At 34.2% G+C, this 72,089-nt stretch overlaps 1 protein-coding gene across 1 annotated transcript; it reads left to right on the top strand.

The window, feature by feature from the left end:
* Positions 1-21,921: 21,921 nt before the first annotated feature.
* On the top strand, positions 21,922-48,923 carry LOC138323375 (RYamide receptor-like). The gene is made up of 3 exons (XM_069267960.1): positions 21,922-23,000; positions 46,712-46,933; positions 48,485-48,923. The coding sequence occupies exons 1-3, from the start codon at positions 22,263-22,265 to the stop codon at positions 48,845-48,847; spliced, it is 1,323 nt and encodes a 440-aa protein (XP_069124061.1). The 5' UTR covers positions 21,922-22,262; the 3' UTR covers positions 48,848-48,923.
* The last annotated feature ends 23,166 nt before the right edge of the window (positions 48,924-72,089 follow it).

The raw sequence follows: 72,089 nt of genomic DNA, 5'->3' as shown, positions 1-72,089 counted from the left end.
TCATAGTGAAGTTTATCAGATATAACTTGGTAGGTTGGTATCCTGGTTACTTCTGGTTTATTTCTAGTAGTTATTTCATTCAGAGAGACACATGAATTGCGGTCTATGCCTGAAAAATGTACCAAGTAGCTAACCGTTTGTTGCTTTTTTGAAAAACTATATTTTTCTCTTTCATTTTTTATTCAACACATTTGTCATATATTTATGAGTTTTTGTAGAGAAAACAGAGACTAATGAAAGAAAGAAAGATACAAAAATACAACAACAACAAAATTAAGAAAAAAGTCGTTTACAGTACTGACAATGGATTGTCCTGAAAGTTGAAAATATCTGAACTGGACAATTTCAAACCTCAAACCTGTCCAAAAAAAATACAATGTACAATAACATACAAATGTACAGTTTTGTGACAAACAACATAAATAAAGCTGAAATCATTTGTAAATAAAATGTAGTAGCGTTGAATTTTCATCTGAAGCTGACCGCCTTAAACTCGACCTTGACCAAAGTGTATCAAATTCTTATTGTTATGTACAATTTTGTGGAGTTCCATAGAAATATGAATCCGGGAAGGTGCTGCAGTATCAAACTACCATGAACTGACAGACATTAAACTCAAGGTTGTCACGCATACTTTAATTCCCTATATGTTTGCAAAGTGTAATGAACATCTAGGGGAGAGCGGAGCGACTGGAGGATTGGAAAGCTTCAGAGGCACAGACAGCATTTGTCGGAGACAATTACAGAATAGCCTCCCAGAGGAGGAAAAAGAAAATATATTTCCAGATTGTAACTCTTGATTTATATATACACACACAAGGATAAGTTATACGTATTCATATTTGGAATCGCCATCTCGTTTTTGAGCAAAATTGAAGACTTCGAGATGATCAAGTTCACGTAAAATGAATATTTATTTTCACATAACTGAAAAAAAAACTAAAGTAGAAAGGTGATGAAACAACTCCGGACATTTTCTCCTCCAGTTTCAATATATGATGTTATTATATAACCACGTAATATCTTAGTAATGATAATATTATAATTAAAATATAAAAAAAAAATTGATATAATGTGGTTTACGGGATGAAATCAGATGGTGTATTGGAAAACAATAAAAGTACAATGTAAATTCAAATGCAAAATTAAATTCCTGTTTTTAATGGATAATGCCTTACTGTTTATTATGATTCATTTTATACCTTCCGAAATCGACAATAACGCCAAATTATAACTAATTGAAGTTTTCTAGTGTTTCTGCATATCCTTGGTGAAGCGAAGCTGTTTTAGATTGTGCATACATATTTCCTGTACAATTTACAAATGTATTATTGGTCTCCTTATAGTTTTATTGATATTACACAACGACCAATTCATAGAATGATGTGGCGGTTTCAGACGTAAATACGATGTTTTAAGACTTAATCGGCGACACAAATGAACACAAGTGATAAAATGTTATTTTGAAAATAACATAATTGCAGCTTTTCTTCGCAGCTGGACAATTCTACTGTCGAGAAGAGATTACCATTGCTTTCCCAACTCATTCACTTTCACCTAATCAATTATATCATATCTAATATGGCTTCTGTTAAATTATCAATAACCTAGCTATGAGACGAAAGCAAAGGATAAATCAATATTTGGCGTGTCAAGTTCACAGGTATGATTGCATTTAAATAATTATTTTACAATAAAGTTGTTTAATGTTGTGTATATATCTACGATTTTAATTTAACACTGATGGAAACCCTTTCTATTATTGTTTTTCTTCTGATGCCAGACTAACAAGGCATGGAAGTGAAGACATATTGTACTTATCAGAAGTGTTTCAATGTTTTTTCTTCTCAATTGGCAATCACATCGATGCATTTAAAATATTTTCTACAATTATTAATTGACTGATGTAACGTTTAATGTGTCTTTGAACCAGTTTTTAATATCTCTGTACCAAAATAGTCTATATTTCCTGTTTTATTTGTACATTCCCTTTGTCAATCAATGTCCACTTGGAACCCTCCTATTACGTAGTTGTTAATGACAACGATGAAGTCGATACCATATTAATCCGAGGACAATGTACGATTATCTTTCCGAAACAAACATGATGTAATCCTTTTGTAAATCTACTATAATACCACAATAGGGTTTTCCACTGTACTTAGTATCACGGTTTTTTGTCACTGAACTTGTTATCAAACCTATTATGTTTTTAGGCGGTGAAATTTCTGTCCTTGCTCTTCCACGTTAGTTTTGTAAATCGGTAGTCACGGTTTAATATATTTTTTTTCTTTAGAAATGTGACATGATTGAAAATAATTGCATGCATTTTATAATCATTTAAAATCATTGAAAATAACGACATTGATCGAGATCTTCCAAACTTCGTTTTTTACGTGCCATTTGCTTTCATCTACCTAATGCTTTGATACACGCATATAATGACCTAACATAATCCTCTTGTTTGGCCTTCAGTATTACTTATAAGTCCAAAAAGGACAAACAGCTGTGTGTGGTGTCCTTATCATCACTGACAATTCTTGTAGTTAAAAGAGCTGTATGATGTTTATAACTTCACTGATGATATCTACTAGGACAAAACTGTATATTGCATTTGTACGTGTTATGACCATTCGTGTTATTGGTAAAATCATTTGTATTGTGGTTCAAACCATTAATGTGTTTTGCACCGTTAGAATATTTTGTGATTTAAATGTAATATTGGTGTGTTTATGATAATTTTGTGAGCAGTTGTCGACGAAAGAACCCCCAAGAAGACAAATCTGTTAATTATCTGACTTCTACGAATTACAAATAGTCTTTCTTCATACAAATTTGATCATTTCTGATAAGCCAAATAAGACATTCAATCCTTCATGACCGTTACAGTTCACATGACCTCTGAGGACAAAGCTGATGGTATTCTTCAGTTAACAATGGAGTGTCAATGGTCAATCCAAACACCGACTAAATATTTAGTAATTCAAACCGTGGCGTATCTAATTTTGGTTATTCAACCGATTTTACAAACGATTCATAGCAGACCTGGACGAAACAGCTGCATGATTTTGATTAATGAAGTTGTTGTAATGATGAACACAATGCTTTTGTTTATACTTTTTCATATTTTAATATGTGTTCTGTTTATGCTCGATGCTTAATAAATCTACGTAGTTTTAATTGTGAATATTCTATTCATGTTCATTGGTTGCAGTTTATCTGTGTAATCATGGTATCCGTAACAAGTGCTTTGTCTTTGATAAACGTTAATCGATAAATCGATCATGTTGGCCTTGCCAAGCACTCTTTTCTTAGAATGCACTAAGCTGGCTTCCTTAATAAAGGTACAGACTGATGTATAATGGGATAAGGAGATGCGCATGACTGTATAAGTCAACGCAGGTGTTTGACCGATTTCTCGTCTAACGTCACATGGACAACTGACCTGGTTGAGACTTCCATACCTTACTGTTAAGTTCCCAGTTGAGTCCGGATCGGAAAGTGCGTATTTCTATATATGACGGTTTGAACGACAAGTGGATCAGCCGGTGTCAAGATCTAATCACCAATGTCAATTTAATGGGGTTTTGATGATCCATTTCACTTCATTGTCTAAATCTACTGGAGACGTATTAGAGGGCAGATCTATTTGTGTCCAGACTTGATTTAACAGATGTATCAATCATGGGTATTGACCCTTGAGGAAGACTTCGAGGGCACGACTCAGTTCGAAGATCTATCAAGTTACCATCTTAATGAATGGGTCCTTTCCCATCAAACCTATCGGTGTCTCCGAGATAGGGCTGATGTGATTGTTTCATTTGCGAGTATATGTCAAATTGACCCTCTGACGATTTCCCAGATAGTATGGTTATCAAATGAAGAGTGCAGATGATTATAGATGATATGTATATAGGGTGATTGAAGAAAACATAAGAAGAAATGGAAATATGCTATCGTAACAACCTGAGATGCATTTCGGTACTTAATGAATATATGTAATTACTGCGTTCCTAATCCTTAACCATATGCCAGCTGACCAGTTTGGAAAAGATATAAGACTGTCGCTGAAATACCGACATGCGCAATATACTGTAAGCAGGAGCTGTCAACCTTTGAAACACTTTTTGATTTGGTTGATAAGAGACACATTGACACTCATACGTGACGTCATTGCTATGAGAGCTTACCTTAAAGCCTCTAACGTAACGTTTTGACCCTTTGGTACATTTTAACGTCAATACTCTAGGAGCTTACATTGGAGTATAACACTTTCATTCGACACACTTTCGTGACGTCATTACAATAGAAGCTTACATTATAGATTAAGGGAAGTTACCTTTAACACAGTTTTATTTGACGTGTTTGTACCAAAGCTTCCTTTAAGATAGGTCATCAGCATGTCTCAGGTGTTAACTATTACCGAATGACGTTAACAACCTAGAAAACTACTATTTGTCTTTCCATTGTCTTGTGACAGAAACCGAAATAATCAGAATTCTTTGTTGAAAGGTACTCATTAACACAATTCCAACATTTATACAAATCACAGATTAATTACAACAATAAAAAAACTCTTCAACACGCATATAAAATATGAATTGTAAAAAGTCTCAAATCATTCTTACATATTTCGAAAATGATTCAGTAATTATATAAATATTATGGTTTGGTAGTTAATTGTTTTTTTTATATACAGTGTATATCTGTGCCAAGTTATTCAAACGGTGATTAGGCTAATCACATTGTAAATATCATATTCAAAGTAAGATATAATCATTTCATAAAATACAAACTTAATACAATTTTATAAGGCTCTAAAAGTGCTTTACTTAATTGCTGATTTTAGTAAAGATATAGACAGAAGTTTTGCATCAAATGAGAAATCAAAATTCAGTAATAATGTCTCACCTAATCACCTTGATACACCCGGACCCTGATACATAGTCTATATTTATTTAGTTTATGGGGATTGATAAAAGACGATAATACTGAAAATGTTTTAAATTAATGAATTAGATACACCAGAATCAACACACATACCATTTGGCTGCCTCTGTGTTGATCCTAAGGATTAGACTTAGTTAATGGAGACCGACAGGAAAACAATAATACAAACAAATAAACTCATAAAATGCAAAATACTAAGGTATTCCGAATACAAGATGTTCATTACCGATAATACAAGCAATGTGGACATTTCTAATTAGAAAAAATAATAATTTCATCATACTCAGCGCATGCAAACGAAAAATACTAAAAACTTTGTATTAGAACTTGTCTTCAAAGGTTTAACCAATATACTCTAAAACTGTGTAAAACTTCATATTCTTTACCAGTGATTAGCGAATGTTATAGATAGTTCACTATAAGTTGTAACAGAGTTGGTAAATGTCTAGTTGAAAGATACACGGTATCTTGATTATATGTACCACTGCACTGCGAACTACCATATGGCGTTGATGAAAAATGATGTTTCAAAGAGTTTCAAAGCAATAGACCGTTGAAAAGTACTGAGTCAGAAAGTGAATATATTTTGCATCGTTATTGATTAGTTACCTACAACATTGACATGAAACACCTGGTCATCTCGCCTGAGGAATAAATCAATTCTTTAGAACTCTCACTGATAAACCGGAAATGATATACAAGCAATCAGAGGGCGATACACTCCGTAATAACCGTTAAAAAGTAAAAAGAGATATCCGTAGAGATTGACCGATACAGGAAGGGAAGTAAAGACAAGCGGATTCATGGACTGTATGATGATCTTGCGCTATCTTTACATTTCTCCTTTTACCTCTGTTTGACCCGACATAGCGATATCAATATTTTCATTATCTTCAACTAGCAATAGCTCTTTTGCTTTTCCGTCCGGTCAGTGATGCATGCACGACAATAAGTGAGTTCTCGTGTGATACCTACTTTTTCTCTTTATGTGATTCCGTCAGGCACATGACTTTATAGTGGGTCGATGGTCGGTGCAATATTTGATGAGATGTACTCTACTCGTCAGGTAGATGTACTTTACTTATAAGACGCTACTAACATGCGTAGATGCAATATGCATACATTTACATTTTGTAAGTTAACCTTCGTGTTCTTCGCATAAATCGTGATTGTATAATCATTGAATTCACATTGGAAAGCACGTTTTGTCACTTATAATTCGTTTATGTAACAGCAAATAATTGACAATCATTTGCAGAAGTCAGATAATGTTTTACCCCCGCCATAGACTTCAGCTACTAAATAGTGCATCTAATGTAGACATAGACATTATCAATTCCATACACCGTCCAACTGTAACACGTTTTGCTTACATGTTTGTATCCGACTCACATGGCCATACACTCGTGATTTGGTATAAGGATATCGTTGATCCTACTGACGGATTAGCGACTCACGTGGCCATTACCCGTGCTTTGGTATAAGGATATCGTTGATCCTACTGATTAGATTAATGTGTCATGTGCCAAAACCATTGAAATTGTAACACCTATATCAGAAAAGATAGGTATGTGCTAAATACGATATACATGTAGCGACTGTTATAGTATAATGGAGTTAGACTGAAGGCAGGTAACAACACAGGTATCCATCACCCGGAGTTAGAAACAAGACACGCTGCATACAAAGCACGGCGCCCAACACAGAGAACTCTATGCTCTCTTTGCGTTGTTTCAACTGTAAATTTCCCATTCAGGGGCAAGATACGTTATGTTACTATTAAGATGTTCAAGATTGTAAGGTTTTATTCAATCAAAAATAATCAAGTAACAAACAACAACAAATAAAATCAGATATGCCGTTAAATACATACGTTTATTTGATCGTGTGTTATACTTACAAAGAAACGTATTCTACCATTTACGAAGGTATCAGGTGATTGGTTGGTTCATTGGTCTAGTAACAGTTAGGGCCATGTAAGGACGATATCTCCTGTTCTTCCATTTTTGCTTGAATTCGAGCATCATTGCAGATGTTTGTATTTTAATGATACTTCAATGTCTGACAATAATCATTTTGAGGACAAATAATTTCCGTTTGTGTAAAAAGCATTCAAACATTTTATGCGAAGTAAAATGCAAACTTTTTGTGCATGAGGTAAATATGTGTACCACACATCTTGACGTCAATCACAACATTAGCAGGCACCGAAATATTGAAAAAACTTTAGCTGGGTCAATAAATGAGATTTTACAAACCGTGGAAACGTTTACTACACAGTAAATGACATGGCTATGTATTATAATAGAACAGAGAACATCGTTTGTCATTGTTCGTTTTATTATTTAACCTAGTAAGTAATGTCACACATGTTGGTATGAATAATGGTTTTAAGCTCCAAAGTTAAGGAATACTCCCAACGTCATAATGACGTCAAATAACGTAAAACGATTCCACATTTTTTTTCCCCAGAAATATATTTTTTCGTTTTTCTTAAATCCTTTCCCCCGTTTCATGTCCTTACCTACTGTGAGTTTATACACATGGCATCATTTGTCTCACAGTTTTCTTCAAATATAATGATGAGGATTGATATTATATTAAAAAAAACTAATATTCTAAGACGATACATCTACTCTAAATCAAATTCCAAAATGCACTATACAAAAAGATATAGGGCGTGTTCTGTGAACTTATTTTTCCAATAACACGCTATAAATTAACGATAAATCCATTAGTTGTTTTTAATTGGTTAACTCACCTTATATACTTCCTAATGCGTATATCACATGGGTGTTGGTTGGTATTAATATATTTATAATCTAAGCATTAAGCAGGATGTAGGGACAATGACGTCAACTTGTGTTAATTATGTGACTGTGAATGCCTGAATGGTACTGCGAACCATTTTTTTGCAGCTATACTAACTTTCGCGATTTCATTTTCAAATCATTTTAGCGGAGATGAAATTTCTCGAGATTTAAAAACTGACATTATCTTTCAATGTCTTTGCGAAAGGTATTGATTTAAAGGGAGAGATTGGTTGGCTTATACTTTGATCTTGAATTTCGCGAAAATAAATCGCACGTGAAAGAAATTAGGATAACAGCATAATAACGTGTAAGAGAATATCTGTACTCTTCAATACCAAAAATGCTATATTGGGTTTATTAGGATTTTGTTTGATATTCTATCAACAGTCGCGGTTACATTTTCTCATAAGTTTGCATATCTTCGAGAATATATTGGGATAAGTCAGGCAAAATATATAGGATCTTAAACGACTGTTCATTTCTTATATTTGATTTTTGAAGCCTTGATGGGCATAAATTAAATTTTTCTGAAATTTCATATAAAATGAACTCAAAACGTCACAATTGATTTTTTCCTGGTATAGCGAATGAAAAGCAACTCAGGTAATATTAATCTGGTGACATACGTAAAAATATATATTATCTTGTGTGAAATCACTGGATACAAGACGGAGTATGTTACAAATCTGCATAAAATAGATTAATAAGGCTCTTTTTAAAACCATTTTTAAAAAGCATTAAAACACATTTGTTGAGTTATATCACAGGTTTATTTTTTATTCTGTTTACATTTACCATTTTAAATTTAAATATGTTTCTATGCCGGATATGAATGTAAAGCCTTTCAAGTTCGTTACAACGTGCGCGTCAAGCACACTGACTGTATAATCTTGTAAGCCGTTTGTCAGACCTTTGGTGTGCGTCAATGGGAGTCTTGAAATACATCCGCGTGTATACTAGTTCTGAGATATTACTCAGTTCACGCCAAAGAATGTATAGTAATGCACGTCAACTATATAACCAAAATATATCCCCTCGGTAAAAATAAAGACTCTTTTGCCAGTTTTCATGAAATATCACCGAAGACAATTATTTATGTACCTTTATACTGAAAACAACAAGGTAAATAGCAAGCTGAATGCATTACCGAACGTTGGTTTAATGATTGAAATAGGGAGCACTGTAATATCCGTTACGAGTTGTTGATGCAGCCTTTTTAAACAAAACAGGTTCGTGTTTAACTTATGTAGAACTGTATAACTACAAAGGAAATAGTTCTTTCTGTATACATCCAATGTAACAAAATAGAAAATATAATAAATGACTTACTACAATAGTGACTGGAGGTGTTCACATTGTAGTATATACAATACCTAATCAATTACGTCATAGTAAAGATGAACATAACACAGCGATTCCTTTCTTTGACCCTTAGAACCTTGCGGAGGATCCCCAAGTTGGCTGGTTGGTAGGGCTTAACTTGCTTTTAAAGTCCTTAAAGGAGAGCCTTTCCTGTTTTGTGTGTTTGAATCTATGTTTTGGAGGCTGCGGTATATAAGTGTTGTGTATTCTTGTAATTGTGAAACTTTTGTCCTTTTTATGTACTGTCTTACTGAAAAATGTAGCCAAATACACTAAACATTACCCCCACCCAGTCACAATATACTGACACAGCCAAACCATTCGTCCTACGCCATTTATGCTGAGCGGTCAGCATAAGAAGATTAGCATCGATAAGATCTCATCCTTTGTGATATTCTAACGTCCTATCTGTTTACACAGGTTTTTTTCTTTGAAATGTTTCCTTAACATTAGACATAAATATTTCCGGCTGCCATTAAGTTAACTAATGTTTGATTTCATAACTAAACTAGGTGACTAACGTTTTTATTTCAAAGCCAATTAATGACGTTTTTATTAAATTTTGAAATAGAAACGATTAACCTTTGAATGTTTTCATTACATGTGGAAAAGTTATTGCATTCTTCAAGGTTATGATACCCATTCTGCCTCATGAAATATTCATGAACTGTTATAATCCATTACGTTAAGTTACATTTAATTTGATAAGACTTGTAATGCATCGATTAATTTTCAAAGCCAGATGAAGAAAACTGACATTAGACGAGTTTTGTCACAGAAACATCACACCATTAAAATTAAACGATAGAATAGTTTGTCGTTTCCGAAAACAAAAAGATGGGGTATCGAAGGACGCTTCCTCGAACGAGATGGTTTATCATTACACTGCGATAGTTGTTTGTATTAAATAAAGTTCGCAGATATTCATACACATTTTCATTGATTTGTTTGAAACGATTTGGTTGATACTGATGAGTAGTCCCAATGCAAAAAACGTTATGTTATGTTAGAGAAAGCCAAGTTGAAAACGTTATGTTAGAGAACGCCAAGTTGAAAACGTTATGTTATGTTAGAGAACGCCAAGTTGAAAACGTTATGTTATGTTAGAGAACGCCAAGTTGAAAACGTTATGTTATGTTAGAGAACGCCAAGTTGAAAACGTTATGTTATGTTAAAGAACGCCAAGATGAAAACGTTATGTTATGTTAGAGAACGCCAAGTTGAAAACGTTATGTTATGTTAGAGAACGCCAAGTTAAAAACGTTATGTTATGTTAAAGAACGCCAAGATGAAAACGTTTGATTATGTTAGAGAACGCAAAGTACTATAGACAAATATTTTCTTATGACAATATCAGAAACAAATATGCAAATAAGGTGCAGTGATATTTTCATAACCAAGACGACACAAATTCATATGCAAAAGTCATAGTTTTATAAAAAAAAAAACCAACAACCCAACATTTATATTAAATTATTTTAATGAGGAATAACTTTCAGGTTAAAAAGTACTTTGAATTTAAATTTCTGTAGCGGCTTTAACAACTATTCCAAAACCGTACTCATTGTCAACCTACATGTATATTCAGTATGTGTACAATACCACATTGATAGCAGTGAAATTCTACCAATTGTCATCACTACCACGACCGGAAGTAAATTACTATTGGCGTTAAGCAGAATAAAACCAAATAGAAACATAGTATTGCGCCTTATCTTTTATATGTCAATTGGAACTTGACATATTGATATTAAAGATTATTTTTCCTTTACATAGTCGTGGAGCTGAAAATAGATGTAATAAAACCATTTTTATATTTCGTGTAATGAGTACAGTAATGGATCAGTAGCCTAATGAGATATTCACGAGTTCCCTAAGACAGGCTTTAATTGCCGTCGGATCAGAAAGCTACTTGGATATAATTGAAGTGATACGCTTGTGATTTCTATATTTAGGATCACAAGTGTGTCATTTAGTCCATTGTCGTTTGTTATGCAAAACCATCAATTTATATGAATTACACGAATCACAGTAATGCAATCTTTGCAAAATTTAAAAGGAATTTAACACAACGACCGTATCGTTAGCTCAATTTCAATTTAATGATAATAGCTACGTAAGGGAAGATAATCAGAATTGTGATCACAAAACTATTTGCATTTGAGTTATAATGAGTGGTAAAAGTACAAATAAAACTACGATTGTGTGGGTGTTTTAAGAGAGCATGACTTGAGAATAAACGTTGCATTGGTTGTATGTTTGGTATGTCCCCAGTTGGTACTGTATCACACTGTCATTGTAGCATTTACCGTCACATGTAGTAAAGTCAACTGTTGCTAAACGACCACGAGGGAAATACAAACCATATTGAATGAAGTAATGCTGTCATTCAGCAGCTTCAAATGTCTTTAAGTGTGTGTACGACCATGGTGATATTCTGATCCTTTGAAGTATTGTGACATTTGAAATTTTATTTTGACGACAGAATAAATGGGGAGTGACATAATAGATTTTCCATTCATATATCATAGACGTGTTTTGTTCCACGCGGATTACTAGTATATCTTATGTGTTCATATTTTCATGGAGAAGAGATACTTGTCAATGAGTCTTATTCAGAAAACCACATTAATCCAAACACTTGAACAAGTTAAAAGTGTTAACTTGATGCTTTTTCAGTATTTGAACCTTTTATTATAAAGAAATAGACACGTATCTCCGAAATCATTTGGTAACTCGAAGTAACAGCAATATTGATACACAATTAACACCGCCAGAAATACATATTTATGTGATATTCAAAGCAATCTCCCTTAAACTTAATAAGTTTCAAATTCCACCTCTTCCTAAAAGAGCATTGCAAACGAACTTGTTTTATCAAGACGATTTCATTTCACGATTTGAACGGTTCTACTCTATCTGGTTGATGCACAGTACTTTGATATCTTACAAAACAATATATCCAATGAATGATACGCCTCAGTCAATATACCTTGTCTAGTATTATAGGTTCGTTTGTGTGCCATTATTCATGGAGGATTTTGATCGCATTTATCTATTTATATCAAACTAATCTTCACTGATCACCGCCTTGATATCCAAAACTCGCGTTATTACTTGCTCTAGGTGTTGTAATGTACAAGTATTGGCTCGTAGAGAAGCTATTCAGAAGACATAGCCTTATTTAACCACAAAAATATATATACAAAACTTAATCATTCTTTTATTGTAGAGAATACGAAGGTGTATTAGAACCTATTCGAATATATCTATAAATAATTACTTAAATCGATAGGATGAAATGTTTACGTGTTCCAATCGATTAAAGATAATGAACGCTATATTATTCTTATTGTTACTGGTAACAGGTTTCGATAAGATAAGATAAACAAACAGAAAATGTGTTATAATGTTGTAATTATCTAGCGCTTTATATATTTGAAGCTATGTTATCGAGAGGTAGAACATGAAAACATATCATTCCGCAGTATTTTTGTATAAAAGAAAAAAAATTCCCAGTTGTTCGAAGTATCCAAGAAAGAAATGATGCCACGAAGGATTTATCATGGACAATTAAACAATTATATCAGTCAATAAGGTCTGGTGCTAGAAACACCGTTAATATTCCATGACAAACTCCAATATCAAAATGTTTCTCAATGACAAAAGTGGCTGACGGTGGCAGATAATGATTTCTTATCACGATACATTGGTAAGCTTTGATAATATCATAAGAGGAGAAAATAAACCTATTTGACGCATGCATAGATATCATATAATGTTATCAATTCACACAAAACTAGGTCAGTTTTCGAGGTGTTCCAATGTGATTCAATATTCTTCATTAGTACCGTTCGAGTTACTGTGTGAGACAGACAGTTTGAACAGCGCTAGCATAAAAGTAAAACATAAATTATATATAAAAAAATATCACATATGAGGCATACATAAAGGTAAATAATATGTGGATAGATTTGACATGAACAAAACTGACACCTAGCTCTCGGTAAAAATGATCAGTCTATCGGTAACTGGTATGATTTTTTATCAACATTTAAATTGCTTAGTTTGTTAACACTGCCATATATGTAAATGTATAATTGAACAGAACTATAGCAATAACGAATTAAACATGAAAGTAAATAAAAGAAAATAAATTATTGTGGAGCACAATGATGAGTATGTATGTATGTATGTATATGTATGTATGTATGCATGTATGTATGTATGTATGTATGCATGTATGTATGTATGTATGTATGTATGTAGGTAGGTAGGTATGTTTGTATGTGTTGGTGTGTGTGAGTGTTTGTGTGTATGTGAGTGGGTTTGAGGGTGAGTGATGGTGTGTGTGAGTGTTAGGCAATTTTATGCAAATTGAAAGGTAATTCCATTAAAAAAATAAGTAGGGAAATGATTTTTGCTTGCCGCATTCATATTCTCCACCTCTGAGTGTAAAAAATACATTTTCAATGTTTTCAATTTTGAAACCTGTCCTTTTAGTAATTTACTCAGCTTTAAAAATAAAATATAAATTTATATTTATTTTTTTTGCTGGATAATTTGAAATTACTTTTGACTGAAATCTTAAATAACCACTAATGGATATAAAAAGAAGATCGATACGATATAGTGAAGTTCTTCTATGGGTGTGATCAATCACTTTTTACATACATTATTGTCTTCTCCTGCTCTTTCTTATCAGTGAAAGTAAACAGTTTTATGAATTTTCTATGTCTCTGACTATCTCTTTGTAATTATGAATTAGTGATTCATGAACTAGGCTTACCCCTGTCCTGATAGCCCCCTGCCGTATGTATCTTCCGTTTCCGTTCAATTTATCTGAACCGTGCTAACGTTTCGTATTATTAAGTGCTGATTTATAGACTTCGGTTGTCTTTTTATAGAGAATGCCTGCTGTGTTCCGGCAAAAATGCTGTCGTTGATTACCTTTTTTATTTAGAAATACGAAAATAAAACATTAGTCTATGAATGCAGCTGCTTTCATTTTCAAATCTCCGTTTCATACCAATCGCATTTGATTAAAATTCGGCGATGCAGAAATGTGACAAGTATAGAAATTATGCTGGAATGAAACAAAGTGATATTTCAAAGTGCGAACATAGAATCATAAACAAACATACATGTAGAAATTTACGTTTATCTATCTTCATAAACGTGCGATGATAGAAGGCATTATTTAAAATAACAGTCATGTGTTATATTATAAGCTTATATTTCTCATTTTTGTTTTGCTGGGTGGAAGAGTACAAAGACACATTAGGTCAAGTTACACAATACCGTTTAAGTCCGATAGTGGACTATAGATTCTGGAACAAAACTGTGTCGGATTAGCATCTAACCTGTGTATGGGTAATTGTTTTGTGGTTTCGACTAAAATTGCGAAAATAAAAGTGAAGCAGTTTTAAAATTTCGGGATTTGGCTATAAGCGTATATATCATTCAAATTCCTAAAATTTTCGCTGATCGAATTTTCGTGACCATAGTAATACCTTGCGAAACTACGGATATATAAGACCCCTGAAAATGACCGGTTATACGGTGTTTGTTTTTAGCGATGGCACACAGGATTGTTTTTTTGTTATTTAGAACACAGTTATAAAATAAAAAAGTATATGCAAAAATACGAATGTTAAACTCGTACGAGTTCTATTGTAAACTCCGATAACAAACTTAAAAAAAAAACTCTAACATAAAACCGGATCTAAAGCTGCGATAAGACGATATTGTGGTACTTTATTCCGCGATTTAATTGCATGAGAGCATCCCCTTCAGAATCTACATTCGTAACTCTTAATTAACGTTTGTGGTATTTCGAGGAAGGCTATATATTCGTCTGCGTTGTATTATATGTTGTTTTAAACTCCTAACTCAACGTAATGAAGCTCATTGGCCTTGTAGGGCTTTGATGTGTCTATAAAACCTACATTTGTAACTCGTCGCTCGTAGTACAGTAAAATGTCGATAGCAAGGTCATGTGGAATAGGTAGAGACCCATTATATAAGAGTAACGAAATGCTACATGCTTTGATCAGTTACCTGTTGTAATTAATTTAGTATCAGACTTTAATGTTGTACAAACGGAACAGTATTCACAAGCATATCCCCACAAATGCCTCATGTTGGCTACACGATAAGAAATAGGTAAGTATTGGTGTCATCTTTAATGTCTACCAACACGGTCAATAATAGAATAATGCATTTTCTTTTATTTCCTTATGATATTGTTGTCTTGGTTTTCATTCTAAATATTATTTTCTGATTGGCCTATTCTTTTATTCTAAAATTCAATGAAGAAAAATCTGAGGATTGCACGAAAACACTACGTTATCGTGACACCACATAAGAGACATCGATGTTGCGTGTGGATTTAAAACAAATAATCAGTCGGAAAATCAATGACCGGAATTGTAAATTTAAACTACATGTACTTTCTTTTATGAAGCAGTCTTGAAAAAGAATTACAAGCATTTTGTTTGCAAACTTTTGCGAGATTCCGCTACGCCGCTAATTTACACAGTTTGCAAACCAAATTTTGTCATACCCCACGAAATTAAAAACTATTTATCTCAATACTTAAATATTTCCTATTTAAACAGGTTTTTATAGAAATATCGACATGATGTTATTATAAGGTTTTTATGAACTCAACATACGGCCGAAAACCACAACAAACATATCCACAACTAGTATAAAAGTTTTCATCAGAGGCCGACATCTTAGACAGGTGGCCTTGGATGTAGGTTAATGGCCGAAACAACTGTTCTGTATTAATATTGTTAGCAATACCCCTGGTCTGTCACCACCCTGATCATAACTTTATAGCGTGATGATTGATAGAGTTAGCTCCCCGTCGTGTAACTCTTTAGCTTCCGTTCGATTTCATAAACTAGATTTTGCAGCATGAAGTGTTGATATATGACGTGTTCTGTTCCGACAGCTTCCCGCCGTGTATCGGTACTGTTATGATAGTGTTAGCCTTAGATAACACATCCAGCATAATTTACTCATCAAGGGGAGCTTATGGAGCAGACCAACACAGGAGTTCTTCAAAACGTCAGCTTCATAATTATCCAAACCAAAGCAAATCGCCAGCGTTTAGACGATGTATAGGCACACAGCTGTAACAATTCATTTTTGAGGAAACTTTTGACGGGTAGGGTGTATGCACTACGCAATCAGATGGAGATGATATCTATCCTCCGATACTAAGCATTCCCCCTTTGATTCAGAAACAGGGTATCGAACTGCGGGATCAGATAGACTATTTTGATCGGGTTGGAAACAACACCGGTATAGCACGAGGAATACACATGCTATTTGCGTCACAAAACTGCACTACGACCGATGTGTCTTGTATTTGATAACGTGCCTTGGGTGATATAGGCTGTTCCGTCATATAAATCTTCAGTCGCTCAGGGACACATAGACAAAAAGTCTTTACTGGGGCACATAGACAAAAAGTCTATACTGGGGCACGTAGATAAAAAGTCTATACTGGGACACATAGACAAAATGTCTATACTGGGGCATATAGACTAAAAGTCTATACTGGTGCACATAGACAAAAAGTCTATACTGGGGCATATAGACAAAAAGTCTATACTGGGGCACATAGACAAAAAGTCTATACTGGGACACATAGACAAAATGTCTATACTGGGGCACATAGACAAAAAGTCTATACTGGGGCACATAGACAAAAAGTCTATACTGGGGCACATAGACAAAAAGTCTATACTGGGGCACATAGACAAAAAGTCTATACTGGGGCACATAGACAAAAAGTCTATACTGGGGCACATAGACAAAAAAGTCTATACTGGGACACATGGACAAAATGTCTATACTGGGACACATAGACAAAATGTCTATACTGGGGCTCATAGACAAACAGTCTATACTGGGGCACATAGACAAAATGTCTATACTGGGGCTCATAGACAAAATGTCTATACTGGGATACATGGATAAAAATCTATACTGGGGCACATACACAAAAATTCTATACTGGAGCACATAGACAAACAGTCTCTACTGGGACACATGGACAAAAAGTCTATACTGGGGCACATACACAAAAAGTCTATACTGGGGCACATAGACAAACAGTCTATACTGGGACACATAGACAAAAAGTCAATACTGGGGCACATAGACAAAAAGTCTATACTGGGACACATAGACAAAAAGTCTATACTGGGACACATAGACAAAATGTCTATACTGGGGCACATAGACAAAAAGTCTATACTGGGGCACATAGACAAAAAGTCTATACTGGGGCACATAGACAAAAAGTCTATACTGGGGCACATAGACAAAAAGTCTATACTGGGGCACATAGACAAAAATACTGAGGCACAAAGACAAAAAGTCTATACTGGGGCACATAGACAAAAAGTCTATACTGGGGCACAAAGAAAAAAGTCTATACTGGGGCACATAGACAAAAAGTCTATACTGGGAACATGGACAAAATGTCTATACTGGGACACATAGACAAAAATTATACTAGGACATAAAAAAAGTCTATACTGGGGCACAAAGACAAAAAGTCTATACTGGAGCACAAGAAAAAAAGTCTATACTGGGGCACATAGAAATTACGGGCAATAGACAAGTTATATTCTGGGGCACATAGACAAAAAGTCTATACTGGGACACATAGACAAAATGTCTATACTGGGGCACATAGACAAAAAGTCTAATACTGGGGCATAGACAATAGTCTAACTGGGGCTCATAGACAAAATGTCTATACTGGGATACATGGATAAAAATCTATACTGGGGCACATACACAAAAATTCTATACTGGGGCACATAGACAAACAGTCTCTACTGGGACACATGGACAAAAAGTCTATACTGGGGCACATACACAAAAATTCTATACTGGGGCACATAGACAAACAGTCTACACTGGGACACATAGACAAAAAGTCAATACTGGGGCACATAGACAAACAGTCTATACTTGGACACATGGACAAAAAGTCTATACTGGGACACATAGACAAAATGTCTATACTGGGGCACATAGACTAAAAGTCTAAACTGGGGCACATAGACAAAAAGTCTATACTGGGGCACATAGACAAAAAGTCTATACTGGGGCACATAGACAAAAAGTCTATACTGGGACACATAGACAAAAAGTCTATACTGGGACACATAGACAAAATATCTATACTGGGGTACATAGACAAAATGTCTATTCTGGGACACATAGACAAAATATCTATACTGGGGACATACACAAAATTCTATACTGGGGCACATAGACAAAATGTCTATACTGGGGCACATAGACAAAAAGTCTATACTGGGACACATAGACAAAAAGTCTATACTGGGACACATAGACAAAATATCTATACTTGGGCACATAGACAAAATGTCTATTCTGGGACACATAGACAAAATATCTATACTTGGGCACATAGACAAAATGTCTATACTTGGGCTCATAGACAAAAAGTCTATACTAAGGCACATGGATAAAATGTCTAAGATGCTCCTTGCATTACGGCTAAAAAGTGATTAAAAACTTTTTATGACTTTTTCAGTAATGCTTGGGGTACTATAATCTATTTCGTCCATTCTAGGACTAAAGTGATGCTACTAACTCCATACCACTGTTTCTGCCAGCTAGGACTCACTAGCAGTACAAAAGCCCAGAAGGGATGGCGATGGGAGGTGAAGATCTAACCTGAATGTTGCCCCCCAACTCGTACGTTTGTTTTTCTGATGGATGTTGATATCACATAGCATCTGGTAATATTTTTGTTACGTTCGTCCATGGCTTAGCTCTATTTATTTTACGCAGCATGTTGTTCGGTGAGGTTAACAGCTTCATTCCAAGATGACCCTCGCTAATCGTGTGGTTCAAATGCCTATAGCCCCAGTACACTAATAAACAGAGATCGGTTGCGCTTCAACGTCCTATTTACATCTAAGGTCACTCAAGAAAATATTTAACCGGGTATGTGTATGGCAGTCTGACACCATAAGGGGTGGCCATGTGATCATAAGTTTCTAATTAACTTATAAACCATATAGGTTATCATTAGAAACATTATTTCAGTTTACTTTTATAAATGTAAATTAAGGGTCAGCTCGGATTTTATAAAAAAAAACCTCTAAATTATTGTAAGGACAGCTTACGTTTTACAGTGTCAGGTGATTGTAAACATACCCTGTGCTCCTGATGTTGTCCTGGGTTCATCATTACTCACAACGTACCTAAATAACAGAAACAGGATGTTCTCGTATGTCTATTTCTATTAGAAGCATGATTCAATATTTTCCTTGTTAAATGTATTTTTAAGATTGGATCTGTCCTATATGTGTTTTCGTTCTTGATGTCAAGGTCGGTTACAGAGGGTAGTTATCTAACAGAAACCCTGTCAGTGACGTGTAGCCAGAGAATCAATGCACTGCCCACGCTGTCATGTTGTCATTCAAGCAGGCTTCTTGACCCAGAAAGTATCCACACCCGATATTACATGTTGTAGCAAAAGCCAACAAATGTTCAGGCACTAGACATCGGCCAGATTCTAGGAAATGCGCAAGTTCCGGTTTTTCTAATTGACATCCGATTTCACGCCACCACATTCGACTTTATATGGCAAGTCCACGATCGTATTAACCTCGAACGGTGTTTTCTAAAATGTGGAATCTGTTTTCGATTTCAAATACGTAAAGTGTGAACATCAAAGAGGCCCTTCCTTTAAAGTATCAGCATACAAGTGCAAAAATACAATTTTAGGATTATTACGCAAAATTATACCATCCTATAACGTTCGATTTACTTGCTTGACTTCATTCAGTAACGCTTGTGAAAATCTCCAGATACATATGTATAAACATTGACATCCACTTTAGCAAAATGTCAATAACATAATGCCAGTTTAACAGTAAAACTATTTCCATTGGCTACATTTCTCTGACAACTTCTAATTCCATCTCCGTTTGCTTGTTTATAAACAGAAATGGATACGCTGAGTGACTATTTGAATCAATTATCTAGTGTTGGAAACTTTTCAAAACCAGACTAAGTGGTACGCCGAGGGTATCGTAATACTGAACCTTTCACATATATAACCCCAAACTATATCTCACCGGCGACACCTCGTGGGTAAGTCCTGTCAAAACTTCTGTAATTCACTTCACCTCGACAGCACTAAGGTGTCTGATACCATCTTGTATCTCAAGTCAATCTGGCCTTTGGTATTTGGGTTAATTTATGAAACATTTAACTCAATACAGAATATTTTTCGGTAAAATAAGAAATATGTTTTAACCATTGAGTAAAAGTATGGAATAAACAAATAAGATATCGCCTAGAAAATTTGATGATCAAGTGATAATTTAACATTGATAAACAATAATTTGCTTTCTATTCAGTTTAGTGGATCACTTACTGAGTTTCCGTATGTTCAGCAAGAACGTCCCTATATGAAAACAAATACATAGCAAAATTTATGCAGACGATGTACAGTATATACAATGTAGCAGCATGACCTACCAAAGTGCATCATGTCAATTGTACTTAATACATTGTTATGGAACCGAGACGTCATTTAAGAAATTCGACAACATGTAAAGCATTTTCGTCAGTTTCTTGAAACAGATTTATTTTCAGAAATGGCTTATTTTCGAATCATGCTTATTTTCAAGGCCGGTTTAACAGTAGGCATTTACAGGCTTATTTTTGAGTGCTATTTATTTGCGAAGCAGGCCTATTTTCAATTTTTAAGGTATATCATTATCTCAAATTTCCCTTATGTTAAATACTCACAAAATTCGAAGTCAGCGTCATTTGTCGACATTACATGGAAGATTATATTACAAAGTACTTGAAATGATTTTAAAGAAGCATGTTGAATTCTTTGTAATTAAAATGCATAATCTTGGTAGTCTAGACAATTAGTAGGATGTTTGAACTAATATATATTCGTTAGGATTATAAAAGATACATTTCCGAAAGGTCGGCACAATTATTTCGTACATTATATAGCTGCCAATTCCGTGACATCTTCTGAATGACTTATGTTATAATTAGTTTACATATATTATATAAATTCATGCGGTTATATGATACTTACATTTATTTATTAATACATATTTTACCTTGCCATTTCTATCATCATAATATCAGAAACATGTTCAAAAGGCCAACGCAATCATTTGTATAGATAAAATGCATGTATTTGTCTTTATAGAGGCAACACATAATGCGTATTCCAATGATCTACGTATACAGACAAACAGAAAATGTTCGCTCTCGGGACTCGACTGCATGGAAGCCAAACTTACTTTTGTAATAAATACAAAGTTATCGCCTGATATTTCTTCTTTTGACCGATATTTCTGATATTTTCTCTATAATCTATTTTATTTTTCTATTACTTATTTTCCTAATAATGCATGAAAAACTTATTTTACTAATTTGACTGTGCATTATATTTACATCATTAATTCTGTAAGACGCATGAAAAGAAGACGTCAGCATCATATAAAACACAATCTTTTGAATCAAAAGTTTTGTTTTATGAAACATTATCGTAAGGTATGTATGTAAGACTAGATACTGTTAGCTATAATTACATCAAACCTGTGTGAATGTTCTGGAGTACTTTGTGAATCAGACAACCCATTGTACGGACACTGGTACTGACGCTCCAACAAGGTAACAGCGTCGAGATGCGCGAGATAAATCGCGCACTTAGTACCATGTCTTCTTATACAATACACCGCCGTTAGGGCTCGCGTGCGCCAGTCCCTATCGAATGCGCTGTAGGTAAAGCGCGAGATGCTGGAATGGATACCTGGCAGTTTAAAGGGTCGCTTCACAAAGTATCAGTAGCCTAGCAGACGGCGACATGGCTGTATGGAGGCAGTGGACTGGTGAACCAACATGTGGTGCTGCTATAACGACAATCTGATCATTAGAGTATCGAGTGGGATCTGCAGATTAAACGTCATCAATGGAAAGACGTGTGAATGGACAGTTTGGTCACTTGTATTGAGCTGCATCGATCAGCGATGGTCACTCTATCTACACATTCCACTGTTAATGGTTTAGTCTTTTCTAACGACTCTCTGGACAATGGAAGGACATTCTAACACTACGGTCATTACTTCATTTTCTAGAAATAATTCACAAGAAAAAACAGAAGATTCTAATTTAAATTTAACAAAAGATTCGATAGTTGGATTGACCTCTCTCTACGCCATAACTACATTATTATCGGTGATTGGAAATGCTCTTGCAGTTATTGTGTTCGCACGGGGAAAACGGTCCAGGACAGATTTACGTCCGTTTCTCATCAACTTAGCAGTGGCCGATTTACTTATGGCCATATTCTGCATGCCATTCACCTTTGCGGATGCTATTTTCCAGACATGGATCTTTTCAGCGCCAATGTGTCCTATCGTCCTGTTCGTCCAGTTACTGTCCGTTGCTTCAAGTGTTTTCACAAATATGGCGATAGGCATAGATCGATTTCTTGTCGTAACATTTCCTTTGCGATTACGATTCACGCAAAAACGTGCAAAGTACGTGTTATCAATGATATGGATAGCGTCCATCAGTTTGGCGTCTGTGCAGCTGGGAGTGGCCCGGGGTCACTACCTAGGTAAACAGACCCTGATATGTAACGAGGTTTGGCCCTCTCCTGACTCCCGAAGGGTCTACACTGTGTTTGTACTATTGTTCACTTACGTCATTCCGCTCATTATACTTGCTGTCACGTATTCCATAGTGGGGATTTTACTCTGGAAAAGGACGTCTCCCGGAAACAGTGATCACTTCCGGGATTTTCTACAATGGCGGTCAAAAATAAAGGTAATTCAAGTAATAATATTAAGTGTTTTAACATAAACTTTCTTTATCGTTGTTGACGCCTGACATCAACGATAGAACTGCTTTCGTTGTTTTACTACAAAATCAAACGGCTTAGTTCATTTTCTTGATTCTGGATTATCTGCAATAATTATGAATTGCTTTACAATAACAAATGTCGAAGAGAAATTACCTAATTTTAATTTTTCATTCTGATTTTTAATAGGTATGTAATAAGTCAAGCCGTTTTTAAAGTTAAAGAAATAGTCTAAATTCTTAATTATAACCCGAATGTAATTTCTAAGACCAAGAGTCGAGAAAAATGGTATTGCTCAATCAAATTAGGAGGGACTTCCAATTACTATTCCCTTAAACAACTTTATTTCTTTCAACTTCTTAATTAATTACGGACACATCGTAACATCTGATGCTTAAGAGATATATAATAACTCAAGCCGTTTTTAAAGTTAAAGAATTAGTCTAAATTCTTAAATAAATGTAACCCACATGTAACCTTTTAGACAAGGAGTCGAGAAATATGATATTGTTCATTCAATTTGGCAGGGAGTTCCCACTACTACTGTGTAAACAACTTCATTTCTTTCAACGACTTAATTAATTCTAGACATGTCGTAACATCCGATACTGTTTATCAAAATGTTCGATTGATGAAACAAATATACCACTATTTTATTGTGTAGAATCGCATCCACTTAACTCGATACTACGAATAAACGGTTATCAATGATAAGATGAAAGAGCATTATCAAATGTAGAGATGCTGCTCAATTAAGTTACACATTAATATCGGAATAATGTTATAAAAGATAGCCATTCAGTAATCATTAAACTTCTGAGTACCCCCAAGGTTAGTTAAATTAAATTGATGTGACTTTATCTTCTACGTAGCTTTATCTAAATTCTGTGTAATTGAGTGCTTTCAACCGTGACCGACCTGTACGGGGAAACGCACACAGAGCCATTCATGTCAAGCATCCGCATCTGGAAAAGGCTGACCTTGCTCCACAGATAAGTTAATATAAATTGGAGTAAAAAGTAAATAAAAACAAAATCGTTTCAAGATTCCAGAATTTTTCTATTAACATAAATGTGGATATTGTCGTGGTTACTTAATTTCGCGATTTCCATGAATAAAACTGTCACTATGGTGTGTGTATATGACAGATATAAACCTTTGAAACACAATACGTTACGTCTGTGAACATTATTGTAGCGTAATTTCCACATTTACAGTATAAAGGCAACTAAGTCAAGGAAAGATGACATCTATCCAAGTCTTCAAATGTAGTCTACAAACAGTCACATTTCACTATTATGTTTGACATTGTTATCTCACTTAGAAAGATTTCATTTCTGTTATCATTATAAACGACCTACTTGTTTAAAGATTCTGTATCTTGTCTATTAGTTCCGATCTTAATATTAAGATTGAGCCTGAATTGACACAGATGTGTACGGAATATGTTGTCAATGAATAAAAGAGCGGTTGATACCTCAGAGCATCTGGTTTGTCAAATCAGATTTTAATTTGAATTTATATTATCATCTCGGTACTCGTTGGTATTACATATAGAATAAACCAGATGTTGATGATAATTCGTAGTCCTGATTAAGAAGCACATATGAAACGATTTCCTTACATATTTTATGTATATTGTAAACATGTATTGGTAGCTTTGAAAAACAATGATCGGCGGCTATTCCATTTATATTTATCTTGAAGCAATTAATTGCATACTATATATGTGTAAGTTTGAAAACATCATGATCATCCCTGTTGTGATGATTTACGTGTGTTACCATTGCATGATTCTGTTTTAAGGAATACACGTGAAATACTGTCTTTGTTGAATGTATATGCATATTTAGGAACATGATATAGATACATGTTAACCTTTTATGAAAGAGGTATCATCTGCGAATGTTAAATTGCTTTACAAATGAACAGCGTATTTTTCATTTTTCCCAAAATGTAGTATTGCTATGTCTAGATGATTAATGATGTTTGTTTCAATGGGTGTTCTATTTATTTTATTCTGTGATAAGTGTGACGTTGTGTTGATTGTTAATCGCTACAGCCACTGCCCTGTCGATGACCCTTCATATTTAGTAAGACACAATACCAATGTGCTCTTTAGATTATAATATCCGGTATATATGTTATTTATTGAGTTTGTGAAATTCGTAATTTTACAAAGAACTCTATTTTTCCATAATGATACAATTTTATCATATTTTGATATTTCATCAATCAACTTCTTTTTTTCTTAATTTCTTTATTCTATACTTAGTTCGCATATGGTATTAAAAACTAAGAAAATCACTGGAAAGGTTTTTAAAAAAGAACGTATCGTCATATGTTGTCATTACATTTATATTTAATGAAGATATACCAGTGAGGACAGGACGGGATGAACCAAGATGGGACAGACATGGGTAACACTAAAGTACACACATATTTGAGACGGTAGCATAATAAAGAGACAGTATGTACCTTTCATAAGCTTGGCGAATGTAAAGCCGAGACGTAATTTGGTTGTTAGTGGATAAGCAATGTGACTTTTACATTGGGGTCATTGTGATGTCTGGGTGCTTCTCTGGTGGAGTTTATTCTTTGACTGTATTCACACTGGCCCTGTAGGTAGGGAGTTAGAATTGTACCTGCTGCCCCTATTGCATGATCGTAAAAGGCGACTAAATTTAGGCTCTTATCTTTTCTCTTCTTCCTAACTGACTTTATCTTTCCTAATGCCTCCCTTGGCACCGCCTCACTTTTGGCCTTGAGTTGAGCGTTCGCCCCTGTGAGGAAGGCTCTGGGTTCTGTCCCCTGGCCGAGACACACCAAAGTCTATAAAAGTGGTAGTTTCTGCTCCTGCTTAGCGTTCAGCATACAGGGAGTGGGACGACTGGTTCGCCCGTTGTCAGTATAATGTGACCGGGTGGGGTGTGTTGCTTGGTGTCTTCGGCGGCATGCTTCAGTGATATAGCACTATAAAAAGGGCAACAGTTCCACTATACAAGGAGACACAACATGAATATACCGCAGCCTTCCAAAACACGCATCTCGCACAACATACACGCAAAACACCTCATCCATGGGAGGCCGTCCTTACATGACCATTGCTGTTAATAGGACTTTAATTAATCAAACAAACAAACAAAGTATTCACACAATAAAACCGGACAGACAAATTGAGCTTATGAAATAACGTGATCGAGGAAAGAACGTGTCCATTCTTTGAGAAATGTAAAACATATATTGCAGTATCACAATTTTCATTTCCTAAAAATGGAAACATTTGATTTATGAAATTGTACATATACGTTTCATGTACATATATGTATATATTGCAGAGATGCAAGAGTAGATAGTATTTTAAGGTTATGACCTTAGATATTTTTCCTGTAATCTCTAGAAAGCCTCAGCTACAAACCCCAATATAACTTATAACTATTAAAGATGCTTCACCGCTGACAAATTACACCTTTTCTCTATGAAAAACAGGAGCAGACGATTAAGTAATTTTCTTAAATTGCAAAAGTTACTTACTTTACACCATTGCCACTACTGAAAAGTTTGAGCTTCTAATATTACTTGAAGATATAAATATTAAAAATCATTAATTACATTCCGAAAAAAATCCGTGCCACTATATCCTATATGGAATGAAGTACATATTGCACATGCACCAATAGCAAAATACATTAACTTATATCATTTTTTTGTGTTAATTAGACATATATATATATACACGATTAAACACCAATTATTGTTCAAATGATGAGTATCGTTCATGCTCTGTCGGCGGTGGAGCAACTATCAATCCCGTCAGGTCCGCATATTCAACAGGTTTAGATACATGTATGATGGTTGTAATGAGGAAGCAAGTAAGGTAATTGACTTGAGAATATATTTATAACAACATCATCTATATAATACACGATCGCGCAATACTGTGATAAAATGGGTTTTATTACGCTCGAAATATTGATGATTACAAACAAGAGAAAAACTTACCAATGATAATAGTTATATCCAAATGCAGTAAAGAAGTAGGCGTTTAAAATCATACAATTAATACAGTGACTTTAGTTAATGAACAAATCACATCCAGAGAGATTGTTAACGTGGACATATTTGCTTTATTTTGTCAAAAAATGAAAAGAATATATCTCACTCAAACACTACGTCTATGCACAGCGTTTTGGTGAGTAATTCAATATTTCCTTATATATGTACAGATCTCGCGTCAGTGATTTTTCGGACTTATTACAAGAAAAATGTGTTAGGAACCCATTAAGTGTCCATCCGTCGTCAATTACAGGGTGGAAGAGCGTCTTGAGCTCTCGGTAATCGTATACTGTCTACAGATTATGGTTTATTGGCGTGTGGTTAAGTAATACGTGACAACTAGAGAGAAATGCATTTAAGGTGCCAATCACATATATCTCCGTGCCCGCTTCAATTATATTCAGAAAAGTATAGCCCGTTGGGCCCTATATAGGGGAAGTGATTCTCCTACATTCGAATGCCTCTTGACATGTCATAGGACTTATTGCTAAGCCATTGCAATACATAAAAATGCCGAGCTTTACACACAGGCTAACCTGACGTTCAGATATACATATTCATTGCAGGTGCTATTTCATTGGCCCAATGCCACCTGTATACAAGATATTTATACATGTTTTCCTGGAGAAATGTAATCAATGTCAGCAAGCGAACAAAGCCTGTGTATTGGTGCTGCTCGTAACATTCACTACAATACAAACATTTATATTATCTATTCATGTTTTGTCTAACATGCTCTGTATGCAACAAACCGTGAAAACGGTAATCTGAAACTTATTTTGTTTCATTTTAATACACTAGGCATGCAAAACATGACTATAAAGCCAAAACAGGAAGTCAGTGCGATACATTCCATACAACGTTATGATGTCAAGCTCGTAAATATCTTCTTTTTTTACAACGTAGGAACTGGCAATGTCCAATGTTGTAAAGCATCAGTAAATTAATAATGATGAAACTATCTAAATAATACATTGCTAGCTCACGTATGTACCAATCATCATTCCGTTTATTTTCATATTCAAATATATATTGTTACAATACAAACAGAAAACAACCAAAAGCATTTGAATGAAGTAAACGTTTCAATTTGAATCAATTGCAAAAGTTTATCTAATAAATCATGTGACACGTCTAGTTTGGTTGATTGATACTTCAATTACCGATCGCTTGTGATCGTATTTATTGAAGAGACGGACATTAAACAGTAATAGTTTTACACACGAATACATTTTGCAATATAGAAGAACAATTAAATGTCCCCTCTACAAACGTGTCAAAACCCAGGACAAATTTCCGGTAAGGTAAAGTTATTTTCCATGTCTGTTATTTACTCAGCGGAACATTCCCAATAAAGTATTCTCTCTTCTTTTACTTTTGATTTATTGCCTCTTATCACATCATAGGACATTGGTACACCTAGCTGCAACAGTGATAAATATCTTTATTTAAAATCATTGTCATTTTCATTTTTCTACTTTTATCATTTGCCAAGTCAGAAGGTTCCCTTCATGCAAAATATATCAGTTTTATCTACACTCAATAAAACTTGATAAAGAACTTTTTTTATTTTTTTTTATTTTGCATCTTTATTAATGGGTCTACGTATCTAGTGACCTTTCTGCACCAATGTTCCAGTGATAACTTTGCACTGTATTCAGAAGTTTGTCTAGTATTAAGGTTTGTGACTTCTGTAACATGTAACTGATCTTTATCAAACATGAACTGTTATAGAACAGGAAGTCAGAGATAACATCACGTGATTCTGGTCACGAGACTTTGAGTGATGCCCAAACCTGTCGTATCCCAATGCTATCACGCAAAGGTGGGTGTTCACAAAGCATGATATCTTTATAAAACTCCGTATTAGGAATTAAAAAAGGGCTATTTATTTAATCCAATACTTCTATTGGCACGCAAGCTTTTGCTTTGTTGCTCTTTGTGAATAAATAATAAACCATTGTTTATAAAGAAAGGAACATAAATGCTATCCACAACAAACGCGCTGAAACCCACATTTATCTGTATGTTTTGAACAATTGAATACTTGGTTTCCGCTGTATCGGAACATAGTACAGAAGTGTTACTTGAAAAAAACCAACAATCTCATATAGTACTTCTTCTCTTAGGAATACACTAGTACTTAGACAATGACATGAAACATACCAGAAAGTGTCTCGATGATAGTTAATATTTTCATCAGATTTTTCACAGATTATAATATATTTAAATATTTCTGATGACACGAAAATTTCAATAATCAGTTTTACAACGTATTATATAAAACGAACAACTAAATGTCAATAGCTCTGATAATAATTATATTATAATTCAAATCCTGAAATATATCTGCTAAAGCCAGCAACTTCATTTGTTTCAAAGTTGCACACAGCCTACCATTCGGCACAAGTTGAAATACGAAATACTGATAGTGACCCACTCATTTCTTGTTAAATCTTCGCAGTGAAGATGTATATCTCTCCTTCCAGAAAGTCTTAACTTTCCAAATTTTGTTTTCTTTCGCAGATTCGTTTATTTTAGATATTTTCGGAAAGCTTAATATCCGACAGAAAGCTGAACGGGTTTGTTTATCTGTAGTCAATCACTGCTTCAGCTAATTTTCATTCTTGTGAAGTGTCTTCATCCCCATCGTGTGGGGTAGAGCTACAAGCTTCAAGTAGAATTTACCCTCAGGGTTTTTAATATGTTATTTCTTTTACTGTTACGTTAAACAAGCTTATATAAGTAAAACGTTTATTTGCAGCATGTAAACACATGTTTCCCGATGTCTTCGTGTAATCGCGTTCTCTCCACGCCAACTTAACTGAACCGTTGAGTGGAATTGGTTAAAAATACTTTAAATCTTTTGATATGATCAAAATAGCATGTATTGATCATATGGAACTAACTGTTCTCATTGGATTACATTACGTAAGATGTGAATTTAAGTACCGATTAACTAGGATGGGCAATATAAAAACAGTATTTATATAATATATGGCAGATACCATTATCCGCAAACCAGAACAGAATATACATGTAGATAATAATGTACATCATGGATATCAATAACAAATAATTACATATCAATACACATCTAGAGAACGATTTAATTAAATCTGGCAATGCAAGTTTTTTGGTTATTTTTTTTTAAAGAATACCCTGTACTTTTTTTGTTGAGATAAAAGGGTACTATTTTTACTTTCAATTGTGATGAAACTGTATCACCAGTATTCGACCTCTGCGTCCTGAAATGACCTGAGGTGTTGTGACGCTCCTGCCAGTATAGGGCTTACCCTATGTAATAATGGACCATAAACTTATTGATGATAATACGATGTTCATTGGTAGATAAATCCTGTAATATACAGATACATAAAATTTTTGCTGATCTAGCAAAACGTCATTCTTTGACAGATATCCCTTATGTAATGCCATGGACCACAGGGCTGCAACATCATGTGTAATTTATTGCTATATAACCCTAGGAAATTCCGTGACATATCGCCCAGGTATAGCACCCCATTCATTAACTTCCTACAATCCTTTCATGTTCATTGTCCTTCCCTCCTTAAAGTTCATTAATGATCGATTTTAAAAGTGGAATGTCAATGAAAGGATCTGCTATTAAGTGCATCTCTATTTTCGGATTCCAATGAATAAAATGTACCGGACTTTAATGTTTCCATCTGACAACATTTACAAGACGCCTACCTTTTGATTAGCTATACATGTGCAGTTTTCTTCCTTTACATTGTCGAGTTCCTTTCGCTTGTAATTAGTCACGGCGATGCGATCAGCTCTAGTGTAATCTTTAACAATGTCTTCCTGACGATCAATATAGGTGATTGAATTTAATTGATTTACAACTTACTTTGCAGAATAATAAAGGACTGTGACACTTTTCTTGAGTAGATAACTTATCAACCTTTGTAATTAATACGCTTTTTGCCGAATCGAAGAGAAGAGGATCCCATTCCAGAGGAGTGAACCATATGTTACGATGAATATTCAATTTGAAAATCGAACCTCGATCGCCCTGTCGCAATGCTTGTTTGTTATTATGGTATCACGCGACCGGTGTCGTAAAGATTTTCTTTTAAAGTTACTTTTGGAAACATATCATCCCCTGTTTTAAAACGAAGCTTACATAACAACCTGCCTTTAACAGGTCATTATCATATAGCTCTCCGTCTGGTTCCGACCCTACCAATGCACGAAACTAAAATATTTCAATGTTGTCTACTTTACGACAATAGTCTCTGATGCAGACAACACGGACAATTACAGCTGCTTTTCCCTCTCTGATTATCTCAATTTAACTCGAATTTATGTTGGATTGCATCTCTTTTCGAAAAGATAATTCAATCTAGGACTTCCTTACCATTGTATTAACGACAACATCTTTACAACATATGTTCCATCTTCGTTAAAAAATAATGTATGTGGAGGGGCGTGTCCTAGTTAGAGAGAACATGTAATTGATGATGGCTTGGGATGCTGCCTACATTACGAACGCCAATTCCATCAGTGAAGAAATAACGTAGATTAACAATCAGAGGACTTAATAGCAATGTGAGCTGAGTTTACTGCTGGGGAACGTTTCACATTTATGTGAATGCGCCATGGCAACGTTCTACTTTGTTTAAGCAATTAGGTTACTCTCGTGATTTTATAATAAAAGAAGCTAAATAAATAATTAACTGCAGGTTAACACGTGTTTTATATAGATAAATGTAATATTTATTTTAAAACCGTCTGATGACTGTACCCAGAAGAATCACTTCACTTGGATTAGTTAAACTCAAGTTCATTGTTTTCTCAGGCTATCGCTGAAGTAGACTGGTCATAAGTCTTTAGAATATACGAATCATAACTAAAACCTTTGACTTGATAATATTCGTTTCATCGACATGTCTGATTAAGGCATAATTGTAAAACAAGGGGAGATAATCTTCTATCATAATTCTGCTTGGAAAATCTTACAGCACCTCGGGTTCAAAGATGCTTTTTATTTCAATTTCGATGTTTGGATAGGTGAAAATATCGCTTTCTGAGAAACGTCGAATAATCAGTACTTCATGAGTTATCTAATAAAACAAGAATGTATAACGTTAAAAGTTTGATGTACATGACATATCGAAAGATCAGATTTACAGATTTGGAAAAATACATGTTTTAGACCCAATTGGTAGCTTTTGAAAAAGAACTTAGCATACACAATCCGTCATGTAGTTCACGTATACAGCAAGTTTTTATAATCAAGATTTTTTTATTGATATAGAACGTTAACCATCAGAAAGAGAGTGCCATGCTACGATAAGGTTTATACACTTGTAACATTTAAGAACTGCTTCACATTTAGTAAAGGTAAATTGATACCCCGCTGTAAACAAAGTTCATTTAGGTGATTAGCGACGGTTTGTTGAACGAAATCAATACCGCCTGACCTACTAATATAGTATAAAGGTAGATGCATACCACATCAAACACTCCAGGTAGAAGGTGTTTGAGAACACTATCAGCAGGTAAATTTGCATGTGAATTCGTCACTTCATTAACACGTTGCCGTTAGAATAAGTTACGTAGGTGTGTCTATTAATCCATCTATTGCAAACTTCAATTTTTACATACAGTTAATACATTTATTTTGCGTGAATATTCCGCTACATATTCATCAAACATTCATTTTCCCTATGGAACCAAAACGTTAAAAAGCATGAAATTTAGTATTAATATATATCTTGTACCTTTATCAATACAATATCACATTTAACGGAATTGGAAATGGAATTACATAAAAATCGCAAAACAGTTTCTAGTTACGAGAATTCAATATATTCTATTTACCATTTATTTCAAACGACAAATACGTTGATATCTGCATTGGTAATTTCGACCATGGCAAATTGATATCAAATAATAAAACAATAACAAACTAATTAAATAGATATCGACAAACCACACGCCCTATGGAACTTGCTTGCATTTCCTAACATCAGTTTTGAAAATTTCCTGTAGCCAGGGCGATTAACTGGTATGTTCGGGACGGCCTAAGTAGTTCTTTGCCAATACCAATATTGTGTATGTCAATGGTATGAACTGGCACCTGTACATATCTAATTATACAAGTGCGGTGATAGAAGAGGTTATTCTCTATCAACGACCGTTATGTACATTGATCTATGTGTAAGGAAGAACACCCATAGCTGTCGGCAACCCTAACAGCATTGGCTAAGGCGGCCCGATGTCTGCTCTCTCCTATTACAAATAGCACACGACTAGGTTAAATGCCGTGCGGCTTGGGTTCAGCACACTATGATTGTGACATCATTAGAAATAGTCAAAGTACGGGTAAACGACTGTAATAATCAACACAATATGTCTATGTATTTTCTGACAACAGTTCATGAGGTTACAAAGCGATATTGTGTTCGTTACTTCAATACTGTTAAAGTGCACACGACATCACGTATTCATACAAATGATTGGTTCTCAAGGACATTTTATTAGATGAAATATACTTTGGAAAATAACTTGGGCTTTTGTTCATAGATACCCAATGAACATTCAATGTGGAAACATTTATATACACAAACACGACATGAACCGTTTCCAGACCCTGTTAGTGTTTCGTCCTCAACATGAAATAATACCTTAAGGTGGTTTGCTGCCAATGAATTCAAAATATCTTAATAAATATTATCTTATAGTCAAGCCGCAACACTTTGAAGTTTAATATCTCAAAATGTTTCATTACCTTCCAGTGTAACTAACTTACTTGAATGCCATAGTGCAAGCAATCAGCTGACTATATATTCTCTATAACATGAGATTTTCTATAAATGCCAAGATACTTCATCTAATAACATCAGGTAATGCAAATGTCAGGAGCTGTGGAAGGTGAGGTGAGCGTTTTTCTCTGTAACATTTTTTGTTGATTCACCACGATTGTAAAACACTAAATAAAGGATTTCTTTAATATGCATTGCTCGGCTTTTTAAAAATCAGCATGTGGAATCCCATCCATAACTGGAGCAAAGAATAACAAGCTGATGAAAATCCAGAACAAATAGAAACGAATTGTTGCAGTGTTAATAGCAAAAGACCCTTGACAAATATGTAAACACATGCACATTTATAATCATTTGTGATAAGTTGACATTACACAGATTATTAACTGCATTTGAAGATACCCTACGCCACATCTTAACCCAACAAATTTAAATGTGCAAGCATGTTTATAAGCTTAGGTCGGAAACTAAGACTCCCAATCACCATATCGCCGCATTTCACAACATCTTGATAATTCATCCGGAATTCATCACGAACGCCTAATCTCGAAAATGTAAGATAATATTTTCTGACGAGCGCATGAATCGGGATGTAATTATCTAAGCAGAGATAACTAAGGATAAATGTGACCTTTCCAGCCCTCTGGTTTAGATGATAATTTAGCCGATAAGTATTTACATGGTATCTTTAATTTATTCGTGTATGAATACCGTTGTCTTTGATCGAAACTGAAACGTATTTATGTCATTAACTAAAAATTTATATCCTTCGGCTTAACTACGAAAACGAATAATCCCGGTTAAACATTCCAATTTTGAATTTGCTAATGCTGTTGTATAATTGTACGGGAGATCAATTTAGAGTATCAACTCTTTTGACCAGGAATATATCAAACTTTAACGAACATTGCACACAAGAAATTATACAGTTATAAAACAGATATAATTGGCTTTCATTCAGCTTATAGATAAATACAGATTATAAAAAACTATATAATAATTATTAAAGGCATGTTTAAGGTTTATCATATCAGAATATCGATGTGTCTATTCATTGTCTCTTTTAATTTTAAAGAGTTATTTGATCTTGCCAGAAAGTATTGATTGTGACGTAATGCGTTTACGAGCGTAATGTCATTTTGATCAGATGAATACACAAAAACACAAACTAGTGACGTCACAATCAATAAGTGTCCGTAAGGGGGATAACTCTATAATAGGTAGAATTAAACATTGCGATGAGTTGTTCACTAATTGATGCGTCAGATCATATAAGCAGCTATTACATAAAAGTGAGGTGAAATGATGAAAAACTCATGAGAAATCCATCAACGTATTATCAGTAACTCAGGCACAGAGCTCACAAGACATATGGAGGGCCCAAACCAAGTATAAATCAGAACAGCTGATCTTAACATATCTGTGCGTTAATGGGCATTAAGCACCATGCAAACTTAAATCTAATTATCATTTGCAGGACGACAGTCTAGAATAAACATAAATTTAATATGTGATGTTTTCCCGGGTTCAAGTTCTGTTTATCTTAAACAGCATACGAGGCTTTGGTCTAACTCCCAATTTTCGCTGGTGTATGACAAACTCTACATAAAGTTCCCATTTTAAAGCATTGTGTTTATTCTTAGTATCCAATGTGATACATGGCTGTAACTATCTGTACTATTCACATCAGTGTAAGACTAAACATGAATTCAATGGTTGTCCGATTGGTCTGTCTAGAATGGATTTCCATCATGACGTCTTGATAGTTTTTGTTTCCAATGGTTCTGTTACGTGACTTGCGTAATATTGTATTTTATTAACACCCGCCGATGTAAAAGCAAATACGAAGTTAATGTTACATTTCAGTCATATTACCTCCATGTTGTAGTCATACACTATTATTTTTAACGGGATATATCAGATTCGTGTTGATATAAAATTACTGAATGAAATAATTGTTATGTTGAAGACAAATGTTTCAAGAGCATCTTGCATGGTTCGTTCTTTAAGAAATCAGGCGTCACAGTGTATTTGCCATAAGTGCTTTATGTTTTACGTCTATCATTAATTCGTACCACACGCCATTTAGTGTCTTCTTGGATTCATTTAGTAACTGATTCAATATATTTCCAGTCTTAATTCGTCAAAAGAACTAATATTCAAAACATCATTTAACGGATCAGTTCAAATATTAATTTGTCAATTTCAACCCAACTACACTAAGTTGACCTTACTTAGATCGCATGGGTTTTCGTCAACATTTAAACTTGTATACATCCGACTGATAGATGGAGTTCTACTATTGTTTTCACTCAGAACACTAACACATGCGTACAGATGCCCATTAATCACTGCTTCCCTTTTGTTGAAATGCTTGTTAATTTTCACGTAAGAAATAATCTTTAGGGTCTTTTTTGATAAATGAAAGTACGATGGCCGAAATCGGCTGGACACATTTGAGTGTACACAAACGAATAAAAATACTTCGTTTGTGTACCATGCAAAAGTGTGCAATGGTACACAAACGACTAAAATTTCACTCGAATGTGTCCGACCGCTTTCGGCCATCGTATGAAAGTGATTGAGTTATAAATAAATGAGACATTAAAACACTAATTTTGCATTATGTTGCTTGCTCAATTAAAGTCATAGGCTAAATATTAAAATACGATAATAAAACACCATGAAGTACCAAAGCATCGATAATTTCAGTTTGAAATTGGTGAGCCATCTGCAACATGTTTAGCCCGCTCTCACCACATGGAAACAGTGAAATATTCACTTCCTAACAATACGTGAAAACATTCATATTAAGCCTGACTGCTAAATAGGTTGTTTTAGTATATATCTAGCATTAAATTCTGCAATAAACCGTAAAAGTTCATTTGTCAGATAGCTACAATTTTCAACTACATTTGTATCACAAACGCTATCAAATAAAGGCCGAAAGAAATGTTCACGTGATCGAAACTTTATTTTAGCCATGTCGGAAAATACATCAAATTATATGGGCTAATCATAATGATTCATGTTATAGATGATACGAGTTCTAGTCTCACATATACCTTTGTACTTCCGCCGTTTTGGTCGATGAATTGAAAAGAAGATGATGCCTGTCACATGACTTCTCTGTCTACAAGTGCCGCTAGTCACCAATGACATCAAATCAAAATTACTATTTTATTAAAAGCGAAGCAAGAAGTACTTTTAATTCGTAGTAAAATAATACTTATATGCATTTCTGAAATAAGTTGAAAAAATATTATACAAATATAGCATTTTGATGAGGTCGGTACATGGTTATCACAGAAAAAATATCAGTCCGAGGTCGATATATTTTTCTGTGGTCGATATAACCATGTATTAACCGAAATCAAAATGCTATAATTGTTTATTATTTTCCGGATTTTTTGCATTTTGAAATGAGTGTGAAACTAGTCTAATTAAGCATCGCATTGTAAATTCTGCTTCGTGATCATGATGACAGTTACAATCCTATGATTTTGTAACAAGTACTTCACGCTTTTATTACATGCACCCGGTGCATCTGTGTTTGTAAATTGCATACATGTACATGTACTCCATTATACATGTAGCTCCATGTCTTAAGGACACAGTCAATTAAATGTATAGTTCGTTCTTCGTTGAAATAATCCACTTCAACGTCAAACATATATAAAAAGATTAAGACTGACATTAAGATACATTCTCTTATGCTTAGTACTCCATTCCGTAAAATATAAATCGTGTACATAATGTTGTAAGTAGCCTAGGTGGAAATTTGAAAATAAACATGAAACGTATTCACTACTAAATGGCTCCAGACGCTTAATGAATGTTATTCGATTATTTCCTACTCTCCTATCGTGTTTATGTTGAAAATTTAAAAGCTCAAACTGTAGTCATCAGCTAGAAATCATCTTTGTTAGAAACCGAAACAATCAACTTCGTCTGTCACATTTTGTGGTTACGCTTAAAACTCAGGTCATCAAAGCGTTTGTTTCAAAGTGCGAGGAACACGAAGCGTTTTGGTAATGAAGACGATAACGTTATCTAAAAATAACCGTGCAACCTACTTTTTCTATAAACTATTTCCGGAAAAATCGTGCAATATATTTTTTATCGGTGATCACGTGGCGTGTTTTTGACCAATGAGAAATGACAAAAAATCCAGAAAAATAAAAATACTGTATACTGTATATGATATTTTGCAACATGCCACTGTGTGATCAACTCCAAAGACCAGGAAACCGACTTATTTCTATAAATTCATTATTAGTTTCATTATGCAGGCGCTGTCCAGGTTTCCTATTGTGAGCTGTATCTAGTTGACAGTGTTGGTAGCACCCAACCCTCTCCTTATTGAATGCCGTGTTTTCTGGTCGATCGGTGAACTTTTGCCCTACACCTGTATATACATGCTGGTGTATATTAGGTAGGCGGGAAACCTTACAACATTTGCATGTCCAGGTGTTGTACAAATGAATCTTATGTAGTGTGAACTTGTGTGCGTGGGTAAGAGTACATCTCAACAAGTCGGTGTAGAGCTGTGAAAATGTCATCACACGTTTAGTAAAGGAAAGACTTTACAAATTAACAATGCATTGGTATCATTAGGTGGATATTACAACTGAACTTAATATCATTATCTTGGTATAATATAAATATTATAATGGGGTGGTAGAAAAGCATTGTTGATATATCATTATATTGGATACATTCACAGGGACAGACATTGCAGAATTATATTATAGGCTAATGTTTTGATTGGCTTTGTCATACAGGAACATCATTTGATTGTTAGCATACATAAGCAGATATATTGTCTTATTGACGACATTCATAATGACACTTAACTTAGATTAAAATGCCAGATTTATCCTCAGATGTGTTGCAGATTAGCGTGCTAACGTAGAAGGTAGTTATGGTTTTTGTGATATATTGATACTTCCGACCGACTTGCCATACAATACTTAGAGATGAATGGCAGCACGCTTCCTCCAAAAGATATATTGTCTTTCTTCTGAAATGTATATTATTTGTAAAGGAAACACTCAACATAGAGGAAGAATATCACAAACCATACCTTAGTATAGGAAAAAACATATAAATATTCCTAGCTAGTATCGCCATCAAATCCACTCTTATCGTAACTGACGAAACTTTCCAGAATCGACGGGACCTGATTTAAGATATGAATTTAGTATTTTAAAAACCACATCTTGGTTGGATACAGTTATCCATGTTAAACGATATTATAATAAATCGCTATTGTGATTGCCAGACTTGTAGATATTATCTTTTCAACAGATTCATTTTTCAACATTGCATCCTACATGCCTAACCATATTTCCATTTTGTATAATCGCAACCGGGTGTGATGGAGAAGAAATATGTAAGAATATAAAACATAACTGTCAAAACATAACCACAATTAGCGATATTCTAGGTCACACACTACAGAATTATCCCAAGTGTCCATGTTTGGTTATCTTATTTTATCTGTTCGTATATTTGTTTGGTTTTCAGGCACATCTGTGTTGAAGTTGACAAGCCGTGTTTTTCGTAAATGTTGGATATTATTGTTAAGTACCCTAATATTATAATATAAAAGTAAGGAGTCCATAATGTCAAAAGTGAGGCTTGCATTGTGCATTCTCTTCTACAGACGAAACAGTGGTAAAAGTGGTAAGCACGTGTTCGTCGAGGAACTCTTCATTACTTCCGGTTAATTTTAGTACGTCAGTCTGTCAATTAACCCTCCCTGCATGTCGAAATGTTCTCCGAGGCAGATCGATGGTTGACGGCGCAGGAAGGTTTAACTAAAGTTGGTTTTGTGGAGTTATTAAGATTTATGATATTCCTTGTTAGGAATATATTGTCAATTAATACCTGACAGATATCAATCTTAATTATAAAATGTATATAAAAAGAGAGACATTGCATCCGAGTGGCACACACAAAGCAGACATTTCAGAAAATGGGCCGTCAACGTGGTGATATATTATCATAATGTCCTTCGTTCATGAAAACATTTGCAATTTTCTTGAAATTTTCTCCTGGAAACCCATTAAAAATCAAATAATTGAGAAAACGCCCATTCGTTGATGATGTGATGGAAAGATCAAAAGTAACATTAAACATTGTTAAGATTTATAGCTCGAGATTTTAAGATTTGCGAACAAAGCTATAGTCGTAGTAAATGTTTAAGATTAATTAGGTAGTGTCTATCTCTGTAATAATGCAAAATTTCATAGACAAAAATAGCCAGCGATAGTTTGGTAACATTTTATTACTACATGTAACAGAAATGGTAAAGCCATAACATACATGTAGATGACTATAATTGGTCAGTATATTTGGTTTTAGAGTATTTTAAAAGTGTTTAGTTTGTTATTTAGTTGTATCCGAACTGATAAAATTTAATATTGTTAATATGAAGGAAAGTTTCTTGCGAAAATCGACAACTGACAGTTATGACTCATATGCAGACTGTACCATAGGTTAGTGGTGTTATTAGCAGAAGTTAAATTCAATCACGTATAATAATGCTAATACTATTTATTCGCCAGCAAATACAAACGCACTCGTAAAGTAGAATATCTATATAATGTTTTTTGTCCTATTAATAATGTTTATATTATGTCGTGTTTTACACTAATCTTTGATTTGTTTGCTCAAGTTAAGGACAAGATAATAGTTAACAAACTTTTTTGGTTTTAGCGTCCAAAATGTATTTATGATGTATTGTCGATATTCAGTATTGATTCCTTTACATATCGCGTACAATATATTCAGTACATGAAGATATTACTGTACAAAAATAAGCATATTTACAATTATATCATTGAGGTGTCTTACTTTATGGACAGATGGGACATCTGTATATACAATATAACTAGTTTATATCACTGAGGAATATGGACTATTTTACAACTTTTGCAGAATACTTGTCTTTCCTTTCCTATCATTCTGTTCTGTCTAGACACCATTCAATATTGTTTCTTGGATAAAAACGTAATTGGGCTCTGTTACGATGATTTCGTGGTTTTGATAAGCAATTAAAGTCGTTGCATTTAATCAAAGGGCAAATAAAGACAGAGTAGCGGTTTGCTGGATTTGTCGGCATTTACATGCAAACGAGGTGGGTAGTCGAGATCCCTTTCCTGTAATTAGAGCAGGCTGCGTGATTAATATAACGAAAACCGCCCCTGTTGCCATCGTGGCATGCAACATGGTCTTCACGACAGGATCGATAACTAGTTCATGTATGTAATGATCACCTGAGTCAATTAGGTGCAAACAAACGGCAAAATGTTACGCACATTGGGCACGAACTAAACCGAAAAACGTGCACTGAAAAAAAAGAATGAAAGGTTACTGTGAAATGTTTGTCAATCCTAAAATTACTTTAGGAACATCTCTTTTATGTTCTAACTTCAGATACTGAGCACTCTATCTAATTTGCAATATTATATGATGAAGTCCTACTTTGTATCACAACGAATGGAAGTTTATGTCATATTCTGATTACAAAAATGATAAATCAATTATCAATGTGTATTTCTCTAAAGGTAGAGTCAAGTCTAGACATTATGACCAATTAAAAACTTAAGTTAATTACATGATGCTTTATTTCTATGTTATAATTATTTCTTTTCATGGCATCTTCTTGTAGTGGTTCCATTTCAGTTATTTACATATACTGCAAAAATCAAGGGATCAATTACTGCTACCTTCCAGTTTCCTAGTTTGGAAACAAAAACATTTGTGTTCAGTTTATGGTTGGACTTACGAGAATGTATCTAATGGAAAAGCATTATTTAAAGGAGAGGTCACTCCACACACGATGGAAGATTACCATTCATAACATAATCAACCTGATACTCAGTGATGATAGGCTTTGCATATGTAAATAGTGTACTTTGATCTGGAGCGATCCTCATTGGCTGGGAATTCATTGTGACGTTATGACAGTAACAAACATGATGTCAGGAAAAATGTTGTGACGTCATAATTTCGAGTACGGCGGGAGAAAGTGGCGGTTTTCGCTAGATTGTCGTAATTCATTCTGACACAACATTATTTGAAAGTAGATTCTAGTTGTGTGATGAAAATTATCTAAAATTTGTGCTCGTTTCATATTGGATTTCATGAAATGAACGATTACTGACGATGTTATATATTTATGTGGTACAATACTAATGATGCGAAGTTTCTACATACACCTCGGATGTGGTACATTTCCGGTTAGACTCACTGGAAGACTATGCAGCTATGACCTAAAAAACGCATCATTTTATGTCGGCGTAAAATGCGATCAGAGCAATAGATAAAATACGTGGAAGGTGTTTCTAGTTTATCATAATCATTTTCTAGATGAATATCACACATACTGCATTTGGAAACCTATCTATGTGTCTGGGATACATGTTCTCGTTGCGAGCAATTTCTTTTGAGAGTAGCTATCGGAACATGGTGTAAATTACACATAATGGACACTCGCATCTAGGGTTTACATCGACATTATTATCTCCATTACACAGCATACATATTACACGGATAACAAGTGTAAACTCAGTCATATATGATAGTTACCGTTTTCGTATAAATTTAAAAAAAAGAGGTTGGAAACGATACAACGGAAGGTGACAACTGTAAGCGGACAATCGCATTCATGTCAATACATTACTGTTGGTATTGTCCACAGCTAGGGACACCAATAATATATATATATATGGAATCAGAATAATACAATGAGAAATATGTCTGCCCTGCATTGGCTTGTGATAATTGTCCAAAGTGCAATAATTGAGCCAGTATTATAGCATTTACTATCACTGTGTTAATTCGGCTCACGACAGGAACTTTCCAGACAATTGTACTCGAACCATTCAGTATTTTGTATCTTGGTTACATATGCCATTATTAATGATGGAACGTCTGTGCGTTGGTGCTCAATACCGCATATTATGGATACGTGTATGATGATATTTATGAATGGAAGCAGGAAACAATTACCTCAACACACAATAATGTACATGTAATATGTGGAATCAGGGTATGCTATTTTTCAAGAACATTATGCAAATACACGTAGTCTTGTTGGACAAATACAAAATGAAGCATATTCTCTGTGTTAACATCAAACTCTCACTTAGTTTTATTAAAACAGTTTCTTCCAATATTGAAATAATTATTCCAGAAATATTTATTACCTAAATTACGCTAAATACATTATCTCCGTCACCGTGTTTTAAATGGATACCACATACTCGACTTAACATGTCAAACATACATAGGTATATAACAACATCATGGGAGTAATTATATATAATTATGTTCAGGCTCCCCCGACAGTATATCAATAGGATAACAACCGAAAGTAGCATGTCTATAAAAACATCGGCGCACGTGAATAAACACGAAGTTTTCTAATGGTGTCATGGAGATAGGCCAAAATCCATTGCCGGCAGACAGCAGTAACATCCGGTATACAGCTAGAACTGTTGTATGGCATTTAGGCATTATATCATAAAACATACTGCTTTTACAATAGATAACAACAAAACCGCCGAGATAAAATTTATTTCATATTTCGCTGAAAGCATAATTTGTTCTTGTACACAACATATGGTCTACATAATTTGTTTGGTAATAAAATTTCAAATTTGAAGAATTCAACAAAACAGAAATATGATGGTAATTCATGTTACATAACTAGATCTGGAAGTAATAAATAATCATTATAATACGTAGAACAACGACGCTGGAGGATTTGTAGATTCAGAAACACGAAGGTAAACTTAAAATCATCTCGGAATGTACTCAGGACATATTTGTATATATATATCACCAGAATGGTTTTGTGACTATTGATGTAAAGGTAATACCACCTAGATCATGTATATTCTATCCTCGTTAAATAAATATTCTACCATGTGTACCAACAATGATATTCAGATTGTTTTCACATGTTGATATTATTATGATATACGGTATAACATAACTGCTATTTTTTATTCAAATCTAAGATAACGATGTCAGAGACTCGTTCATGTTTGAAGTTTTAAATGATATGAAAATCATGTCGAGAAATCTTACACTCTATGATTACCAAAGAAATATTGTAGCATTTTTTCCCGCGTAAGTGCTGTATTTTATGTTATTTACTTTGAAGGTATCTTTGTCAAGAATATGACCTTTAATTCATAGTGACCAGGATGCAATTTGCAATATGAAAAATTATATTGCATTTCTCAACCTGGCTCTTGTTATGGATGTTTGAGAAGGGAAAGAAAGGGTGTTACTTATGTTTAACAGATACAAGAGATATTATATACATATGTACATCACCGTAGGACAGGTGTGCCTTTCTGTTTGGCCTACATAAAGTCCTGGTTTGTCAGTAACATATGTTATGGATTACAATTACTGAACAGCTGGAACAATATTCTACAGGATTTATCAATGTTATGGTTAAGTTACGATCAGTTATTAGTGAGGGAAACTCGGTGGCGAAGTATATAGGTTGTTAGCAAGTCCTAGTTACATATGAGACGCACGTCAGGAAAATGTAACGAATTGAAACTCTTAACACAAACATAAATACTAGTTGGTGACACGTGCTATAATGCCCATCATCAACTGGATAAATTCATTATGAAAAAAGAATGGGTTAACAAGAGTATGACCTTTAATTCATAGTGACCAAAAGAAATGATGACATCCGATTATTGCTTGTAACTACGTGCTTGAATAATAACTTTTCAAAAGCCATTTCCTGTCATGGTTTCTAAAACGACTGATTGATTTACATTGCACCGGGATAGGAATCTTTGCGTTTAGAGTACTTATAGATAATGCATATATTTCAAAAGTGTGCAAATGAAACACGATTAGACTTCAGTGGATGTATTTATCTGATAAACCACTCTGACGGAATTCCACGTATTATTGTTGAACTAATCTGGATGGTATCAGGTATCACGGACAATTTGCATTCTCGAACTCGAAACGTCTCGCAAACCTTCGAGCAGAGTCAGCATTAAATGCTTGTCTGTGTTGTTATAATGGACTCCCATTTTATCTGATGGTGTTGATTAAATAAATAGCTTTAAAATCAAATATTTATTTAATAATAATTAGCCGCCAAAGCTAGCAGAATTAGTTCATATTTAGTCTAAAAAATAACTGCTGAAACACCTCCTTCCACGGTGTCCTTGGTAACTAATGTAATACATTACTTCGGAGGTCAGGCGGATAGCAGCGATCGAAAATAGCCAGGGAAATATTCAAAATGATAACATCGCTCTCACCGGGAAATCAAACAAATTGGGATGGATCGGCAACGTAACAGTGGGGTGTGCTACTTAAAACAGGACAATATCAAAGCAAATAATTATTCCTAACTGGAAAAAAATCACAAACTTCATAAAATATTGCCATAACGAAGTAACTCTCACCATCTGTAACTTAACTATTCTGCATTTGTTTGAAAATGTTATGAATATTTAAACAATTTAACATTTGATATGAATCATAAACACGCATTTTGTATTGATCTCCCCATTTATGTAACACAGATTTCGGACATACCCTATCAAATAAATCCATAAAAGGTTTGATAATTAAGTATGCTCATATATATTTGGTCCGTTTCTTGAAAAACGTAATCTGCTTTCGCCTAATTTTTTATAATATATGACGTCATATATAAATCTAATTTGTAACTGATACTAAATGTCAAAATTGTTGCTTTATTTACGCCCTATTAACAGATCGGACCATGTAAGGACGGCCTTCCCTGTATGCAATAGGTCTGCGTGAATACTTGTTTATTTTGTGATGTTACGTTATGTTCGTGTTGTCTCCTTGCGAAAGTGGACACTCTTGCCCTTTTTTGTACTATCTCACTGCAGCATACCATCAGAGACACCGTACAGAAAACCCCGCCCAGTCAAATTATACTGATAAGAGGCAGAGCGGATCAATTTATTCCATACAAAAAGCTTCATATTGCACAATGCAATTAGTAAAACGCATTGCTTTACAAAAGCTAAAACTATAAACAGACTATTGAACGTTTCTATTTTAGCAAACTGTTGATATTATGCATACAATGTCTTTGCTAAGAAAGGAATTTCTTCGGTAGTATTTGCAGAACAATCGTTTCACACGATTTTGTCAGATTGCTTATTTATCTAACAGTTGGTATCGAGGGGTTTATCTGAGTGCTAGTTCGCGTATTAATCTTGCATTAGCGATAGGCGGGATTATATGGCTAGTCACGACCTGTGTATGAACTTCCGGTTCGATAAGCTTTCCATTCAAGGTCGTGTCTTGTTAAAATTAGTGTTTTATATAATGTGCTGTCAGTTATCAAATTTTATTTTTTCACAATTTTGTTTTTTGTTTTTGCTGGGCTTGGTTGGTTCAAATACGGATATGTATACGAACTATTTCGTTTTATTTAATTATATTTTTCTTTTTTTAGATAAAAGAAAAACATTGTATGAACATAAATATCTTAATATACAAATGTATGTTAATGGTTCAAAATAATACATTTAGATGAGAATAATAACTCCTGACGTCACATAAGAGTTAATCTGATGACGTCGAAATTGATTTACTGAACGGTGATAAAACCGATCATCGACATATAGATAATACAATAGAAAGAAAAGAGTACTATAAAATTGTGTAATGAAATAAATAATCAAGAACAGATATTTAACGTTTCATTAAAATCACTTAGTAATTTGCTTTCTAAGTATTGTCAGATAGTTCATGTATTTCTAACTCTTTTTATTTTCCACCTTCAGGTTGTGAAGATGCTGGTCATCGTCGTAGCCATGTTTGGTTTGTGTTGGTTACCATTACATATATTCATCATTGTTACGGATTTCTATCCCGAGGTGCTCAACTACACTTCCGCCGAAGAGGAAAAAACCGTGCTTGGGATTTATCTCGGTTCTCATTGGCTGGCCATGTCGAACAGTTTTGCTAATCCAATCATATATGGTTTTACAAACGAAAGCTTTAGGGTATGTACATTAATATCCCTCTTATATAAAATTAATATTCAATTAATCGTAAAAGTAACAGAATCGGTTTGGATATAGATATCTGTTTTACTAATGCATTTAGTTTCATAATCACGATTACTGAAATAGGTTATAAGACAACTCAATGATTTTAATGTTGCTTTAATCTGACCAAATTACCAATAAAACCTATTTGCTATTATACTTTGTAATGCTTCACGAATTCGTCAGACATATATCCTTATTTTGATTTTAGATAATCTAAAACCGGAAGAGGTCTAGTCCGTAAAATAAGACATCATTAATGCCATATCTAGATGAGGATGATCGATACAGACTTTAGAGGCTTGTTTACCTTCACTGATAATATCTAACGGTCGACCAAGTGAAATTGAGTGTCTGTTAGGAAAACTTACAGAGAAAATAAAACGTCTAATAAAACGATTTGTCTGACGAACACGTAAGCGAGTCATATCTTAGCAGGTCAGACAATAATTGTTTATCTAAAATCACAATGAAAATCACAAAGTACCAGGATTCAGAAGTCAAATCTATACATTTTTTTTTTACAATTTCCTTTTTTGCTTAATTCTAAAACAGTCCCCTACTGATTTTTGTTACTCCATTTAGAAATGAACTTTAGTTTTTTTTCTAGTTCAACGAATTACAAGCAAGATATTATCTACTTCCTACAAATGGTTGTTCTTTTTAAACATTTTATATTTCATATCCGGCTTAAGAGATAAAATTCTTCATTTGAACCATAATGGAATGTATCCATGCAAATTTCATGCATAGTAATCTTATTGTAAAAGTCATTCCAAGGTCATAGCGATAAGTACATATTGTATACTAGGAAACGTGATAATAGAAAGTAACACAGGAAATACGAGGCATGGTGATGAATATTGATTAAAGCAAACCGGACTTGTCTCTGTTTACTGACTAACATTATAATTAAATGAGCGGGCTAAAACAATATGATGTCGACCATGGTTCACTGATATAGACACCATCAAGTATGACCAAACAGTGTGAGGAGCAATCATAAAAAAGATAAAATAGAATTTTCGAAGACGTCAACATTTTGTTTTGTTTTTAATTTTCATTTTCAAAATCTTAACAATACGTAAAACAAAAATTTAACTACTTTAACTACTGTTAGCAAATTTGTTCATAAGCTTGCAATCAAATTATGCATATTTTGAAAGGATAGGAGATCCTGAAAAAAACAATCGCTACAAAAATATTTCTAAATACAATAGAGCTATTTTATTTTAAATTTCGAAATAAAATTTCGGCGTAAAAAGTCAGTTATCAAAACGCGAATTGTAGTCTTTGCGAAATTAAGTGAACAAATATTGTACGAGGGGATGACGAATTAAGCAATAATTTATCTTAGTAATTATCCAGCAAAACATTATCGACCCAGATGTTGCAAGGTATTGGAATGCTATTGTCAATTTGATTATCAAAAGCAAGTAGTTTCACAAAACGTGTAACACTGGTTAGACTTTTAACTAATATGTTTCAATGTTTTTGTATTTGTAGGCTGACCTTTTGACCCTGTTTTATATGTGGTTTCCGTGCTGTCATTGTATCAAGGATGTTCTCCATAGAACCAATAGCCGTGTCACACGAGACAGTGTGGTGTTCAGGCGTCTCAGTACACTGAGACGGAGTGAGGGAAACATTAACGATTTCAAAAGGAACAGGTTCCCCAAGAGGGTTTGGAGTTCGTTACGACAAGAGGACTTTAAGAAGACTCCAATCGGACCTAACAAAGGAAATACTGGAAGTAAATGTAATGTTGTTCTCAACTCCAGACGTCATACAATTTGTAAAATTGTCGTAGACGTTATGGAAATATCGGAGATGGAAAATGCATCCGTGATACGCGAATCAACCCAATGATCAAGACAATTATGTGATATATTGAATGTGAAAATTGTTTGGTTAAAAGAGAGATTATCAATAATTACCATAAACGTTACACATATATATTTGTTTACATATTGTTTTTAATAAAATGTATATTTATTGTTCTTAATCAAAGATTCATTGTTGGTGTGAATTATTCATCGTTCCATTTCCAATATATATGAATTCAATATGGCCTCAAATATCCAAGCGCAAAATATTCCTAATATGTTTTTGATTCCATAAACCCCTTAGTAAGTAGTAGTACTAAAACCAAATTTCTTTGGCGGCTATTCTTTTCTCCGATTTCCATTTCATAACACGTTAGCGAATATCAAATATTTGTGGATTTAAAAAAATGAGTAGAAATTCCATTTCAATAAGTATGGTGCAGATATTAATTTGCAGAGACAAACTTTCGCGCGAATTATACTCTGATGACTAAATTTGCGAAAGGAAGATGGGTTAGAGTATTTGTGATATGAGAGTGGGTCACAGACTCGGTATCCGTCTAACATTACCACTGATATTGTGAGATAGTATCAGCGCTTTCAACGTTATCCATATCATAATACATGGAGTGAGACGTAATAGAACTCATGATTAAAATATAGTTCTCACTTGCGGAAAACCCTATAATGAAATAATAATTTAAGAAAAACTTACGTAGAGGGGTAATTCGATACATGTCATTAGACAACAAGGACAATTTATTGCATCTTCTTACCGGATCCTCAGCTGATGGGATCTATGTTTAAGAAGGTATTAATCAACGACCCTAATTTAGATCGAGGATGGTGACCACATCTTACAGCGTTTCTTTTTGTGGAAGACCATTTTGTCATATATTTAAAAAGATCAAATTAAGCCCACCATTTGAACTTTCCTGTGACCTGTATCTTTAGAAGGTCACATGCGTCGTTTTTACTCTATCTGATATTAGTCATGAAAACTGATAAAGAACATCTAGGTAAATAGTCTCCGTAAAAAAAATTTTTGTACTGAAACGTCCAGAAAGAAAATGCATAAACATTTTATATGACTTTTGTCTAAATAGTAAATTTTTTTTTATTACAAATCACCATTTTAAGAAAGTAATAATATTTTTTTTTAAAATAAATATATCTCGGATTCAACGCCGTTACGAGATGAGCTATACCCCGGAAGCAAAAGAGGGGAAAGTATACATGTGCACTTTAGCATGATAAAGAAAATGCATCAATGAATGCTTGTGCAGTAACAACAAAATTGAATTGTTGATATAGATCTATTACGAGAGAAATCTTCATTATGATATTAAGCGTATAAAGAGCCTATCTAAATCACATCATGCCACATCTAACCGATGTAATCCAGTGAGTTTGGATATAAATTATACACGACAGTTTAATTCATAGCAAAGTACCGGAATATAGATAGTGCACGAGCATTACGTAGTGCTATCATGGGTGTAAATCAGTCACGTGGTACACAAAACATAAACTGCCAAGCACGCGTGATACGTATCTATACGCTTTACATATACCTACAGTCAGCACCGGTCTAGACATTACTCGTCATTCCTGCACGTGCTACAAGCATTCCCGGCATGCTCCATGCATCTGTATGAATGACTTACATGTACTAATTGTTCACAGTACTTAGTACAATGTCTCACATACATGTGCTTTCTACTAAACAGTCATGTCAGTTATGGTGAAAAGGTCACAAACATGCCTTGATATATATGTGATTTAATGGGACATACATGGGTCACATGATATAGAATTAACAAAAGAAATTACAAGAAGGCAGAATTAATTTTTTATTGTTAATTTTATATATCACCATGTTTCTTTTATACGGGTCTTGATAAAGGAGCAGACTATCTTGTACATTCGTTAATATATATATTGTCTACACGGTTGAAATTATTTTCTTGTCCCATATTAACTGTTTGAAGTTATTATTACAGACAAACTTTTATAAGGATTTTATGGTACTCGGGTAACATACCTTTGATATTACTTTGACACATGTCACTAACACACATGGTGATCAGTACGGGACAACTTACCTTTACAATATGTGCAGTAAAAGATGTGATTAGAAGCATAATCTGGAGCTGCATCATTAATTACATATTGATACAATCAATACTATAATTTTGTTTGCTTGTTTGATATATTTACGTCCTCTTAACAGCCAGGGTCATATTAGGACGGTCTTCCATGTACATGTATGCGGTGTGTAGGAAGTGTGTTTTGGGAAACTGTGGTATATTAGTGTTGTGTCTTCTTGTACAGTGGAACTGTTGCCCATTTTTTAGTGCTATATCACTGAAGCATACCGCCGAAGACACCAAGCAATATACTCCACCGGTCACATTATACTATCAAAGAGCGAACCCGTCATCCCATTCCCATAATGCTGAGCGGTTCTGTCCCCTGGAGTGGCCGAGACACAACAAGGTCTATAAACGTGGTAGTTTCTACTCCTGCTTAGGCTAAGCAGGAGCAGAAACTACCACTTTTATAGACTTTGGTGTTTCTCGGCCACTCCATGGGACAGAACCCAGAACCTACCTCATAGGGGCGAGCGCTCAACAGAAATCAAAAGAGAGGTGGTGTCAAGGGAGACGTTAGGAAGAAGAAAGTTAGTTAGGAAGAAGAGAATAAAGTCAAATATAAACACAGATATTGATTTAATATCTTGATAATGAAAAAAAAGTTAATTGAACTGTGTGCGCATACAGAGTGAGCGTCTACTGATCCCTTCTTGGTTTGGTTTGATTAGTTTAACGTCCTATTAACAGCCATTGTCATTTAAGGACGTGCTAGGTTTGTTGGTAGAGGAAAGCCGGAGTACCCGCAGAAAAACCAACGACCAGCGGTCAGTACCTGGCAACTGCCGCACATGGGATTCGAATTCGCGATCCAGAGGTGGAGGGCATGTGGTAATATGTCGGTACATCTTAACCACTCGGCAACCGCGGCCCCTGATCCCTTCTAATACACACAATTATACTACATGTTTAATACGAGGACACTATATCTTAACTAGTTCATACCTTAGTTAGAAATTGTGTAGTAAAATTGTTTCTTTCAGCACGATTTCTCACCTGGACAAAATCTTTAAGATGCTCCATCGCTGACAAATGATATTTTTTTCACTATTAAAAACAGGAGCAGACGATTTAGTCATTTTCTTCAGTTACAAAAGTTACTTACTTCACACCATTACCACAATTGAAAACTTTGAGCTTCTTATCTTAGTTCAAGTTAAAAATATGAAAAATAATTAGGGTAAACTGATCGTGAGTCGGACACGATCGTGAGTCGGACATGGTTTTAAAATAGCTCTAGTTACGTTTCTACTTAACTTTTGGGTGCATTCCTTTCGCACTGTCTACTCATTTAATCCTAACTTTTATGCGAGTTATCTCCCTTCCTGCATCCGGTAGCTTGACCTTTTCCCCAGAAGACGGCAAAGCGGGATATTTCAAACCACGGTAAAATACTCTAATTTCTCTAGATTTTCTTTAGAAAAGTAATGTTTGAAGTTAAGTTTGTTAACGCTGTAACACCACAGAACGCACTCCATTATTTATCTTTTGTATCGTGGCCTATCAATACGGCAAAAAATGAATATTTGTTAGTAAATTCTTTGTCATTTTTTTTCTTAAATGAAAGATTTCCTACTTACTTCACACCATTACCACAATTGAAAACTTTGAGCTTCTTATCTTAGTTCAAAAAAAATATGAAAAATAATTAATTGCGTCCCGAAAAAATTCTGGGCACTATTTCCTATATGGAAGGAAGTACTGATTGCACAGGCAAAATAAATTGTTTTATATTATTTTTTGTTTTACGATTATTTACGATTATACACCAATCATTGTTCAAATGATGAATATCATTTATGCTCTGTCAGCGGTGGAGCATCTTTAAGAAAAATCGTACCATGGCATAAAGATTGAGTCGATATTTCCGGAAGTAAATGTTATAATTCGGCTAGGGGATAGGGAGCAAGTTAGTGATAAATAGTTATTAATAATTTTAGAAATGAAACATATAAATACAGACCAATCGATTAAATCAAATAAGTAAAGTATTTATATGTTATAAAAAGGTGTGCATTATCAACTCGTTTGACGATTACGTAATTAATAACTTAAGATATATGTAAAACATTTCATCAGGTTATGAAATCCACTTGTAAGTTTAATCGTAATATCACTTGGATCTTACACACTTGTAAAAGGTTTTGAAAGTGGTTTCATGATACATGGAACGATTACACACCATTTAACTATAACCGTCACTAACTGAACCTGGAAATAGTTGGAGAAAACCATCTAGCCCGGACAACCACTGTGATCTGTAAATATTAAAGTACTACCCTCACTGATGGAATAAGCAAACCATTAAACGTTCGAGGTGGTCCTCACCACTCGATAGTTCCGAAAAGAAGACGAAATTTAAATTACAGGCCTTGTGAGCATATGGACGGGAGCTGTTTCGGACCATCAGTGGGAACCCAGGAACCTATAAAGAGTACATATGAACTCTGTGTGTGATATATAATGAACGATGTCTTGACAATAAAATAAATTCTTTATCGCCCTTCGCTTATCGGTTAAATGTCAATTATATTGCCTTGGAAATAAAACAGCATGTCCAAATGTCAGCAACTTCTCCTTATAACTTAAGCTGCTGCGCATATCTGTCATACAAATGAATATGCTTGATTATTGGTTCTATTAAGCATATTATTGGAAAACTAAAATTATTGAATTATTGTTAATTTCTTACAACATTTAGTTTGTAATGTTCTTGTAAGCTTTAGAAAACAAACAAAGCAATTATTATTTCAATGAGAAAAAGCATGATTCAAAAACATCACAGGAGGCATATATACAATGTATATAAAAAGCAGTTTCAAATAACGCACAGATAAGACAAAAACAAAAGTACCAATCTAATTAATCTGAAAGTAGAACAAAACTCCTATTTAAATAGGACCAAGTGTTTCAAAAGAGTAGCCGCATTATGAATTTTATGTTACACCAGTTATTAAGGTCAAAGTCGGGTTCAATTGTAGCTTCATCTACATTATGTAGAAGTAAGCAAATTAATACAAAAAGTGTGCCATGATACAATATTCAAGTGAACAGTCGGGAAATGAAAACCGGTCTAAATAAGTTCATTGGCCTTTCAAAAGTCCTTTTACTTCATAACGATGGCCAAGTTCTGCTTACTTGTCCAGTTTTGACCATTGGAATTATGAAAAGGACCCGAGTAACTTTTGCACAGTTTTATAAATAAATTCTGAAATCGAGGCTGCGTGGGAATGTCAACATGGACATAGCCAGCAGGGAGGACGTTTTAGGATTCCTGAAATATACATTATTTTCTTCGCACGGAGAGCGATTTTGATGCGATTTAAAAAAAAAAAATTTATAAGAAATTATACCGATAAATCAACACTATTTTATCGACTTCAGTCTTCCTTTTCTCGACTATTCACTTCAGTAATGATTAACTACCTGTGGTCATTGCAATGTAAGGGAGAGATTGAGTTTTTCATTATATGAGGTAAGGGGAGACGAGATTTGAATAACATGTTCAATGAAATAAGGTCAGTGCGATAATAGTTAACTCTGTATTGACCAGTAATTACACACAGTATGGTTACATCCCACAGTTAATTGGAATTAACGTCATGTACTGTCACTAGAGTAATGAGTTCATCCCTCCTACCGAATGTTCTTTTGTAGTGATAACGATGAGGCGGCAACGACGGAAATAAATTACATCAGAATAGATGAAGGCTAAAAACAAACTAGGTCACTGCACTATAATATCGCATCACGGACACATCTGTTTAAAAATAAAATCACAAAATAAAAAAATGTCCTTGAACTGATAATTAATACAGATGCGTTGCTTGCTGCTGAGAGGTTAAATAAAACTGTTGACATTATATCATCGAGAATAATAAATGTATTATTCTAAAATTCTGACTCCACGCACGGCCATGAATTGGTATTTTGAGCAGCAAGATATATTACATATAAGGATGTCAAATTATGTAAAACCTGGAAATAATTATGCAATTTTAAGACATTACCTGAAATACATAAATACCCTTTTGATTTTTGTTTTAAAGTTTTGAATTATATACAATAATTATATAATATATAATAACAATAATATATATGTAATAGTTGTATCTATGATATAATTCGCTAGATGAAGACATAATATAGCAAGATGATAAACAATTTAAATATCTATTTACGCGAGTGGCACCAAAGAATATGGAAATAAGATTTTAAAATTCAGTAATTTTTTTATTATCCTTTAACAATATTATTGCTCTGTTATGCAAGACTGTGACAAATAAGTACAGTCCCGTAAAGAAAAATACAACGGATTGACAGCTGCTCTAATATCAAAAGGAATTTAAAATTAATATTGCTGAATACGTGTTAATTAGTGCCTATCTACATGTATCCAGCATTACTGAATGTACTCGTATTCAAAGGGAGGAAACTCGGACTTTACTGCAGTATTCGACAGCACCAATTACATGTACATTTATTTTCTGTATTTTTGGAAAGAGCACAAATAAAATAGAAAAGGCGACTAAATATGGGATTTTTCCTTGTTCTACCTGTATACTGACACTTCATATTTCACACCGCCTTTCTTCTTTTTTAAGTGATCATTGGCTCTAATTGTATGTCATCTAGCAGAGACAAACTGTTATATATATAACGACGATAGTCTTTATCCTGTTTAGCCCTACATATCCGTGGAGTTTGACGTCTGGTTCGCCAATTTGATGCCATCCAACGCCTTATCGACTGAAGACATTGAGCTGTTGGCTGGTTCATCGGGCTTAACGTCATATTACCAAATAAGGTCATTTAAAGAAAGCCCTCCTCCTTTGCAATGCGTTTTTGTGATTGTCTTTATGTTTTGGAGGCTGTGGTATATTAGTGTTATGGGCCTGCAGGTACAGAGTTAGTTGTGCCTGCTGCCCTCCGTCTGAATATACCACAGTCTCCCAAAACACGCACCTCGCACAACATACACGCAACACACCGCATACATGGGAGGCCGTCCTTACATGACCATAGCTGTTAATAGGACGTTAATTAATCAAACAAACAAACAAACAAACGTCTCTGGGTTGTAAGGTAATATCCAAGTCTATCACTAGCCCTCATCGTAAAAGGCGACTAAATTTTGGAACTTATCTTTTCTCTTCTTCCTAACTGACTTTATTCTTCCTAACGTCTCCCTTAATACCACCTCACTTTTGGCCTTCTGTTGAGCGCTTGCCTCTGTGAGGTAGGCTCTGAGTTCTGTCCCTAGCCGAGAGTTTCTACTGCTTAGCGCTCGGCATACATAAGTAGGACGTTTGGGCGACCCATTGTCAGTATGATGTGACCGGGTGGGGTGTGTTGCTTTTTGTCTTCAGTAGCATGCTTCAGTGATATAGCATTATAAATGAAGGAAAAGAGTTCCACTATACAAGAAGACACAACACGAACATACCACAGTCTTCCAAAACACGCACTAAATACACGCTACACAACGCATACATTGCAGGCCGTCCTTACATGTCCAACAAGACACCAAACAACACATTCCACTCGGTCACATTATACGTACATCGGACAATCCTGCCTTCCTATTCACTTGATACTGAGCTCTAAGCATAGGGAAGGAAATAACAATTTTATAGACTTTGGTTTGTTTCCGAAAGGGGCAGAATCCAGGGCCTTCAAGGGCGACGAAAAGCAATTATCGAAAATAAAGATTGTATAGTTGTTTAGTAGCCTTTCCCGGTATAAAGAGGCTTCAGGTACGATTCTAACGCATATAGTGGTTCTTCCATCAAATCGAATTCTCATATATTCAAATATTCTCATTACCTTTCGGTTTGTGTGGTTTATTATCAGGATTACACATCACATTTGGACTAAAAGACATAGTAATGTGTCAATAGGATTTATATACCCGACATTGCTAAGATTTACATATTTATCGACGACGTCATCATTGGCAATATTTCAAATAATAAGATAAATAAAACGAAAATGTCGAACATATTGAAATTCTTTTATAATCATGCATTTGGGTTTTTGTTATGCACACTCATTTATAACTACCTTTACTGGTGTACTTAAGTCTTACAGACTGATTTAGTCAGCAGTTCAGAATTAAAAAGCGCATTTAACGATAACATGAAATATATCAATTTTACGTGATGGAAATAATGAAAAATCTGAACCAATCACTAGGAAAAGCAGTTTGTTTGAATGCCCCATAATTATCAAAATGCCAAGTAGTTAGTCAAATTAAATGGAAATACCTACTTGTTTATGAAGCACACACAACAGGGTATATTTCATTTTGTTTCACTATAATACTGCAGTGGTAACATTCTTTCCCAGTGTTGTAAGGGGCATAACTCCGCTGTACTATAATGATGTATCAGTTTATGTTTCTAGGAACTAAAACTCATCCTTCACAAAGAAGTGTTAGATTTGTTAGGGGCGCTTACTCTGAAATAGTAAACTGTTTCGTGTCAAGTCAATCTAATGTACCTGTTAGCAGCTCTATTTATATGATGTACCTTTCCGTTGTTGATTAGTTTTTAATATGTTAATAGCACGAATTTTAAGGCTGGAGTATATAAATTTACTAAGTTTGCTGATGTGAAAAAGGGAAACTTTATTAAAAGTAAATATGATACGAATGATCCCAATAGCTTAGATCTCTGTGTAATTACTACATAAAGAATCGATGTTTAATGCTTCTTGTGTAAAGAGGAAAAAAACCCTATAAATCTAAAAACACTAATAAATCCTTATCGAAATAGTATAAGACTTATGACATGATCTTTTCATTGATATTTGAAAGTCCAAATAGATATTGATGGACGGCATTACCTGTCTATGACCTGCCGTGTATGTGAAATGTCTGTGTTGTGGAAATAATGATATAATAGCACATCCATCGACTTAAACTATTTTACCTATTGCTTGTGTCTAGTGTTTAAATGTTGATCTCTCGCTCTTGTTTTGTCTTGCAACTTTGTGTTTTGGATCCAACCTCCCAAAAGATATTAACTCAGCGTTCAGCATACGAGGAGTAGGACGACTGGTTCGTTGTCAATGTAATGTAACCGGAAGGCTTGCGTTGCTTGGTGTCTTCGGCATCATGCGTCTGTAATATAGCCCTATAAAAAGGGCAAGAGTTAATAGTTCTATTCCCGGAATAAACATTCCATATTCTATTACAACTAAGGTGTATATCCCTGCCTTACATTAGACATAACGGGATTCGACCAGTCGGTAGGTCTTTGATCACTATCACGTGACCAGTAGTCGTATCATATTCGAGGTCATTGTCATTCTTCTTTAGTGAGATGGCAAATAATTTTCATATTTCGAAAATAAGTGGAATTTATAATATATTGACTTTTTATAGCGTTTTCTTAATGAAGCATTAAGAAACCGAACAGAACATCCCGACCCCTCACATTATACTGACATTGGCGAACCAGTCTTCCCACTCCTTTTATACTGAGTTTTTAACAGGAGCAGAAACTTTAGCTTATAGACTATAGAGTGTCTGGACCAAGGGACAGAACCTAAAGCTTTCTTCAGAGAGACGAACGCTAAACGCGATACCCAAGGCCAAAAGAAATGAGACAGTCATGGGAGACGTTAAAGAATATGAAAGCCAGTTGTTAGAAAAAGATGATTCGCCTTGTACAACCATGCAATATTGGCAGCAAGTATACTTGTAAAGCCTTACCTGCGGGAAATTGAAATGGAATTACTATTATAATACATTAACCATCATATCCTTTCATGGATCTGCTCCAATAGCGCTAACCGCCATACCGACATACCGATTGTCTTGAAATGAACTATCACATCATCAATTGAAATGCTGAAATGAAAATGATTGGGAGTGTTTTCATTCAAACATTAAATCATACATCTTTTTCTTCAAATTCTTCACTCTTAAGGTGCAAGGGTTGCTGGCTTACATGTTTATGGCTATCTTTCATGGAATTTTCTTCCGATATATTGCTTAGCTACCAACAGTAAGCAGTAGCTCCTATAAGATAGACCCATGGATATTACAGCTGTTGACCCCAGTCTTTAAACATTCATTCTGTAATGAATAATACTAATTCGGCTGTATAAAATTTTGCTTTACCACAAAACACGGCGCGGAATATAAACGTCATTACGAGAAAGAGGTTCTTTTGCCATCAAAATCGTTACATTTTCCTAATCTGACATAAAAACGTTATTTCTTGCAAATGTTATTCATCAAATGGACAGTTTTGCCAAATATCCTCAAATGTATCTCGGTATTTGCGTAGCGTTATGAACGTCGAGGCCTGTAAGAACGCCTTGATCGTTGTATCTGTTCTGGCTAATCTCAGTATTATTGTCCAAGTCATACATAAGCAAATGGTGCTTAACGTTATGTGCTGGCCATCTCCTGGTCCCTACTATCGTAATCAGCATCAAGCTAGTCTGTCTAGACAAATAAAAGACCTATCTTATAACAAACACCATCGCTTTTACAATAAATTTGTTGATTGTTTTTTTTTTTTTTTTTTTTTTGAAATGTAGTTAGCATTGATATACACAGCCCAGTTGAATTTGAGAATTTACAAAAGACTATTTATTCTGGTATTATTAATAATTAGGAAATGCAATTCACTGAATTAACTGTAATGGGTTTTTTATCATTTCGTCATAGAGCTAGGTACTCCATCTTATATATGTCAACATACAGGTATTTTACGTATAAGTATTTGTGGTTAGTGGTTGACTTTCACATGAATAAGTACAGGGCAATGGGTGAAAATGTAAAAATCAATCATAAAATACATGCAATATAGTCACTGTGATTTTCAAGAGAATAAAGGTTTTTCAAGATGAATGATTCCCATCGGAAGATACTATCTTTGGTTAGTTTTCTATCTTTACTCCTCATTCCAGACCTACGTGGTCGAATGGGTCGTGGATGCCTAGTTCTCACGCAGGTCTTGAGATGTTGTCAAAACAATATCTGAGGTCAAATCAAGATCAAATAAATATTGCAAACTTAAGTGGAGAGGAAACCGACCTGTAAAGCATTTACATTCTTTTGCGTTTGCTTATTTCAAAGTTTGAATTCTTTGTGTACAATATGATGGAATTTGATAAAGTTGTAGTAAAATCTAACTAATAACATATTCTCGGGGTAACATCTAAAGTTACTTCTATTTTTGTCATGCAGCATTTGCAAGTAGACACATGGCTAAGCTTTATCCACTTTTTATGCATGGTTTCGCGATACCCAAGCGACAATAGGCAATCCTATCTATTTCCGAGGTCGGGACTGGAAATGTCTGCAAACAAAGGAGGTATTATGGCTCCCTATCTTGATTACCTGCATAGATCGATAAAATATTCATAGCATGTGATTGACTTGATATCAATGAAAGCACTAGGTGTCTGATTCCCAGTGAGACATTAGTTGTATTATTGTACAGTGTGCACGTGTCTGTATACCTTTGCTAACCTCCCCGGGGGTCCTATACAGAGTTAGTACTAACAAGAGTATTGACATCAATCGTGTGACACTGACCCACACAACGATAATTCGACTCTTTAATTGACATGTCATAATCCAATATAGCAATGTGAAAAACAGCCTGTTTATATCAAGTCGACGAGTTATACGGGTTACATTGCAGTTACTGCCAGTATGTAGCTGTTCTTACTCCGACCTCAAAACCGATCTTTACTATTAAATTCAAATACAGTTTATACAAAAAGGTTAAAATGACCAACAACCAACAAATTGCCACCATCCAATGTATTCAAAGAAATGAAAATACATTCCTGTTAAGTGGTATAGGATACAGTATTTTGAAGAGATTGAACTGAAACGAACTACAAATTAATTGATATATATGTATATTTAGCATCTATTGCACGATCATAAAAAGGCGACTAAATTTAAGATAGTATCTTTTCTCGTCTTCCTAACTGACTTTATCTTTCCTAATGCCTCCCTTGGCACCGCCTCACTTTTGGCCTTGAGTTGAGCGTTTGCCCCTGTGAGGAAGGCTCTGGGTTCTGTCCCTGGCCAAGACACACCAAAGTCTATAATATTGGTAGTTCCTGCTTAGCGCTCAGCAAACAGGGAGTAGGACGACTGGTTCGTCCGTTGTTAGTATAATGTGAACCGGTGGGGTGTGTTGCTTGGTTCTTCGGCGGCATGCTTCAGTGATATAGCACTATAAAAATGGCAACAGTTCCACTATACAAGAAGACATAACACGAACATACCGCAGTCTCCCAAAACACGCACCTCACACTACACACACGCTACTCACTGCATACATGGGAGGCCGTCCTTACATGACCCTTGCTGTTAATAGGACATTAAGATATTAGAAAAACAAAACAAATCCTAACACTTGCATAATTGCACTGGACGATCACACAGCAGTTATTGTGATAGTCTTTTTAAACAATTGTTTATCATATTCTTGCTTATCTCTTTACAATCGTTGTCAGTGTAATGAAATGACTTTCTTTTAAATAGAGTTCTTGCATGCTGGATGTAGCTTGTCGTCCCATGGCTCGTGATGTTCGTGTCGATGTAGTTGTAGAGTTGAATGATGATTGAGGCGTTGACTTTTAGTCGCATAGTTTTTATTTGGTTCCATATGCATACTTAGTATAGTGGATAAAGGACCGTATAGTCCTATACATCCTGACGGGAATTACATTAATAGTTCTCCGTCTTACTAAATACATTCTACAAAATTATTTCCGTGCTTCCTAGTGTTTCCTATATAGACTTAATTCTTAGACGATATTCCTGAATCAACTGCCTGAAGATATATTCACATTGGTCAATCAAATTATCAAGTTATATACTATATATAGCTTACTTTAACTTAAATCTTTAAATTAAATTTCCATATCAAGACATCGTTATATTACATTCGCCCTATACTCATATATGATTTCAATTTAGTTAAAATTTGAAATCATTATGCTACAAAAGTAAAATTAGATTTCCATATTAAGGCATCGTTTATACTAAAAACATCTAAAGAAAGTTCACTGTGAAATGTGCAAAAACAGATATTGTCAACATTAATATAACTGTACACCTTTCTTTTGCCATACAATGTAAATATTTCAATAAAACAAATTAAAATAAATTTTCGGGTACATGTACAATGTAAGAGTGATGTTTGGATTTAAATATGTTGATGATATTAAGTGGTATGTAAATTAATGATGTTATTATTTAAAAAAAAAAAAAAAAAAAACCAATATAAAAAAAATCCAAATTTCTGTATGACTTTTAAGGTTTCATGTTATGCTGTTCTCAGAAGGAAAAGATGAAAATGAAATTGGAAGTTCTTTGTTATTGTGTAAAAAAATGTTGTGATTTGTGTGTGTTATGTTATTAGAAGGTCGGAGAAACAACAACTAAATGTGTGTTATATCACATCACTACTCCGCCTCTAACATAAAAAATGGGAAGTTTATAAATACATTTCATTCTCCATGCATAAGCATGTGAGATAAGCTTCATATAAGTATATAAAAATATGTAAAATATGTACAAGTGTCAAACAAATAAGGTAAGGTATTAAATATTAAAAGAACCTCCATATGTAATAAGTTATAACAACAGCATAATCATGAACAAGTCATTATAAAAAAAATGTTACAGCGTATTTGTTGTTTTGAAATATAACGTTATAAAACGTTAAACAAAAATTGTACTGTTAATATGAACAGAGTTTGACTACCATAATTATCAAATATATATTAATAAGATATAGGTATTATTTGACCTTGGGCAAATTTGTCATATATCTATAGAGCGGAGGAAGCAGATATGTCTTCAGGCAGATATACCTAACCAACCATTTACAATTGTGTTTACAACAAATTTTAAATAACTGAAATGAATAACGTAATTGTTCCAAATTGAAATGTCTTGATTTTGTAAAATATAGGATGATAATAGTTCGTAGGCAAAATAAAAATCATTTATAAATATAGTTATTCAATCCAAAAGGAAAAAATCAATTATCCTGATCTAGTACTGTTAAGACTTGTGCTGTATAAAAATGACGTTAATGAGAAAAAAAGTTTGAATTTGACGTTGAAATGTTTTAAAAAACAAACGGATGAAATATCGCTTTCCAATTAAAGCTGATACCTTTAATAATAAAAATGACATGAAGATCATTTTGCAAAGAAAGTTCCATAGTTGTGTATGTAAACGTTGAGAGAAACATAAAAGCGTGTGTGTGCCCGCCATTGAATTGCATCGGGTATTCCTCCCAACGTGAAATAATATATATAAACGTAAATATGTCACAAATAACGAGACAATGGGCCTTTTATGAGATACCTCACCACCCTATTGTTCTCAAGACATACTGGTTGTTCAATTTACATTTTAATACTGCATGTTAACCATGTCAGCAGAACAAATCAGACGTTTCAGTATATATAGTTTAAAAAAATGTATTCGTGTATATGAAAAATAATTATTTTTAAAACAAAAAGGTATGTTGAGGAAATTTCTCTGTGAATGACATACATGAACAGCACAAGTCATGATATCAAATATCTTCTTTAATCATGTTGATAGAAATAAAATTAACAAAACATTATTTATCCAAAAATCTGTTAGCTCAGGAAAGGTTTTTATAAAAATGAAATCGATACTATGGTAATATTAATTATTTAAATGTAATGTTGTAAATTATATTTACCGCATTGAATAAAAAAATATATGACATTGCTACATAACGTTTCGCTTAGAACAATTATCATCCTGTTATATGCATGTAAAAAAATAATAATAAATTGACTTATACGTTGTACCCTAAAACTTATGATATTTAGATGAAAACAAATTTTAAAAAAATGTATAATTATATAAGTTTAGAAAACAATAAAACACTATGCATTACCAAAAACTAAATTCCAATACATAAAAATACACTAATGAAGGTAAAAAAATCATAATCTTTCAAACAGAGTTCAGTTCATTTTCTTTCTTCTTCCGTCCTGGTTGGTCTATGGTGGTCGTAGTCAGTAGGGTTTTGTTGGTGGTCTCTGCGTTTTGGTTCCTCTTGTTTTGTTCTTTGTGTGGTTTGTGGTGATGGGTTTGGGTGGCTGTGTTCTTGTGGCACTGATGATCGTATTGTGGCGTAGCTCCGTTGGTGATTTCCGCGAAACCCAAGATTCCATCGCATTGTCACGGCATCAGTATAATGAATGTCAATGTGTGTTGGAAGGCTTGATGTAGCTTGTCGTCCCATGGCTCGTGAGATTCATGTCGATGTAGTTGTAGAGTTGAATGATGATGGAGACGTTGACTTTTAGTTGCATAGTTTTTATTTGGTTCCATATGCATACTTAGTATAGTGGATTAAGGACCGTATAGTCCTATACATCCTGACGGGAATTACACTAATAGTTCTCCGTCTTACTAAATACATTCTACAAAATTATTTCCGTGCTTCCTAGTGTTGGCATCTGCAGAGGTGCCCTGGTGTGAAGTGTGTCATGTCTGTAGTGTCTGTAGTGTATGTTGTTTATGGAGTGTCTGTTGTGTATGTTCTTTTAATGAATATCCCTGGTCTTTTATATATTCGATACCAGGAAGCAGGGATGGCGTTAAGATCACGATTCCCTAAAACGATATCGGGCAATAATTGAATAACAACTTCCTAGATATGAAATAACTTCCTATTTGGACTTAATTCTTAGACGATGCTCCTGAATCAACTGCCTGAATATATATTCACATTTGTCAATCAAATTATCAAGTTTTATACTATATATAGCTTACTTTAACTTAAATCTTTAATTTAAATTTCCATATCAAGGCATCGTTATAGTACATCAGTAAAATGTGATGTTTCGGAATGTGCTAGTTGCTGTTTCCGACAGTATGCTTCAATAAGACAGAAAAGTGAGGATAAAACCGAATAGTACAAAGGGAATAGGATACACACTCAGGGTTCCCGAAGAGGAACCGATCAAAGCATCATGAACGATTAAACCTTAGGATTCTTTTCAAATCTGGTATAAGCTGGAAAACAATATACCGCATAGCTGGTTATTTTCGTGAGGATGATACTCTCCCAATTTATGCGGGACATTTCGAGTGAGATAACGTTATAAGGTGGGCATTGGTTAAAATCTCGCAAGAAATCGAAACATTGATAGACGAACAGTTTTATCCTAAAAAATGTGTCATACAGATACCTCCAATATACCATTTAGTTGTTTTATCGGTTTTTAGCTGCGATTTAGTTTCTGAAATGATTAAACATTATTAACACTTACCATTTATTTATGTTATATCGCATGATCTGATGGTTTCTAATATATTTACATTTCCGTTTTCTCTTTGCTATATAACCTTACCAACAGCGAAATCGTTTACACTAGCGTAAACGCAGTGGTTGCCTCACAAGAATACACGCACCGGAACACTGACTTTCGCAAGTAGTGTGAATGCGCATCCGATTAGGTCTATTGTATCTGTATGACAAATACTCAATATACTGCATGTATAAATGTAATTTAAATCTTAGTTATATATCAGCAAATCAAATATTTAACGAATATTGTATAAATGGGATGAAAAAGTTGGATTTAATGTGGAACTATATTTTGTGTACTCTCTGAATTTGACAACTTTTCCCGCCAAATTAAAGCCAACTGCTCCGGGATTCCATCAATTGACCGACTCTTCCAACAATCGTATAATATTAAAAAAACCCAGAGTTTTATTTTATTTGAACACTTATTCATTAATGAATGGTCGGTCGAAAGGTAAATATAAGGAATGATTGTTATTGTTTGTTGTCAACTGGTGTGTAAACTGCATTTTTGTACAGATATTTAAACATGACGCGCGTAATTTAAAATATCTGTACAATAATGCAGTTTATACACCAGCATACAGAAAACAATAACAAACATTCCTTCAATGTCGCCAGCAATCATTAAACTGTAAAATCTTTAATTGTCGTGGGGGTTTGATTTTCGTGGATTTCGTTTTTGACCAAAATCAACGAATTTACGTCCGCACGAAAATTGATCTTTTTTAATGATTGTATGCAAACGCCATGTGAGTTTATGTGATGATAGGATGATTGTTAACGCAGTGCATTAAGCCTATTTCACAGTACAGGTTACAGTGTCGACTGTATGATATTTTAACAGTAATGTGTAAGCTCTTCTCGCCGAATGTAAGTGCCAACGAAATTGTAAAATTATATAATCCAAGAAAATTAAGTCCGACGAAAAGAAGTGATTTGTCAGTATTTGGAGATCCAATCCTGACAATAATACATGCAGATGGTGTCTTTCCAAATTAGGTGATAACGAGCACGGGTGTTTTCCTATAGGATGTTTGCTTGCAGACACATACATGTATATTGTAATGGTTGGAATAACGAACAATCTTGGAATCGATGGGAAATTTATTTATTTTTTTAGTTATCAAATAAACATTGTTAATGGGTTAAATTTATTACCGCGCTTTACTAAAGGTAACATTGTTGATAAATAAAGCTATGTTTGGTATTGATATGCGAATTGCTGCATGAAGAGGGTAGAGCTAATTCGCCGTTTTGTTTGTTTTCCAGAAGAAACAAAAAAATCGGCTATAATCACATCACGTTTTATACCTCTGAAAGATTATACCACAGTTTCTGTTTAAAGTTACAATGAACAAGCCCTAAGAATTCAATTACGAACTGTCGTTGATTCACAATAATTGAATTTTGGTTTATATGTCATGTAGGCAGCGCTTATAAATAAAAACAATGCTCATACTTGTTTGTATTTGCTTTCGTCAGTCTACACAGAGCAAGTCATGCATTTGGAATACAAAAGAAACCAATGGAAATTGCAACTTGAAAATACTAATCTTTCTCGTCGTGGTTAATAGCTCAACAGCCTCAAAACATGCCATTTTTCGTTGACATTACTAGGTAATTATTCACTGTTTTTGTTTTAAAGTAACATTTAAACCTCATACATCATATCTTAAAAGAATGGTAACACGAACATTTGTTGACTTCAATTTATAAGAATCCCAAGCATAGAAGCGCGCCAATTGCAGCTTTGCATTGTTGTTTGACTGTTAACGTGGTGCAGTACCTTTCAGTCGAAATGTAGGTCGATAACGAAGGAAGTTATCATTTATGTATAATTATGTTTAAAACTTTATCTAAGAAGCATGTATATATAAGTTCAATTCTATAAAATTATGTTATCAACTTATTACAGTATATTATGTTTCGTTGGCTATGCCATTTAGTATTTTCTGAAGGATTGTATCTTGACCCTGGCTGTTAATAGGACGCTAATTGTCCAAACAAACACAAATTATTGCGAGGTCCATAAACAATTTTTTTGATCTATAATACTTGTTAGCATTCTACTACAGCTTTATAACTAAATAGAAAATGGCAATATTGAAGTATTATCGACGCTCTAAGTGCCTATACATACCAAATGTATACATTTGATATAAACCAATCGTTTCTAAAAAACATGGATGTTGTTAATATGTTTTGATATAGCTTGTCAGCAAAACCTAATGGTTTGATAACGATGCTTTCAAAGTAAATGGCCAATTTAATTCCGACAATCAAACTCAAAATATGGACATATCACCTCACTTTACAAGGGATACATGCTCGTAATAAGATGTTTCATTGCATCGGCAGGACCATGTTGAATCATGACAAATCACATTATATCGTAAAATGGCACTTCCGTGATTTACCAAGTCGTTGCTTAATAAGCCGTTTCCGACTTGATCTCTATGAAGGAGGTAAACGTGTATACTCATAGGACCAATCAATGTATCTACATCCATTCTATTGGCAGAATCTGCGTAGAATACGAACATACTTCCCTCCAAAGTAGACAAAAAAGGCTAAAAACAGCAAGCGAAAGATGCGTTTAGTTTAAAGAAGTCAAGTTTAAAGTACCCAAAAGGATGATTCCTATTAGGGTTTAAAAATTATATACAAGTACATTTTACATCGTATGATATTATAAGTAACGAGGTTACTGTCTTTAGGCTGCGAGTCTCGGCTTTGAATCTTAAAATCAGTTGACGTTATCTTATTTTAAAGATACGAACACATTCTTGTCATTCTTATTGCATTCAATGAAACTAGCAGCTTTGATATTTAAATACCGGTATTATCCATTTAAAGTTGTATTTCTGGTTATTTTCATCGTATCGATATGTCGCTTTAATATTTGATATTTAAACATGGACATATAACTTAATGATTAAGCTCTCCAAAACCATATGGCAGCCTGTAAGAGAGCCGAAATCAAGGAATCATATATTCCTGGTTTTGAATAAAACGCCTTCAATCACCGCCATGTTCAGTTCCTTCGGGTTTTGTCGGAATTCCGAATCGTATCACGTGACTGATGTCCACTCGCCCTGCACGTGGTGATCAAGGTAACTAGCGTAAGCGCACACGTGTTTGTTTACGTTTTCCTTCTGGTTAATATGAGCAAATCGTGCTGGTATATGTCCACAGAGCGAGTATTTGAACCATCCAATTCACGCATTGACGTAATTCAATATTGTGTGTATCAAATATTATAATGAGCGAGAATTAATTTCTTTGTAAATCCAGTTTGCTGAGGTCGACCACATGTTTTGTTTATGAAAAAAATGTTGACGTTTTCTCTTGGTTTAACAACTCTCGTGTTACTTCGAGATTGTCACGACGACGTTCGGAAGAGTTCGGAATGAGTCGGCATCTTTCGAGCCTATTTTTCACGTGTACACGTTAAAAAGATTTTTTACATTTATAATTAAAAATACTTCCAGTGCTGTAACTTTATAAAAAGTGGTAAAATTAGAAAGTTTTAAACTCAGACAGACGGCGAAAAATATGTATAACACTTAAAAAGTTTTCATTACGACAAAAAGAGCGAAAGTGATAGACCATACAACTTTAATACATTTAATATACATTTTTGCGAAATCAAATTTTGTCCCAAGTCATAACATTAGTTAACTAAAATATAACGCTATGTCCAGATCCAAAGTAGTATTTGATCATGAAAAAAATGAAATGCTTACTATCTCAAAAAAGTTTTACATTTAAAAACTAATGTGATTTAAATATACAGGGCAATTCTGCTTGATAAAAAAATAATTTTTCTTATGACAATCGAGATTTGACACTTTACATCATTCATAATCACAATGAACTACTACTGGATAAAAACTGATTTCCAAGATATGTGTGGCATCTGAAACCTTAAAAAAGAATCTGCGAAACCACTTTGACAATTAAGTCGAGCAGAAAAGGCTTTAACACAAATCGGACATTAACGACAATACTTTAGAAGATGGCACATCACCATAGTGTTAATTGACTTGTACAACTACATCAAGTGTTCTGCTGATTTCCCCATGTTTACTTAGGGTAGTGACCCTCCCTCAGGACGCTGTGTTGTCAGACACAGCCGGCGACGGTGTCTACTCTCTCACACAATCTAGGCCACTGGTCACTGTCGATTTTTCTGTAAAGGTGACATATCGTCTGTAAGTTGTTCGACTTACAGTAATGATACCTTTCGTCTGCTCAAGGATTGAGAACGATATGCAATTAGTGGTAGAAAGCCGATTTTTTCTAAGTTTGATAACTGATAAAATTATTACTCTGATCCTTTATTGACAAGTAAGGCACGAAATGTCAGTGATTATTATCGGGATTAAATGAAAGAAAACATGACAATATTTCCTGATAATTTTTGTAATTCACTCTTTTCCCGGACTGATTCATGAAACGGACCAGCGCTCAAGAACATAATCTATTCTAGATAATGAGCTCGGACAAAAAGCGAACTTAGATTAATACCAAAAAGTAAAAATAAGCTAAATCGACTGCTATAACAAAACCTGGGAAACCATATGTATTCAAAGGCGTTAATGGGGATTTCAAATTTTATATTTATTAATAAATATCAGTGGAACAGAAGAGGTAAAAGTCGTTACTTAAATTGGGTTGTTCCAATAAAAAAAACAAATAATGGTGGATATAAACCTGTCTATAGATTGATCCAGTACGGATGTACTATTTCAGCCATTTGAATATGACGTGTATATAGAAGGCCGTTATTACTGTGAGTACATATAGCCTATTGCCTTGGTAAACACAGGACGTTCACCTGAATTAATTCGACCCTTGATATATTTCATCAAAATTGGAAAATATAAAGCATATTACATACTACATGAATAAATGTAGTGCAGTTTTCATTAATTGTTTTTTTTTCTATCATAGTTTTGATAAATAGAAAGGAAATTTTTGAGCACATGATGAAACGCTGCCAGAACATACCGCATTGTCGTAAACCATATGCGCAAGTGCGGCACGCATTTTCAGTGTGCAATATTGTCGCTGTTATGTGTAAAAAGAGCTACAGTGTATATGAGTTTTATACAACAGGTGCAGATAACTAAAAGTAAAATATGTACATTACATTTACACTGTGTAAGGATTGTAGAGCCAGCCACGACATACAATCATATTTTTTTTTTTAGAAAAAAAAATCAAATTGAATTTTTTATCATTATTAGTTACAAATTTCAAAATTTTCGCTTGTTATTCATACGTTACATTATTAGTATATTTATTTCACATTAATTTTGTACCATTGTTATTCACATACTTGTACCATAGTGATATCACCATATCGTACGTGTACTATAGTGATATCACCATATCATACGTGTACCATAGTGATATCACCATATCATACGTGTACCATAGTGATATCACCATATCATACGTGTACCATAGTGATATCACCATATCATACGTGTACCATAGTGATATCACCATATCATACGTGTACCATAATGATATCACCATATCAGACGTGTACTAGTTCGGCGACACCTGAAGGAGTATCGCAGATGAAATGAAGAGAAGAGAAATGTGAGATAATTTTTTGTTACTCTTAAACGAGACCAATTTCATTAGGTTATAAAAAATATACTAGAGTTTGAAGTCATTTCAGTATTTTAGTCTATTTGACCCCTGTGACCTTGAATAAAGATCAAGGTTATTTATTTAAACAACATTGGTAGTTCATTTTATAATATATACTGGCAGTTAACATGAAAGATATTTTAATTGATTGTCTATAAAAACACCATCAAAGGAAGGTAATTAAAAATTTAAAAATCCTTTTATGCTACAACCTCATATACCCTATTCTGATACATTTTTTTTTCTCACACGCTTTCGTTCAGCTATTTTGTTTACTTTTAGCGCGTAACAGTGTACATGCGCGAAACTTCGACAACACTATCCATCGCATCTTCATTTGCATACAATCCTGTCAGCCTGACTATCGTAAATCAAGGAATTCCTTCAATTTTGTATTCAAGACACATTTGTTCCATCTCATACGCATTAAGAAATTAAATTTAGGTATTTTTAATAAGTTTTTTTTCACATTTTCTTCCATTTATCGGATATTACAATAAATATTTATTTGATTGGGCGAAACCTACCTTTAAAGTGGTCAATATGTCTATATTTTCATAATTTCTTTTTTTGCTGGATCAATTTGCAGTAAGCCTTAAAGGGTCCATACTATACATAGATCTGTCATATTTTAGGTGTATACTTGTTTTTCCCCATACATTGTAATACAGACTGGCCTAATGCAATGACCTCATTTTTCCTAAGACTATATTACATGTCTAAAAAATCCGTGGGTTAAAATATTGTTTTCTGGGTAAAACTTTGCGTTGGAAATATCGCAATTTTCATATATGTAGAATTGATTTGCTGTCATATTTTTTTCGAAATTATTTCAAAATGGCGGGATAGCATAGTTGTAAAACAGCAACGTCGAGATATGAGAGAACAATACTCGGCAAACCGCGGTCAGTACAACATTTTGTGACCCTCGATTAGAATATCTATGTCCTTTGTATTCAAATATGAAACAACTGATAGTTTTATCCGTTAAATCAACACAAAAGAGAAAACAGCAAAAGAGTTTACGAACTATTGAACTCTGTTGATTAACAGATAGCTAAATAAATTACACATCTGATCGTAATCATTTGCTTTACATGATAGTATTAAT

Source organism: Argopecten irradians, chromosome 5, assembly GCF_041381155.1.
Source record: "Argopecten irradians isolate NY chromosome 5, Ai_NY, whole genome shotgun sequence".
NCBI classification, from domain to species: Eukaryota; Metazoa; Mollusca; class Bivalvia; order Pectinida; family Pectinidae; genus Argopecten; species Argopecten irradians.
This window is presented reverse-complemented; position numbering and strand designations above follow the sequence as displayed.

Bases quoted from the DNA above. Each gene is read 5' to 3' on its own strand.
- LOC138323375 (XM_069267960.1), top strand. From the start codon at position 22,263: ATGGAAGGACATTCTAACACTACGGTCATTACTTCATTTTCTAGAAAT. The intron at 23,001-46,711 runs GTAATTCAAGTA...TTCCACCTTCAG, and splicing joins AATGGCGGTCAAAAATAAAG to GTTGTGAAGATGCTGGTCAT. The intron at 46,934-48,484 runs GTATGTACATTA...TTGTATTTGTAG, and splicing joins TTACAAACGAAAGCTTTAGG to GCTGACCTTTTGACCCTGTT.